Source organism: Physella acuta, unplaced genomic scaffold (genome assembly GCF_028476545.2).
Source record: "Physella acuta isolate Inbredline_101_S28 unplaced genomic scaffold, ASM2847654v3 ptg002365l, whole genome shotgun sequence".
In the NCBI taxonomy this organism is placed as follows: domain Eukaryota; kingdom Metazoa; phylum Mollusca; class Gastropoda; family Physidae; genus Physella; species Physella acuta.
In genome coordinates, this window is record NW_026733857.1 from 1 (window position 1) to 65,000 (window position 65,000).

The following is a 65,000-nucleotide window of genomic DNA, read 5'->3' on the forward strand; positions in this document are numbered from 1 at the left end:
TGAAATACTATTGCGGTCAAGCAAGATCAGTGTTTCTTTCTTGAAACATTCTGATGGGAGGGGGGGGGGGGGGGGGAAAGTAGGACTTGAATTTCCGGTGGGGTCGGGGATAAAGTAGCGTATATATTTTTAATATAAATAATAGGGCCTAATATTTTTTTTTCATTTCGTTCGGGGGTGGGGTAGGAGACGTGATCTTTCTCTCCCCCCCCCTCCCCTCCCCCGAATTTCGAGTTTTCTGATCGAATATCTGAGTGTTGAAGTGGGGGGTCAGTATTTGAAGGGAAAATTCAAGGATGATGTAGTGATATCAACGCCGCCCTTTCGTTCGTCGTTTATCTGAACACATTAGGATACTAAATTCAACTGTCAATGCAGTTTTGCTGTATGAACCAGAGACATGGAGAGTCTTCAATACAAGCACTATGAAAATACAGACCTTCGTCAAAAAAATGTCTTAGACAGATATTGAAATTGAAGTGGCAGGACAAAGTGCTAAACATAGAATTATGGAGCAAAGCTAGGCAGGAGCCTATGGGTGTGCAAATAAGGAGGAAGTGGCGCTGGGTAGGACAAACGCTGCGAAAGGCTCACCCAAATGTGACACGCCAAGCGTTTGAGTGGAACCCCCCAGGGTAAGCAGATGAGAGTGCGCCCAAGACAGACCCGGGGGCGGATTCTTCTCGAAGAACTGAAGCCAACAGGGATGTCTTGGGAGACGGCAAAATTAATAGCCGAGGATCGGATGAAATGGAAGGTTATGGTCGAGGCCACATGTTCCACAAGCAGCAAAGAGGACGAAGTCAAAATAGAAGTCAAGTTATCAGAACACACACAGGCATTATATTTTAAAAGCGCCAAAATGTTTTGTATTACAATGGTGCGGATTGGTTATGTGTTGGGAATAAGATCCAGGAATGGCGCTTAGCTGGACGCTTCAGGGAAGAAGAAAACAGGCAAGGCCAAGGGAGATGCGGAGACGCCAGGCAGAAAAGCTACTAATAAAGGCAGAACTACCTTGGAAGATAGCAAAGATATTTCCAAGAGAATGGCAAAAGTTGAAAAAGCCTTACATGGCGGGTCCATGTGTTTTTGGCAGAAACGGGAAAAGATTATGTTAATATGTTTAAAAATACGTACAAATATAAATAAAACAGATGTAGGAAATAAAATTAGTGTGGAGACGTATTGAATAAATACCTTGAACCAGGCTGGGCGTAGGTTGGCGCATCTCTTGGCGTCTCTCAAAGACTGGGTTACCTCCCCTAGCTTTTTCCAGCATTGAGCGCGATTACCGTACAGGAGGCTGAGGCTAACATTGGCTCTACCTGGAGAAATAGGTTCAAATGGTTTCTTTCAGACATTTTTCTACAACGGAGGAGAAGGGAGCACTTGAAACTTCCGTTGTGGGGTGGGTGTCGAGCAATTGTTTAGGTATATAGCTTGGATATACATAATGCATTTTTTTCTATTTCGCCCAGTTTCTTCCAGGCATCTCTTCGGGCGGAAAAGTCTGGAAGAAACAGACTAGTGGACAGGTGGGCGAGCTCTGAGTGGGGGAGGGTCTCTCGGAGAGTTACCTGCAAGAAACTCTAATAACAAAATTACTCCAATCACCTCACGCCTTCGAAGAGGAGGCTGAGTATTCCAAAATTAGCTTTAAAAATCGCAGTGAAAAAAGCCTAAGTTCTAAACTGACAATCAAACAGTTTAACTCATTTAAGACTGGTGTTAAAATGTAAGCTTACCAAGCAAACAACTTACTCTTTTTCATACATTTTTATTAAATTGGTTGTCTTAGAAACAAATGTAGACAATAGGAGATAAATAAACCAGAGTTCTCACATATTTTTTTTTTTAGTTTCGAGGAAAATGTGTGACATTTAATGTAAGCTAACAGATCATTCACTCAAAATGTCTCAAAACTAGAATGCAAATATTGTTTGAACGATTTAGCATTCTATTTTGAATTATTTCAATATTAGAATGAGATTTAGAAAGTTATCCTTATCGAGATTATGTATTTTGTTATTTGTCGTTGTGCGCCTTCATGCAAATGTATTAGTCAACGTTCCAGAACAATGACTTCTCACAAAATAATGTTTACAAATTTGAATACCTCACCTGTACTTTCTAGAGGGAAAAATTCGTTAGCTTCAAAAGCTTCGATAGCTGCACTATAAAGTTCACAGGCCTCTGCGTATCTTCCATCTCTGTAGGCACATTTGGCTTGGCGCCTCTTCTCCAACCACGGGTGTAGGAGACTCGCTCGATCTGTTGATGTTAAAGGGATGTTAGGATACTTTAAACACGAACACTAGCCCATTATAGGAGGGATGTTAGGATACTTTAAACACGAACACTAGTTCATGACTGGAGGGATGTTAGGATACTTTGAACACGAACACTAGTCCATTATAGGAGGGATGTTAGGATACTTTGAACACGAACACTAGTCCATTATAGGAGGGATGTTAGGATACTTTGAACACGAACACTAGTCCATTATAGGAGGGATGTTAGGATACTTTGAACACGAACACTAGTTCATGACTGGAGGGATGTTAGGATACTTTAAACACGAACACTAGTTCATGACTGGAGGGATGTTAGGATACTTTAAACAAGAACACTAGCCCATTAAAGGAGGGATGTTAGGATACTTTAAACACGAACACTAGTTCATGACTGGAGGGATGTTAGGATCCTTTAAACACGAACACTAGTCCATTATAGGAGGGATGTTAGGATACTTTGAACACGAACACTAGTTCATGACTGGAGGGATGTTAGGATACTTTAAACACGAACACTAGTTCATGACTGGAGGGATGTTAGGATACTTTAAACACGAACACTAGTTCATGACTGGAGGGACGTTAGGATACTTTAAACACGAACACTAGTTCATGACTGGAGGGATGTTAGGATACTTTAAACACGAACACTAGTCCATGGAATTTATATAGTAAACCAGTAGCGTAGCGGGGGGGGGGGGGGAGGGGGGGGGGGGGGCGCCAAATTGAAAGTTTGTCACCGGGCGCCGGGAAGGGTCGCTACGCCTCTGCCCGGTGCGGCACTTAATGGTGTCACCCGGCGCCCGGTGGGAAACTTTCAATTTGGCGCCCCCCTCGGGAGCAAAAAATTCAATTTGCATCCCCTCCTCAAACTTTCGATTTGCACCCATTTTGACACCCGACCTCGCTACGCCACTGTAGTAAACATATATTTTTACTAGTGTCTGCCCCCCCACCCCGGAAAATTTAGACCTCCCCCCCACCCCGGAGAAAAAAAGTCTGGAAGAAACACTGGACAGGAGGAGGGACGTTAGGATACATTAAACAAAGACAAAAACCAGGCCCTTTACAGAATCCAAACTGTTGATCTAATAGGGACATTAGGCGAAAGGTTAAGCCCAGCCACTTGTGACCTAGATCTATATCTGATGTCTAGATATTGGAAAATTTAAACGCACGTAATTAAAAAAAAAAGAAAAAACTCTTATCCGACTCTAGGGTTAAGGTTAGAGTTCAGGTTAGGGTTAAGTGTAGGGTTAGGGTTAAAGGTATCAACATAACAGAGCTGTTGATGCAAATTATATGTCCCAATTTCACTCTTCCATAAAATTATAAGTCAAGTTTCATATTCTCTTATATATATATATATATATATATATATATATATATATATATATATATATATATATATATATATATATTATTTATTTATTTATTTATTTATTTATTTATTTATTTATTTATTTATTTATTTATTTATTTATTTATTTATTTATTTATGGCGGAGGTTAAATTTTCCACAAGATCCGACTTTTTTACGGTAACATTCAAAACACTTACTGTTTTGTGACATCCTATATTTTTACACTATATACAGTCTTGTGTCCATAGTTGTTTGATCTATACAAGTAGATACGCCTTGTGGTGTATTATGACCTGGTCAGTAAGACTAGTCAGGTCAAGCTGATTTGTCTGGCGTAGAGTACGTGTCGAGTAGACAGGCCCAGTAAAGTTGACTGATTAAGTTGACCTACCGATGATTGTTGACATATTGACTTGGGCTGTGACTTGACTGTTTGTTCTGATAGAGGACGAATTGGTTATTATTAGGTGAAAGAAAGACGACATGGGCAGATTTACAATTTACATCTGATAAATAGTGTACACTTGTAAAGCCTGCTAAGTCAACTGACACTTTTCACGATAACCCCGTAGGCCTACCCTGTTCTCCACCCACAAAGTACCCTGTTCTCTATACTTTTCTAGGTACTCGCCCGCCAAGTGAACAAATGCTTGCCTTTCCCCCTTATTCTTTTTCTAAAACGCAAAAAAAAAAAAAAAAAAAAAAAAAAAAAAAAAAATATAAAAAAAAAAAAAAAAAATCACATGCCATGAAAAGAATGGATTCTTATTTGACACAACAGCTTCATCAATAATGGCACACTTTTTGTTCTATCTATCGCAGGCATAGTAGACGAGGCGGACTCAATCAATGACTTTCTCACTGACTGGTACAGGATGACATTTTTTAGCTCATTGATTTGCTCTTTGTCGCAGCTATCGGAGAGGAGACGGACTTAATCAGTGACGTTCGGGACAGAGTTTCTTCCAGGTATCTCTTCGAGTGGGCGAAGCCCCCCCCCCCCCCCCCCACGAAATTTTTTTTATCGCCCCCCCCCCCCCCCCCCCGAAATGAAATTTATATAATTTATATAGAAAATATATACTTTTAACAGTGTCCGAAATTTTTTTACCGCCCCCCCTCAACGAAATGAAATTTATATAATTTATATAGAAAATATATACTTTTAACAGTGTCCACCCCCCACTCCCGAAGAAAGTCTACCGCCCCCCCCCCCCCCCGAAAATTTCAAGTGCCCCCCCCCCCACCCCGGAGAAAAAAGCCTGGAAGAAACACTGGTTCGGGACATGAAAGCCAGCACTAGCATAGGATGGTTTTTAAGCGAATATATTTTTCTTCATACGTAAATGCAGTGGCGTCACAATGGGGGGGGGGGGGGGTTGAGGTCAGAACCAGAGGCGTAGCGGGGGGGGGGGCGAAATATGTCCCCGGGCGCCGACCTTAGGAGGCGCCAAAATGGGTTGGAAAAATAAATTAAAAGTTTGAGGGGGGGGGTACTAATCAAAAGTTTGAGGAGGGTGCAAATCAAAAGTTTGTCCCTGGGGTCGAAAGGGTCGCTACGCCTCTGGTCTGAACAGTGTTACTTCCTTTCGGAGGTGACACCATGACAAAAATCGTAAACAATATTTTATCCAGTTAAGATAACAAAATCGTGGGGATAGAGGGGTGACACCCAACCGAAAATGCAAAATCATTGAAGAGGGTGGGGTGACACCCTCAGTTACCGCACCGGGTGACACCCGACCTACTGTCGCCACTGCGTAAACGATCTATAGCCTCCACCCCCTCACCCGAAGAGATGCATGAAAGAACACTTAAACCCTAATAAGGGTTAAGCGATTATTATTTTTTTTTTTTTTTTTTAACAAGCATTACAGAAACTTGAAATGTATATAGGAATCACATTATCAGCAGCTAATATAAGCAGCCGAAATAGCTCAGTTGGGAGAGCGTTAGACTGAAGATCTAAAGGTCCCTGGTTCGATCCCGGGTTTCGGCAAGTAGTTTTTTGGCTTTCACTGCTCTATTTTTAGTATAATAATATACATAGGCATAGAATGTAATTTTAACGAGGCTTATGAAGGCCTTAGGGTTTATCTAGTAATTCTAAATATAATAATCTGCTATGTCAGTGGGAAAATACAACTCTAAAAATAGTAATTAATAGTTATGGGATTTTCCGAAGCTTTTTTTTTTTAACTTGTTTCATTTTACTGAATGTAAATAATGAAAAAAAGTAGCCCAAAGCTACAAAAATAATCGCTACCAAATAAAACCAAATTTTTCTTTGAAAAATATAGAAGATTAATATGCGTTTAGAATGTTTACAAACTGCACCCAGACCAAAGAAAAAAAAAACACTGTGATAGGTTAACGATTTTTTGTATTGACATTGTGATCCTGTCTTAAAAACTTAGGCACTAATGAATAAATTATGCCCTAATACTTACTAATAGTAATACTAATATTATAAATAACCTACAGCGATAAACAAGGGCCTATAGAATAGATAGTTTAAAGATCTAATTAGTCCCTAACCAGTTCAAATAATACCATTTTTACTATTAGGCTACATTTCAATATTGAATTTAATTAATAATAAATTTAGGCCTTATGTAACCAACAGATAGGCCCTACTATAGGTATACATATTTAGTAATAGATCTATATAGTAAGCCTAGATCTATATAAATTTTAGCCTTTATGACATATGTAGATTATAGAAAACCAGTATTATTATTATTTGTATAGACTAAAATAGTTAAAACTAATAAATCCAAGATTCTACCTACCATAAGGCAGGCCAATACATTTTTTAGACTATTTTCTGTATCACTGTGTCTAAATATATAATGAATATGTTCGTTTGCAGCAGGTTGAACGAATGCGAATGGTTTCTTTTGTTTTTGTTTCCAGATTATTTTCTATTTCTAGATGTAGATCTATTTCTAAGAATGGGTAACACAAGATCTAAAAATAGGTCGTTTCCAGTTACTATAAAGGGAAAGAACACATTAAAATACATACATACAAACACATATAAATAAATTATATTATATAGGGCCTTTATAAAAGTGATTCCTTATTTTAATCAAGCAATGAGGCTAGAAAAAATGATAAGCCTAGTTATAAAAAAATTAGACTTAATAAAATGCTTAAGCAATATTTTTAGTTTAAAGATTTTTGCTACAATAACTGTAAGCTACTTAATAAAGAGAAGTGAAAATAAACACAAATGATTACATGTACATTTAATGCTTAGATGTACTATTTATTGTCCATATGATTATTTGATAAAAAAAAAAAAAAAAAAAAAAAAAAAAAAAATTATTTTTTTATCAAACAAAAGATGGGAATGATAATATTAGTTTACTATTTATCCATTTTACACAGGTCTAACCTAAACAAATTAACAACATGTTTATGAATAAATAAGTTTCTTAGGAAAAGTTATAACTGTAGATGAAAAGAGGGAATTAAATAATGAAATCATCACAGCTCTTTGTTAATTTGTAGTTCATTATCATTGTATTGTAGACAGTGGGGTAGCCAGGAATTGGTCATGGGAGGGGTTCAAACATTTTTTTCATAAGTATAATCCTATAAATATATATATATACATTTAGGGGTCCATGGGAGGGGTAAACCCCCCCCCCCCCAGCCTATGCCACTGATTGTAGATAACTCAAGCTAAGCATTGCACAGTAGCTTAGCGAGGTCGGGTGTCAGCCGGTGCGGCACTTAATGGTGTCACCCCCCCCCTCGAACTTTCCATTTGCACCCCCCCCCCCCCCTCAAGTTTTTCTTTATATATTTTGCTATTTTTTGCCTTGGTGTCACTCCCCTAAATGGTGTCACCCGGTGCAGTCCGCACCCCCGCCCCCCAGGGCCCCCCCTACACCTCTGATTAAGCATGTTAGATATGGTCAGCTATTTACGTTATGAGTACAAGTACTTAAGCTGGGTGGACTAGCTCTAATGATAGTTATCATTAGTTCCACCTTAGTCTTTGAACAAAAACAGACTGTAGTGAGTCAGTTATTGTAATAACTTGTACTGAACACCATCTAAACTTGCTTTATGTTAATTGATTCAACTGGCCACAAACAGGAAATAGAGCAGGACAAAAATGAAACAGAACAAAAAGAAAACAGGACAAAAGGGAAATGAAACAGGACAAAAATAAAATGAAACAGGATAAAAGCAAAACAGGATAAAAAAAAAAGAAACAAAGCAAAAATGAAACAGGATGAAATGGAAATGAAACAGGACAAAAATAAAACAAAACAGGACAAAAATAAAATGAAACAGAACAAAAATGAAACAGGACAAAATGGAAATGAAACAGGACAAAAATAAAACAAAACAGGACAAAAATAAAATGAAACAGAACAAAAATGAAACAGGACAAAATGGAAATGAAACAGGACAAAAATAAAACAAAACAGGACAAAAATAAAATGAAACAGAACAAAAATGAAACAGGACAAAATGGAAATGAAACAGGACAAAAATAAAACAAAACAGGACAAAAATAAAATGAAACAGAACAAAAATGAAACAGGACAAAATGGAAATGAAACAGGACAAAAATTAAACAAAACAGGATAAAAATAAAATGAAACAGAACAAAAATGAAACAGGACAAAATGGAAATGAAACAGGACAAAAATAAAACAAAACAGGACAAAAATAAAATGAAACAGAACAAAAATGAAACAGGACATAATGGAAATGAAACAGGACAAAAATAAAACAAAACAGGACAAAAATAAAATGAAACAGAACAAAAATGAAACAGGACAAAATGGAAATGAAACAGGACAAAAATAAAACAAAACAGGATAAAAATAAAATGAAACAGAACAAAAATGAAACAGGACAAAATGGAAATGAAACAGGACAAAAATAAAACAAAACAGGACAAAAATAAAATGAAACAGAACAAAAATGAAACAGGACAAAAAGGACATGAAACGTGACAAATAACAAATAAAATAACAAAGCGAAATTATCAGTCAAGACTCCCATGTCATCATTTATTCAATTCCAGCAGGTATAATTAAATATCAAATACATTACTTCTGTCCATACATGTTTTTATACAAATAAACCTCTGTCATCATCTACTTCTGCTCTGTGGCTTTTAGTAAACATTTTGTTATTACATTGTGGCAGTTTCTTGTTCTGTAAAGGAATCTAGACATTTAGGACAAAAATTTGGGCAAATCAGGTTACAAAAAACTAATTTTGAATTACTTATTAAGGTAATAATAAATTAAAATAATTTAAAAAAAAATACCAAGGGGTCATCCATAAATGACATGACGCTTTTTTGGATGATTTTTACCTCCCCCTCCCCTCTGTCACAAAAAAGCCAGACCCCCCCCCTAAAATGACATCACACCTCAGCCTACAACCCCCCTCAAAATTGCTGTTTTTTATAATGCAAAAAAGTGACATCACACCATCTAAACCCCCTCACCACACACCGTAACAAAATTACTGACCCCCCTTCCCCTCTACGAGTGTGATGTCATTTATGGATGACCCCTAATCCAAATATTTGTATTTTAATAAAGTAACATGTTGGCAATAACATTAGACATGTTTTACTATCTTCATCCTTGTGGTTTTTTAATTTTGTTTTTAACCTAGTCTTCAATATCACTTCTATTTGTTTTTGTGGGGGAAATGTTTTTAAAACATCCCCCCCAAATTCCAGATTTTTTTCAAATCACTTTCAATATAAAAAAAAATATCATTCCTGATAATAATATATGTATCATCTACATACCAACACGTTACTTTATCAAACACCAAAATATTTACACACTAAAACACACAGCCCAGGAACCGTTTCAGGTATAAATATTCAAGTTGGTGTAAATTAATTTTTCTATAGGGCCCATATTATGGCTTAGTATGTAATTTTGTGTCAAACACAAATTAATTTGTCTTATAGGCCTATATTGATACACCTGAAACTAATTGCCTCAGTTGTTTTGTTTGCTGTTGACAAAGTAGTGATGGAAAACAAGGTTTCAATATACTTAGGTGTACATACATACAAACATATATTCATTATATATATATATATATATATATATATATATATATATATATATATATATATATATATATATATATATATATATATATTTATAAATCACGAAGTATTTACACATCCATATATACAATGAAAATTCATATAATTCGATTAATGTAGATGTTGTGATGTTACCAATAACATCACAAGTAAGATATCGATGCAGTAAGGTCCATTTCATATTTTATTTCAAATAAGAGAAAGTTTAAAATTTTAAAAATATGAATAACAAGGTCATAATATAGAGTAATACAGCAGTGGGCCATTTACCTCCTTGAAATAATGGATTTTCATTCACTCACATTTATTAATTGAAAAAATTGATCAGACCAGCATAATGTATTGATTGTCAAAAACTGTTAGCATTTAAAATTGTTAACATATTACAAAATTTTAGATAATGTTGTACAGTGCATGTTTTTTATGTAACTGAATTTTATACTTTATTGATAATCTTCTACCTTATAGATAAGGCCAACCCACTAGAGTTTTGTTAAGTTGGAAAAAAAATTCAACTGTGTGTTAGTGTTATACAAAATTTGATTGGCTTGGCTTGACTATGTGTCTTTATAGGTTAAATATATTCATTTTCAGATAACAAGGAATTTTTCTTTTGGTACTTAAACAATAACTGAAAAAAAAAAGTTGAATTCAGTGTTTATTTGTGCTTGAAATTAACAAAAAATTTGAATGATAATAAAATCATCAGTATGACAAACATAATTCTTAGGTAAGCATAGCATCATAGTTAAGGGTACAGGTTTATAAAACCAAATTCTCTCCATAGCTGTAAATTAAAGTAAATTATATTTTAAATGAAAGTCAGTCTTAAGAAATTTTGTAGCATTTAGGGGCTCTCCATTCAGGAAACTGTCACGCATCTAAAGGGATTTGGTATGTACTTTTCATTGTATAAAATAACGTATACCCGTAACATGTAGTTCTTTAGTAGTGATATAAAAAATGTATTTATTTCTTATTTACCAAAACAAGAAAAAAAAATATCCATTAAAATTTTCTTTTAAAGATTTTATACATTTTTTACAGCTATAGTTATGCTACACATTTATTTTGGCTATTATTCATATCTTATATTTTAATATTAATTAATTTAAATACTTCTTTTGAAGCAATTTAAAATAATAATTTATTGAAGCATGACCAGCTCAGCTAACAGTGTTTATATGATGCTCTGTTTAAGATTGAAGTGTAGTTGTAAAAACAAAAAGACACCTTAGTGGCATTCAGCAAAACAGATTTACAATTATGAGCAGACTTGGTTTAAGATTGAATACAAGTTATTTATAAACAAAAAGAATATGTTATTCAGATGTATATTTATTTATAATTTTAAAAAAAAATGAATACTAAAGTTCCCTTTTTCAAACCTTACGGTCCATGCGCTGGGATGTTTTTACTGCCTTAAACATACACTCGAACTCAAGACTTTCGGTTGTACCGTTAAGCCTTGCTGTCCCATTATGAAAATATATTCTCGATAAAATTATCATACATAATAGGCCAAAAATCTATAATTTTAAAAATCTTCTATAGTCCATTGGTGATTTTGTTACTACATTTAATTTCTGCTTAATTTTAACATCAGTACAAGCATTAGTGAATAAAAAAAAACCCAGCAATAAACAAAGATCTAAACTTTCTTTTATTCTCTAATGGCTCCCTTATTTGTAATGATGAATCTGAGATATTCAAATGAACTGAGTGCTAGAGAATTATTACAATTAAAGCTTGTCAAAACTGTCAATTCCCTTTTCTAAAACATCCATAAAATCTGGTTGCAGAATTCTGGTCACTTACTTGATGAACCTTTCTGGCACAATAGCCGGGCCCAGATTTTGGCAGCAACAGAATCTTGATCTAAAATTAAGCAGAAATCTGGCCTCCTACTACAACCCTTCTTGCATAACAACCTGGCAAAAATATCTAGTCATAAATTTGGCCAGGACTTTAACAGCCTTAATAGCACAACATGAAATCTGGCAAATAATCTATAAATTCTCACACGCCTCTATGAAGCCATATACACAAAATGTGAAAAATATTCTGCAAGTTTTTTTAATGATATTATAAAAACTATATTAATACTAAATTCTTAATTCATCATATTGATATTAAATTTAACATTAAAGATGACATAATTAAGATAATTATCAAGTGGTTAGCACTTGTCGTTTTAATAAAGGTGAATAAAACAAAAGTTAACATACAATCTTTTAAAGACTAGTACACATCATAATATACTGTTAATATATTAATTCAACTTTTAAAGTTAGTGAATGAACATTATGATGCCTATGAAAACAAGACATCGAATATGATCCCTTATGAGTTAGGAAGATCAACATTGAGGAGTTCTCTCATGAATATGTTATCTGAAGAGTTCCGGAATATTTTACATTTTAGGCAACAGCACCTGCTGTAATTTATTTCCGTCAGTATGTGACACTCTTCAGTACACAGAAACAAGCATAAAACGCTAGTCCATTCAACCTCGTAACTGATTCATCCAATAGATTTTGAGCCCGATTTACAAATAATTCTGATTGGTTTTTTTTTTATAATGAAACATTGGTAGTTTATGAAGATGCTCTTTGGAGATTTTCTCAATACATTTTGAGCTTGATTTTTATGAATGATTGATAAATCCATTATTTTATTTCCTGGAAACGTTTAGTAGTTTAGGAATCACTGTGGAGGTCTGAATTGTAATACGTTGGTGGCGACGTGTTGAGGCTGCGAAGTCGGATTAGTTCCAGTTGCCGGTAGGGAGATTTCTTCTCACAGTAACAATGTGAAGAGCCATCGTCTGAAGTGAAGAAGAAATAGTTCTGTGTTAGAAATGTTTAAGACCTCATCTGGTGGTTTCAAAATAAGTGTTTTAACTATTTGTTTTGTCAGGGCCAAAAACAAGGTACCCTGGTGCCTCTACACACTGTATGTGCACCTGGCGTTCCTTCAGGCTATACCATAACTGACGCACTCTTTACAGGTAGAATTTTTTATCTATAGAATTTGTGACATTTTTTTCCAGTTTTTTATAACTGACACTTTACAGGTGGAATTTTTTATCTAAAGAATTAGTGACACTTTTTTTTCTCCAGTTTTTCAAAACTGACGTACGCTTAAGAGGTGGAATTTTTATCTATAGAATTTGTGACACTTTTTTCCCAGTTTTTTCATAACTGACCCATGTGTTCAGGTGAAATTTTTCATATATTGATTTGTAAAGTATTTCTCCAGCTATATCATAACTGACCCATGTGCTGAGGCGCAAGTTTTCATATACTGAATTTGCAAAAGTTTTTTTTCCAGATATAGCATAACTGGCACATGCATTTCAGGAACAATTTTTCATATACTGAATTTGTAAAATGTTTTTCCAGCTATATCATAACTGACGTATGCGTTTCAGGTGCATGTTTTCATATATTGAATTTGTGACTCGTTTTTCAGAGTCCGCTTGACTGTACCTGGAGATAAAAGATGGACGCTGTGACGACTGGTAATACCGACTGGGGTACAGGGAAAATAGGCTATTTAAACTATAAAAGATTTTTAAAGGATATGTTATAATTGACTTATATTTAAGGTTGATTAAGATTTACTTACAGCATAATAAAAACAATAAAAGATTGTTAGTATGTGTGTGTAATTTATTAATTATTTAAAAATAATTTTGTTTGATTTAAAAATCAGTAACCTTCACAAATTTGTCATTGAATTTCTGTGGCAGATTTTACTTTGTTCATTGAGCCTATTATGTATGTTATTATTAAGTCTGTATTGTGTTTATTAATAATTTTCAGTAGTGTTATTAACTAAATGCTGGAACTGCATCAGACCTAAGTTATGTAAATTTACACCAAGATGGTGATTTGTGTGCAAACATTAAAAAGCTAACTCCTAGCAGCTATTGTTAAAAAAAAAATTGTTGGTATAATTTTGTAAATTTTGATTGTTCTTGTGTTATTATTTCAAGCCAGAAGTGGTGGGGGTGATTTGTAATAGACACCCTTACACAAAATATTTCATTGTAATATTCCATTATTACAACAAGCGACTGAATTTAAGTATGTCTTAAAATTTTGAATATTGATAATATACCTAGAGGGGACTTTTATTTTGAGCTATGATTTAGGGACACAAGGGAAGATAATCTATAAGTATAAAGTTTTTGTCTTCCAAATAAACAGCAGGATTTATCAAACAGCCCTGGGACATATAGCCACATAATTCTAGAAATATACCATTCAAAATTTTTAGACCTAGCAGTTGTAATTCCAAAGACGTTACCATTCTTTTTTCGTCCCACAAGCTTCTGACATGAAAGGACTAACCTACATAGCTGTGTTTTGTTTCCGTAGTAAAAGACTGAATGAAAGACTTCCGGAACCTATTTGCTCGTTTCCTGACGTTTCCGAGAAATGGGGCAGTAGACAAGGTGTATATGACTGGATTGGTGGCTGAATTCAGAGGTAACACGAACACTGCGATCCATGCATACACCTGCAGGTTTAAATTAAATATGCATTAAAATATACTGCAACTTACTGGTCAAACAAAAATGTATCAAAATAAACTGAATAAAACTAGTCAAACAAAAAATGAAATCTGTTTCATAAATTTATTCTTAAAAAGATAATGGGCAGTGTATTTTTTTTTTAAGATTCTTTATTATCAAAATAACAGCAGGGGCATATCTGAGGCTTATTTTAACCCTGATTAGATTCTTGACTCTAACCGTAATCCAACACCAGTAATGCCACTCTTGCCCCCATCAGATTATTGGCCATAACCATAATCTAACACCATTCTTAAACCTGACCCTTATACTAACTAGGTCTACAGCAGAAAAACAAACTTTAACCAATAATGGCCTGTCAGTAATTACTTAACAACATCTAGTATTTTTGCACTGCCAAATATAACTAGTATGAATAGTTAGTTTATTTTGAACATGAATAAATTTTAGTAGTTTCAACATTTAACATTTTTGTCCACTGTTCCTACTTAGCAGCTTATCTAGTGGTCTACTTATGTGGTGGGCTCCACAGTTTCTTAATAAACATATTCCCACCATACCATAATTTACAACTAACTGGAAATTAATTTATTAACCTTTTACAGTGTCTTACTCTCTATATTCCCACCAAACCATAATTGGAAATTAGTTTATTTTGAACAATACTACATTTCAGTAGTTCCAACATTAACCTTTTAGTCCACTATTTCCTACAGTTTCTTATTCACTATATTCCCAGCATACCATAATTTACAAGCAACTGGAAATTAGTTTACTTTGAACAATACTACATTTCAGTAGTTCCAATAGTAACCTTTTAGTCCACTATTTCCTAGTTTCTTACTCACTATATTCCCACCATACCATAATTTACAAGCAACTGGAAATTAGTTTACTTTGAACAATACTACATTTCAGTAGTTCCAACATTAACCTTTTAGTCCACTATTTCCTACAGTTTTTTTACTCACTATATTCCCAGTAAGCCATAATTTACAAGCAACTGGAAATTAGTTAGTTTATTTTGAACAATACTACATTTCAGTAGTTCCAACATTAACCTTTTAGTCCACTATTTCCTACAGTTTTTTTACTCACTATATTCCCAGTAAGCCATAATTTACAAGCAACTGGAAATTAATTTATTAACCATAATTTACAAGCAACTGGAAATCTTACTTGGTCGTCTGTCTTGGTGCCAGCAAGAGAGACCAGTCCCAAGACAATGATAGGCACCCAGCAACAGAAATCTGTCATGACAATCAGTGTCATCCGTCGTGCCATGGCACTGTCATTCTTGCTCTCAGCAGTCCTATTTGAACAGATCAGTCACACATTTATCACACAAGGTTTTAGAATATGGAACACATTTTACACACTAAACATGTGAACATTTAGATATTAATGGTTTACATATTTCATATGAGAATATATAGACAGAAACTCATTCAAATATTTAGTTATTTTAATATGAAAATATGTTATATTTTACTATTTCATATAGAATTAATGAAAATGAACTAGTTACTGCTGTTTCACAGATATAATTTATGATAATACATTAACTTAACAGCCACAATTATGTTATGAAAACATATACATCTAACAGCCACAATTATTGTTCAAAACATTTCTAAAACTGCTTGAGCTATTGTTTTAAAATCAGCCAGTGTTCTTAACCTTTTTAAAAGTACCAAACCACACTAGTTTAACATGCTCATTCACCGAAGCCTTCTTAAGAGTTCTATCATTTACACTGACAAAATCCGATCATGAATCATATGTGTCAGGTGTGTATCTTGACACCTGCTGAGCCCTTGAGACTCGCTTACCAAACTCATGGGGTCTAATCGAACCCAAGTTAAGAACCCCTGAAATAAGCTATAAATGATATGCAAAAGGTCGACCACTCTTTAGTTTAATAAATTAACGAAATTTAAATAAAAAACATAAAATACCCACCTTACAGCACTGCGTGTCTTTTTGGCTACATAGAACATCCATAGATAGGACGAAGCAATGAGCAAGAAAGAGACCAGGTTTAAAGCTAGGAACACCCCAACTGAATACTCCCAGCCAGGCCGGTGGTCGGGGGTCACATGAAGAGCCAAACAAACACCAGATCGGCCATAGAAATTCTAGAACATAATTTATTTTTCTGTGAGCTTAGGTTACATAGAGGATTAATTATGTAATTAATGAAAATTAGCAATCAACGCTAAAAATATCTTATAATAAATAATTATATTTTCTTTAAATTATATTATACAAGCTCAATATTTCAAGCTCTATTTGGACAAGACAGCACATAGGTAACATGAACTAATAGTCTGAATCTCTAACTAAAGGGAAGGTGTGGTAAGCCGTTACTTTCTTACTTTCACTGACTTGTGACAGGTAACTATGATAGATGGGTGGACTAAGACATCACATAACAAACTATGCATGAGAATTTGGATTCATGTGCTCTACTTCTCATTCATATATTGTCCTTATAATGAAATTTTTAAATCTTAAAAAAGGAACTGTTCAAAATTACCTTACGCTGGAAAATAATTTTATTAAAATAAATAAATATGTTAAGGTCATGTTCAGATTTAGGGTAAGGTTTATTCTAGGGTAAATAAACTGGCAAAAAAAAACAGCATAGCAATTTATAAAAATCTGGCCAACTTTTAAAAAAATACCAAAACAATGCTGACCTCAAAATATGTGAAGCCCATGAGAGGTAGAACAGCCAGCCAGAACACCAGGAACCACATGAAGCTCATGACAACCACAGCCTGTTTCAGGCCCAGCCTTGACCTTCTCAGGGGGAACAAGATACAAAACAGGCGGTCCAGGGTGATTGTGGTCAGTGTAAGTACCGAGAGCTCTGTGGATGTCAGACCGTTTCAGTGGAGACTCAATTACACGATGGTTTTACTGATGAGTAACTAACTTGTAAATTATATAAGGTTTTACTGATGGGTAACTAACTTGTAATATATATTATGGTATTACTGAGTGACGTAACAAGCAACTAAAAATCTGTTTTACTAATTAGTAGATATCCTTTCAGACATGATGGGCAGTAGGGCAGATAAAATAGAGTTCACCTGTTTAAATACTTCTGGATTTAAAGGGATAATTTTGACAGTTAATTGCCCAGTGGCCTTCACTTTCCTGAATGTGAATCAGATACCCATTGGATATCATATGGTTGTACTCTCTAATAACCTATAAACTTGAGTCTGGAAACCGAACTCTAGACTTTTGTGTTGGCAGTCACATGCTCTATCACTAAACCATGCCAGCCCCCTCAGCTTGACTCAATTTGTCAGGGATGGTTACAGCCACAATCAAATGAAAGATTATTGTGCATAATTTATTTTAAAAAATGCAATTATTCCTTACAAAATTGTATAGGAAAATGTACAACAAAATGATAGGAGGTTGCAAAAGCACTAAATGAAATATTTTGTTATTTTTATTGAAACAAATCCCAGAGGAAACCTAGAATAGCTAGGCCTTAATTTCTCATTAGAAAAAGTTGAAAAAGTTCCACCTTAAAACGGCTTCAACTAGCTTTGACTATCCACTTGAAAATGTAAACAAAAAACCATGTAAACAGTTACATAGCTAGCCTTCAATCAACACCAGAAAATGTTAAAAATAAACCTAGCTGTAAACAGTGTTAGTAAGTCACCACTCAAAACTGGAAAACTTTAAAAAAATAATGTCTATGTAAAAAAGCTTAACATCCGGCCGCCACCAGATGATGTTGAAAAGTTCTATGTAAAACAGCTAGATCAGCCCCCTTCCCGACAAAGAGAATGTTGAAAAATTCTACATAAAAACAGCCCCCACTCACCACTAGAGAATGTTGAAACAAAGCCAGCAAACTGGCACAAGCTACTCTGCCTCCACTCCTCATCATAGGTGATGTACACACCATTGAAGTAAGCATCAGCGGCAGCAATGATCAGCAGGTAGATCCCCATCAGGAAGTCTCCAATAGCCAGGTTTGTTATTAGGAAGGAATGAACCTGTAAACATAACAGTTGTATCAGCTCATTTTACTCTACAGGCTTTGTTTTTTTGCAAGCAGTGGTAGCAGGGGACGGTGTGGCCTAGCGGTAGAGAGCTAGACTGCTAACCAGAGAGTCTCAAGTTCAAATCCGGGTTTAAATCAGTGGAGCGTCCCTGAATTCCACCCAGCTATGATGGGTACCTAACTTACATTAGGTAAACAAAGACGGATGGGCATAATGCTGACCACACTATCCCTTCATATGCCAAGGTCAATGAATCAGATGAACTCTACTTCATCTGCTCCATGTGCCTTGGGCATGAACGGGATTAAGAAAAAGAAGAAGCAGTGGTAACGTGGGTTTTAACAAAATGTGGAGACTGAGTTGTGAGAGTTGGGATGAGGGAACATGTAAACACTCAAATATATCAGTGGAATACACTCATTTTACTCTACAGGTTTTGTTTTTTGCTAGCAGTGGTGACATGGGGGTTTGAACATATGTAGGGGCGAGTTTTCTACAAAGATTTTTTTTTTCTTAATCCCCAACTTTGAGTTATAAAGGATATTACTCATATAGTATCATGAACAAATTATCTGAGATATTTTGTCTATCTCTAGTATTCAGGTAACAAAAATGTCTTTAATTTTCATACAGTGTGAGGTTGATAAATAGATATCCCTGGGACAACCCAGGCAGTGAGATAGGGCTACTAGACTTTAAACTGGGAAATAAAAATCTTAATATTTTAATAGGACATCAACAGGAAGTAAGTGATAGGAGCTAATAACAGAAAATGGCTGGGCACAATGTTTGCCAAACAAGTCCTAACCCGTTTATGGTTAATTTTAAATGAAAATGTGTAAAGAAAACAAAAGCTGACCTTTCCCCCACGGAAGTCCCGCACTCTCCACACAATGACCATCAGATTGCCCACAATGGCGATGACGCCCAGGACCCAGATGCTGACTTTCAAGACATGGTTGGACATGAGGTTTTCACAGGAGGAGAACTCATCCTTCTTTGGTGTGCAGTCTATCTCCCCTTGAGCCAGGCAGCAGAGCTTGAAGCTGTCTGTGTTCCTGGGAATATGTTCAAGCTATGTATTAATAATAAATGGGACGATGGGGTCAAGCATACAATATCTTAGTCAGAAAGTTTGTTTCCCATGCATGGAGGTTAAATAAAAAGAGACAGGAAAATGGAACGAGCATGTTTAGCCTGTGCTCTGAGCTAGGGATGGTGTGGCAGAATGGTAGAGCAGTTGACTGCTAACCAGAAAATCTGAAGTTCGGATCCCAGCTCTAGTCTGTACAGCTCCCCAGAGCCCACCCAGTTCTGATGTATATCTGACTCATTTACTTAATCCTCTTTACTCCTTGTGAAGCATAGGGCCTCAACCATAACTTCCCACTATGTCTGGTCCCCATCTGTTGATTTCGCCATTCCCAAGACATCCATGCGGTTTATCTCTTCAAGATGACTACACCTCCAAGTACGTCATGGGCACCCTGGCTAGGCATAGTGCTAACCACACTATCTCTTAATATGTCGAGGTCACTAAAACAGGTAAACTACTTCCACTGCCAAGTGGACCATAAGGTTCAAAAGGGTACTTTTAAAAACTCTGAGCCAACTGTTGTTAGCTAAGACTTCAATCACACTTGTTTTTTTGTACACTGTGACTAGAGTCCTCCTAACTCTGATGGGTCCTTAAGTCATGTAAGGGAAAGTAAAGATAGCTATAAAAATAGATGAACTCTACTTCATCCTCTCTGTTTACATAATTATAAAACATTTATGGCGTGGTATGGTGAAGTAGCATTCCTAACTACAAACTTCACAGTCCTATGTTCAATTCTTCGGCAGTAGTCCACAATTAGCAACAGATTCTCTAATGGGCTTTGCCCAGACTAATCTACATAGAAATTAAAGCATTCTAAATAAACTGTTCAGTAAAATCTTACAAGAACTGTAGCCTTGGTAAACCAACGAAAGTCCTCTTGCCAATGTCTTTGATCATGTTGTGACTCATATCACTGAGTAAAAAATAATTTATAATTAGAATTATCAAAAAAGGAAGTCCAAATTTGATTTATTGTGGAACACTATGTATCAAAAAGAAATGTAGTTCTATTTGAAATTTAAACCATTTAATAGAAACTAAATTTTATTTTACATCTTATGCCTCATACCCATGCATTAAAAAAGAGGCTTACATTGGAAAAAAAAGTAATACACATATTAAAACTAGTTTAAGCAAATATATACATTATTATTCAGTTTGTCAAATACAATACAGTTGTTAAAGGCTTAGCCTCAATTATTTGTGCACAATTTAATCAAATAGGTCGACAGAAAATAAAATTTTTTTCTCCCCACTCACATATGTACAACATTAATCAGGCTGCTAAATGCACCTTCCTCAATGTATTTGATCAAGTTGTTGGATATGTTCCTGAAACACACAAGGTACAACAAGTTTATAAAGTTGTTGGATATGTTCCTGAAACACACAAGGTACAACTAGTTTATAAAGTTGTTGGATATGTTCCTGAAACACACAAGGTACAACTAGTTTATAAAGTTGTTGGATATGTTCCTGAAACACACAAGGTACAACTAGTTTATAAAGTTGTTGGATATGTTCCTGAAACACACAAGGTACAACTAGTTTATAAAGTTGTTGGATATGTTCCTGAAACACACAAGGTACAACTAGTTTATAAAGTTGTTGGATATGTTCCTGAAACACACAAGGTACAACAAGTTTATAAAGTTGTTGGATATGTTCCTGAAACACACAAAGTGCAACAAGTTTATAAAAACAAATATATTTTCACATTTAACACAGTATTATTTCTAAAATACATTTGAAATTAGTTATAGGATAACAACCTGTTTACAAAAGTAAGGTGACTTTCCAAACAATTTAAAAAAAAATATTGTTATCTCCCCTCTTTCATTCAGTATCACTTTAAACAGATAATCAAATTCTTCCTTCAAGTTACTCATGTAAATTTAACTGGCATTTACTTACAGAGTTGTTACTTTTCTCAGTCCCTTGAACATGTGTTTGTATATGAAGGTAAGCTTTTGACCACTCAGATCCCTAAAACAATAATTTCACAAACAAGTTTCAGAACATTGATTTATTATTTTAAAGACAGCAATTAATCTTCAAAATGGAAACTTGAAAGTAATATTTTGTGTAACTATTATGAGTAATAGGCCCACATGTTGAATATAGAGGTTATTTGATTAGTTCTGGTCCCCACATCTTAAGTAAACTACTTTTTTTTCTTCTAAAGTGTAGCATCAGAGATGTGGACCCCTGACTCTCAACCTGTCATCCTTACTAGCCATTTTGTGTCAACCTAACTAGCTACTTCGTGTCACCCTAAATGGCCATTTTGTGTCACCCTAACTAGCTACTTCATGTCACCCTAAATGGCCATTTTGTGTCACCCTAACTAGCTATTTTGTGTCACCTTAACAAGCCACATGTTGTCATCATATCTACCTACTTTATTTCATCTTTACTCTTGCAAGCTAATCCCATAATGGCTAAATTACTAGCAAAGGAAATGGCCTAGGCTGTTATTGCAATGTATCCACTACTATATGTATCCACAAAATACACCTTCAAGTAGCAACCCCCCCCCCCCCCCCCCCAAAAAAAAAACCTACTAAACACACGAGGGAATGTCAGTACTTACAGAGCCATCAGCCTGGACAGAGAAGTAAAAGTTTCTTCCTCAATGGCTTCTATTTTGTTACCATTAACATGCCTGAGGAAGATTTTAACATTCATCAACAATAAAGCAATTATAAAAACCTTTATAAATAACAAGCTTTTAAATGTACTGAAAATAAGAAAATAAACTCATATTCTTCAAATAAAGCTTTGGTCATGCATGAGATGTTTTTTTAGCGACCAAAGCTTTTTATTGTTAATACTCATAGTTTGTATAACATTCGTTAAAAAAAAAACAGTCTATCACATTTGATTTTTCAGAGTGATGTTATTAAAACAACAGTCACTTTTGTAAAAACAGATTAGGATTAGTGCACTCACAGTTGTTTCAGGTTAGTCAGACCTAGAAAACTGCCATTCCGGAGCACCTTGAGATTATTGTTGCGGATATCTCTGATGGGAGAAAAGATATTTTTCATTAAGATTCTATGACTCTACATAGAGGAGTAAATATAGAATTTAATAAATGGGGGCTGCATGTCTGGGTAGAAGACAACATGACAGCTAACCCATAGTCTTGAGTTGGATCATGGATTTAAATCTGTAGGATGTATCTGAGTTCACTCAGCTATATTGAGTACCTGATTTAAGTTAGGGAAAATAATGTGGCTGGAAATACAACTGATCATGTAATAACTCTTCTTATGCTAAGGTTAATTAATTAAACATTAATTCTACTTCAACTGCTTCAATGTCCAAGGGTAACTACTTTATTTTAAAAAGTTATAGTGGGTAATACAGAAAAATACAGGTAGTATTGTGTAATGTTATTTTTTTCCAATCAGTATTAAGGTTAGGTTCATGTTAGGATTAGGGTCGTTGATGTGTAAAAATTAAGGTTAGAAAAGAAAAACTAGCAAAATAAATTTACCACACCTATAAAAAAAATAAGACTCTCTTAGAATTTCTAAACTGTTTGTTGTTTAGCCATTTCATTAAAAATAATGTATTGCTAAAGTCATAACATAAATGTCTTACAAGTAGGTGAGCTTCCACATATTTTCAAAGGCAGCCACTGGGATTTCTGTCAGTTGATTCTTACTTATGTCCCTTTAAAATAAAAAGTAAGTTGAATAATGCTTTCTTCCCTTGAAACAAAAAAAAATGAAAATGGAACTGAATATGTTAAGAAGTTGATTACAAGAAAGATAGTTAAGATTAAACACATAATATTTTATAGTTGAAAAATCTTTATTGTTAGGAAATATACTTTTAAGAATCCAAGTCAACTGGCCATCTACGTAAATGAGGGGATGGCTAAGTAAATGAAAAGTTAAAGGGCACTTATCATAAATTTTAGAACCAATCATCAAATCATTTAGAGCTACTTAACTACTGTTTTTGAACAAGTGATCAAATATTTTAAAACCAGTAATCTTACAATACAGAATGTTTTAGAACCATTGATCAAATATTTAAGAACCACTCATCTAATATTTTAAAGGCATTATCACAAAGCTGTTATTTTTAAATACTTTTTTTAACTGAATAGGTGCTTTGTGTAAGGTAAAAAAAAATCTCTTACAGGTATGTCACTTTATCATAGTATTTCTCAGAGAAAAGTGAACTTGTCAAGTTCAGTTTGTTACCACTGAGGTGCCTGAAAAAAAAAAGTTCACAAGATAACATATTTGTTGCCATTTAGGAGCCTGGGAAAAAAATGTTTAAAAAGGGAGACAAAGAAAATTTAGGATTTAATTTTTCTTTAAATGGAAAAAATAGGTCTTCCTAAAATTGAAGGAGCTACAAATGGCTGTATGTACTAATTTTTTTAATTTAAGATGCTTTGTCACCATTTGTGGGATTACGATGTTGGCTAGCTAATGCAAAACTATAAGATATTCCTCTGTCCACACTGCCCTGACCAGAAACCAATAGTTTCAAAGGCAGAGGTCACAAAAACATCAACCTTACTTCACCTACCCCCAGGTCAATCTTTATGTTAACAAAACTTCTTTCCTAAAAACAAAACCACTTATGTAAAGTATGCTAAAAACAAAACCACACATGTAAAGTATGCTAAAAACAACACCACATATGTAAAGTGCGCTACCATACACTGGATGCTACTCACAGCTTAGTCAAGTGATCTAAAATGTGTGGACTTTGCGCTGGCATCAGGGTCAAACTCCTGTTTTCACAGTTCATCTCTTCTCCAAAACACTTGCACACTTTGGAATGACTAGGGCAAGAGTATTCTAAAATGTTTAAAAACACAATGTAGGACTTATATTTATATAAATACTACCTAATTCATAGAAAAATAATAGTTATTTAAAAAGTATTAAGATAGGCCTACATAATTAATAGTCTCAGATTCATATATACATAAATATATATATATATATAAATATAGCTCTCACTATATATATATATACATATATATCTATATAAATATAGCTCTAACTATATATATATATATATATATATATATATATATATATATATATATATATATATATATATATATATATATATATATATATATATATATATATATATATATGCTTCCACTGTTCCCTAACATTTCCATATTTTAAGGACTTGGTGAAACAAAAGTGTTCTGTAATAAGTGCAAGACAGATATGGCCATAAAATTTTTTTCCATGATGCCTTGGTGGATTTAGAACAAAAACAAGTATAAAATCTCAAGAAAAAATGAGGTGAGAACTTATTTTTCAAGTGAAACTATATATATATGTATGTATATATATGTATGTATATATATATATATATATATATATATATATATGTATGTATATATATATATGTATGTGTATATATATATATATATATATGTATGTATATATATATGTATGTGTATATATATATATATATATATATATATATATATATATATATATATATATATATATATATATATATATATATATATATATATATACACACACACATATATATACATACACACACATTTTATATTAAATAAATGTAGGCCTAAACATTGAGTAGGCAAGTATGATATTCCTAACCCTGGCAGTTATATCAGCAAGCTAATACATATATGTGTGTGGGATGGGAATGCCATGACTAGTTATAAGACACTGAAGCCCTATCATCAGTATTAAAAGAACCATGAAGATACACTGAGCTGGCCCATATCCCTGTGTTAAAAAAAAGCTATGAGACAGTACAGCCCTGCCAGAAATCTTAGAAGAACCAAATATACAACATACCGCAGGTTGCTTCATCCCAGTTAGCTTGCCCACAGTCAATAACTCCATCACAGACTCTGTGCGTTTCAATACAGAAGCTCCTGCGACACTTGAACTGATTAGGACCACACTCATGGGTGGCTGGAGGTAATTAATCAATAGTTAGACCAGGTGCTTGTGGTGGGTTTAGGGATTTATGGGAAGGGATAAGGGACTATGATTATGGATATTAACGTTAACATATTGTAATTGTAGCAGGTTTTGGGGTTTAGAATTTAAAAAGTAGGATGAGGAATAAAAAAATACAAGTCAGAGGAGTTAGGTAGGATATACATTGTGTAAGGAATTTATAAAACAGGTGTTGGGATAAGTGGTATGCATATTCTGATTGGAGATTTATAGTAAAGTGGGGGTTAGTTACCTACTATTAGTGATAATGATAGATTTTAAGTAGAGGTCTATGAATGGAGATACATAAACCATAAGGAAAAGTTGTGTGGATTAGTGAAATATAAAACCAGATAATGAACAAAAATTTCAGCCACTGGAAGTCAGATACTTAAATGCAAGTTGCGTGATTGCAGAAGGTATATACGGGTATTGACTTACTGCAGTTGATGATGTGTGTTTTATCAGCACAGCCATTTCTTGTGTTGGTGTTGAAGCAGATGTAATCTGAACTTATGCATTGACCATTATCACACCTAAACTCATTCTCTTTGCATGGCTCAGAACTTCTGACTGGAATTAAACAATAAGAAACATAGTGGAAATCATGGTGCTCTCCTAGCTCCTGTATGAAAATTAAATCTGAAATTCCAAGAGTTTTATACAGCCTATATAAATTTAAAATTTACTTAGAAATAACATTTTAAAAAAAACATGTTGCATGTCAGATTTGGTGTAAATAGTCGTTTACTCTTTCTTAATATTACATATATTAGCCATATATTTCTTTGAGATTAAAAATGTAGTCTTTTAAAATTGTGTGTTGAATTTCCAATACATTACTACATTAGCCATCATCTAAATATTCAATTTATAACTTAGTGTAGCAATTTAAAAAAACAACAAAAAAAACAAATTTCCTACACACCACATTGGTTTTCAATACTTTCAATTTCATCACTGCCATCAGGACAATCCCTGTAATAGTCACACCAATAATTTGCGTTGATGCACTCCCCACTTTTGCACCGCTTTGTGTTGGCTGGGCATTCATATTTACCTGAAATATAGATTTAAAAAGTTAAACCTTTATTCTACAAAAATAATCATTTCTATGAATAGCTAAACTATTTTAAAAGATACATTGCCTCAGAATATTAATTATAGAATTGATTGTGTAGACTGTAGGCCTATAAATAAATAAATGCAAAGTTTTCCTTTAAGACCTAACAATCCACAGGACAGTAGATATTCACTTGTATCTTGACTTTGCCAAATAAAGGGATGGTGTGGTCAGCATTATGCGCAGCCATTTTTTCTTTCACTAATGAGAGTGTAATACTTGAGTGTAACCATCATGATCATAGCTGCTAATCGACATAGCTCTGTGGACTTAGGAACGTCCAACAGTCACAAGTCTGAACCGATATCCAAACTCGAGACAATCTGGCTAGTAGCACTCTCACTCAACCACGCAACCTCATAACAGACTGTAGGACCAGCTATTATTTCTCTAGGTTGCTAAATTAACATGAGCCACTGAGGGGAAAACCATGATGAACCATAATAAAAGGGAGACAATCATCACAAAATGCCTCAGAATGTGTGAAGTGTACTGAGTTACGGTTCTATAAATTTAATAAAATATTCTAGATATAGATATACTACAACTAGAATCTAGATCTAGATTTAGATCTCTATTCGAATGAGTCTGACACTGGTAGCCCCAATAATCTGAAACAACTAACTTACTGCAATCCTTCTCGTCAGCCCAGCTATGGCAGTCCAATATCCCATCACATCTTTGGTGCATAGGAATACAATCTCCGTTCCCGCACGGAAACTCATTTTGAGCACACTTTATGTTTTCTTGTAAGAAAGAGTTACACAAATTAAACAAGTTAACAATGGTTTGGAATTCAAAAACAAAAATTTCTTTATAGATCTAGATCTAGATCTAGATCTAGATCTAGATCTAAATCTAGTTATTTAAATAGTAGCGTATTATTATATATTTAAAGAAAATATTTTTTTGATTCCTTTTTAGTGCATTATTACAAAGTTTGTTAAAAAAACGTTTTTTATGCAATTGTTTTCAGTACTTTAAAAAAATGTTATACAACAGAGTTGTATGACTAAAAAACAATTAAACACCAAATAGACATAAAAATGCGCGTAAAATAATGCAGAAATTTTATATTAATTCAATTAAGTAAAATTTAATGTCTTGCGTTGTCTTCAAGTCTCGACCCACGTGCCAACTTTGAAACGAATCGGTCAGTTACAAGTGCTCGAAATTTCGCTCGCCCGTTTCAATCTATGACGACAGGTCTTTACGCATTTTAGAAAAAACCTAATTTCAGTACTTTTCCCCCTGAGCCCTTCATATCGCCTGGAGGTAATTTTGTTTACAGCTGACCCACGACGCTGATTCATGTACCATCTCAGGGTCTGACATCACACTGTCGTTCTCCAGTTACTACAGCGCCCATCCAGAGTTTCTTCCAGGCATCTCTTCCAGGCCTCCCGAGCGAAATGAAATTTATATAATTTATATAGAAAATTTATACTTTTAACAGTGTCCGCCCCCCCCCTCCCCGAAGAAAGTTTACCGCCACCCGAAAATTTCAAGTGCCCCCCCCCCCCCCCACCGGAGAAAAAAAGTCTGGAAAAAACACGTGCTTTTGGTCTCATAGTTTAGTTGAACCTCCTCCCACACTTGATATTTCGTGGCGGGGGGGGGGGGGGGGCTAAATTTTCCAGGGGGGGGGGGGGGGGCGGACACTGGTAAAAAAATGTTTTATATATAAATTCCATTTGAGGTGGGGGGGGGGGTAGACTTTCTTTGCGCCCCCTCCCCCCCCCCCCCCCCCCCCCCCCACCGAAGAGATGCCTGGAAGAAATTGATGAACACAGGTCCCCTTCCCGAGAGATGCATGCATCTCATTCTCTCGTTTGTTTATGGGTCGGTTGACATCTCGTTCGGACTGACTTACCTCAATCTAGTTCAACCTACGCTATCGACATTACGAATTAAGAACCAGCCACTGTACGCACTAGCAAGAATAGACCTAACTTGATGTGTAGACAGCAAGACAATCACGAAAACAAACAGACTAGTTCAGATTACGACGTAACCGAAACTCGACTTAACCTGAAAAAAAAAGTTACTTACTGTTAGGGCAATCCTGTTCGTCAACGGCGTTGTTGCAATCAGCATACCCATCACAAACATATTTCGATAGAATACACCTTTCATCACAGTAGAAAAACTCTGAATCTGGGTCAAGAACCGAACAATCTGTAACGTTTTTGGGTACTGAAATTGTAGAAAAATTAAACAAATCAGACGCCTACCATTCATTATAAAAAGTAGGTTGCTACTACAAATAGATTTTGTTTCTATCAAGTGATGTAATATAAACTGAATTGAGCGAGTGGGCAGGCTGTCTAAAAGAGTAGGCTGTATAATAATTGTGTAAATAGTTACTAAATAGGATATCTAAATAGCCCTCTTCTAAATTACAAAGGGGGGGGGGGGGGTCGTCGTAAATGACGTCACGGTCCTTGGGGTGAGAGGGGTTCGACCAGTGTTTCTTCCAGACTTTTTTCTCCGGGGGGGCACTTGAAATCTTCGGGGGGGGGGGGGAGGCGGTAAACTTTCTTCGGGGGGGCGGACACTGTTAAAAGTATATATTTTCTATATAAATTATATAAATTTCATTTCGTTCGGGGGGGGGGGGGGCGGTAAAAAAATTTCGGGGGGGGGGGGGGGGGGCTTCGCCCCCCCCCCCCCCCGAAGAGATGCCTGGAAGAAACTCTGGGTTCGACGATGATTGATGATGAGGAGTGGGGAGGGGGGGGGGGCTCAGATAATGTGACTTAATTGTGTTAGAGGGAATCACTTCCAACAATAAAATTAAGATAGAAGAAGAAGTGATTTCTAAGATAATGCTAGTCAGAGGCGTAGCGACCCTTCCCGGCGCCCGGGGACAAACTTTTGATTTGCACCTCCCCCCCTCAAACTTTCGATTTGCACCCCCCTCGAACTTTTCATTTGCACCTCCTCTCAAACTTTCAATTTGTTTTTCCAACCCATTTTGGCGCCCCCCCCTAAGGTCGGCGCCCGGGGACATATGTCCCCCCCGCACCCCCCCCCCCTCGCTACGCCTCTGGTGCTAGTCAAGTTGTTTTTAAGCAATCATATGTTTTGTAGACAAAAGGCATTCAAACAACAACTTACAGCAGAAAGCCTCGTCCGCGCCTCTTCCAGAGTCTCGGCACTCATTCCCGTTGTCACACAGGAGATCTCTAGATACACATTTCTCTGGGAAATCAAAAGAGTTCCGACAGATGAAATTCTTTTCACTGTCACACCCCCGGTAGTCAACGCCTGAAAAGATTTGAAAAATAAATTAGGCTTATCTTTAAGCTAATTGGGTAAGAAAGAAATAACGAGATACTAAAATATAGTTAGTTTTTATAAGTATGTATAGGGCCTATTCAGAAGAGTTTTAAGAATAAATTTGACCTGTAAGTGTTTATAAGCCAGTGGTTCTTAACCTTTTTGGAGACACCAACCCGCAACTGATTGATACTAGCTCTTAACTGTTCTATCGTCCGCACAGACAAAATCTGATTTTGAATCATATGAGTAGGGAGGGGGAGGGGGTGTCTTGACCTCAGCCGAACCCCTGAGGCGGACTCACCGAACCCCTGGGGTTCCATGGAACCCAGATTAAGAACCGCTGCTCTATGCGGAGTATCGCAGCAAACGGATGTACCATGTATTATTGTTGAAAACATATTTTTTTTATCATAACACGTGTTGGCTTCTCGCAATGTTTTCAAATCAATTGTAATGATCTCCAATAGCTTCTTGTTTCAGTTTGAAGGACAAGCTTTATTCGATTATGTGAGAAGTTACAATCACTGCGAGCACTGTCTGTGCAGCGAATAGAAAAATGCACAAACTCTGGTGCAAACTAATTATACCAATACAGTTTCTTCTTTCTTCTTCTTCGTTATTAACTTCAAGTGTTGGAAGGGATCGAGCCTTATCTGCCAGAGGTTTTGAACTCGAGACTTTTTCGAATTTTAACAACCATGAGCTTTTTGCCGACTCGACCACGCTCCAACACAATTAAGTATACGTGTCAACTGGTTATGCGCCATTGAGGCCGATTTCAGCCTGCTTTTCTTTTTGGATTTGCTTCCATAACCTTTGTACAACAAAGAACAAACTACAAGGCAGCACTTTCATTTTGTCATATTTCGTAGAAAAGTGGTTGATTTTACTACAATGCACGTGTGGTCATTCATTGCTAACGTCTATACAATTCCCTACAAATTTGTGTATGCCGTTCTCCGTTGCATAGCTTAAGAATCCAAACTAATTCTAAATTAAAACTTCCCGCGATATCTTAAAATTCTAATCATAATACAGGAAATAGATCTATAGGGTATTCTTTTTAGAAAGGTATAAATTATATATTACATAAATAATAAGTGCTTAAATAATAAAACCGTAAAACATGCAATTAATGGGATTTCATCTACAAAATTAAAGTAAATTTACATAATGTAGTCTAATCTCTACAGTTTTGTGACAAAGACATTAAAATTTAAGATGTAACGACCGAGTAGGGCCTAGCTATATCAATTTTTATTTTATGCTTAACTAAAAATTATTTCTTTAAGAACAATTTCTTTTTCTTGCCCTGCTATGCACAATTTATATAATTTACTTATACATCATATTATCGTTGGATTATATATATATATATATATATATATATATATATATATATATATATATATATATATATATATATATATATATATATATATATATATATATATATATATATATAATCAAACAACAAAAACAACTCACCACAATTGTTTTCATCAGCGCAAGAAACACAATCACAAGTACCATCACAGAGCCGTACTTTAGGGATACACTGTTTGTTAGGGCATCGGAAATGTTCCTCGTCTGTGCAGTAGTCACCTGGGTAAAATAACAGAGTAGGTCTACATAGAGCTCCTACAAGGTGGTATATAGTTCTTTTAAACAATATAAGCTTCAGGTACATGTCATGTCGAGAGATTGCATGTTTATTGGAGGCGGGGGACGGTGCCAACTATGTTGAATATATATATATATATATATATATATATATATATATATATATATATATATATATATATATATATATATATATATATATATATTATAGGTATTATTACTTACAATTTATTTCATCAAAGTGGGTCCCGTAGCAATCAACCCAGCCGTCACACCAGTGCTTGTCCTCAATGAAGAGTCCGTTTGGACATCGAAACAAACCGAAGGCGGTGGTGTTTTCTGTAGGATTAGAACTTTAAAGATTAATGTATTCAATTAAAACATGCACACATTGTAAAAAATAATAGTAAAAATAATTTAAAAACATCAGTAGTCTAATAGCGCTAGCACGCAGAGAGGAGGGGGGGTGTAATATTTTAATATGTTTAAAACATAATGTTCAATGGGAAATTTTTTGAAAAATGTGATGCTTTGATAGGATGAAAAGAGAGGGAGGGATGGGAAGGGGTTAACAAAATGTGAAGTAGCAATTGCTTTGATTTATATTGTATAAAAACATTATATGATACCTTTTACAATTATGTTTATTCATTAAGCGGCTCTGTTTTAGGATTGAGATTTCTTACTTTCCAACAACAGATGTTGATAGAGAGAGGGGTAAAAAGTTATTCAAATGACGAGCCAATTCCATTATTTGGTCCAATCATCGAGCAGGAATTTTATAATCTACTGCAAGAGCTAATTGTTGTGGCTCTTTAACGTGTTCAGCTATTCAATAAAGAATAACATTTTGAAAAAATATATTAACGAAATTATATCCTTGATCATTTTTTTAATTAGTTGCCTGGTTAGTACCTAAAATAATCGAATTATTACATCAGAAAAACGAAAAAAAATCGGACATGGCATTGTTATGAAATTATCAAGAGGAATCTAAGACAACAACTAGAACCAGGGTTTCTTTCAAGCATTTTTATCCGAGAGTGGTGGCGAGGGGGGGGGGGGGGGGTTGGCGTGTTTAAAATTTCTGTGTGCCAGATGCCGTAAAGTAGGTCTGTAAATTTTCTATATAAATTTTATACTTTTTTCATTTCATTGGGGGATGTGTGTGTGTGGGGGGGGGGGGGGGGGGGGAGGGTGTAGATATGCTTAGGGATAATGGGGCGAGCCAGGGGAGGGATGGGGGGGGGGAGCCAGGGGAGGGAAGGGGAGGGGTTGACATTCTTAGGGATTATGAGACGAGCCAGGGGAGGGATATCTGGGGGGTACATGCTTTTGGGCGGGCCGGGGCAGTGCTTCCCCGATGAGATGCCTGAAAAGAAAGACTAAAAGACACGAAGGATCTATTTACTGCATCGATCGTCCTCGTCACTCCCATCGTAGCAGTCCATGATGCCGTCACAGCGACTGCCTACAGTGACACACTGCGAGTTGTTGCACGTGAAGGTCCCAACACACTTGACCCTGTCTGGTGATGGAGGACGTACAGGTGAGTGGGAGGATTGCACAGTGTGTAACAGTAGTAGATATGTGTTGTGTGGTAGCGAGATGTTTGTATAAAGGATGGATTGTCCATCTCGAAAGTAAGTTGTAGCATCTACTTCACTTGACGGTACCACACACCAAACACCACACGACTACAACACAGCCCATAGTACCCACGAAACATTACTAGTTCCTATCACACATTCCCAGTACTATCACACACTTATCGTACATCATTCAGTACCACCCTCACACCAACCATACATCACCTAGATCCATCACACACCAACCATACATAACCAAGTACCTACAGATATCAGCCACAGTACCCAGTTACTACCACACATCACCCAGTTCCACCCACACACCACCCACACAGCACCCAGTACTAATCACACATCACACACACACCACCCACCCCACATTACCCAGTACTGCCCACACAGCACCCACACACGACACACACAGCATCCAGTACCACTCACACACCTATCTAACATCACCCAGTACAACCCACACACCTAGCACACATCACCCAGTAAAACCCACACAACACCCAGTACTAACCACACACCACCCCCACATCATCCAATACAACCCACACACCACCCCCACACACCATCCAGTACCTACCACACAGCACACACACAGAACCCACACACCTACCCCACATTACCCAATACAACCCACACACCACCCACACAGCACTCAGTACTAATCACACAGCACAGACACACCACCCACACACCTACCCCACATTACCTAGTACAACCCACACAACACCCACACAGCACCCACACAGCACCCAGTACTAACCACACACCACCCCCACATCACCCAATACAACCCACACACCACCCCCACACACCACCCAGTACCTACCACACACCACCCAGTACCTACCACACACCACCCACACACCACCCACACAGCACCCAGTACCACTCACACAACTACCACACATCACCCAGTACAACCCACACACCTACCACACACCATCCACACAGCACCCAGTACAACCCACAACCCACACACCACCTACCCACACACCACCCAGTACCTACCACACAACGCCTCGTCTGAACCATCACCACAATCATCCACAAAGTCACACTGCTTGATCCTCGGGATACAAAAAAAGTTATCGCACTTGATGTGGGTCACAGGGGGACACACGTAAGTCTCTGAAAGGGGAGACAAAAGGGCGGGAATATCAACATACGTGAGAAAACAAACATCACGAATTCTAGACAGATAATTTGCTTATAAATAGTTCATTAAAGGCACACAAAAGATTTCTGAAAATAAAAAATGATTAGACTATAATGTATGTCTCTAAGGAGTTAATAAAAAAAAATTCTTGATCATTATATATACCATCAGTTTGAACTGAAAACCGCAACTTTCGTTTACATTCTAAATGTTAACCAGACTTCTATTTTTTGATAGGAATGAGTAAAGTTCCCTCTGTGAACCTAACGGTCCATGGGACAAGTGAAGTAGAATAACTGTTTCTTTGACCTCGGCATATGAAAGTATAATGTGGTCAGCTCTATGCCCAGCCGCCTTTGTTTCCATCATGTAAGTTAGGCACCCATTAGAATTGGGTTGACTCAGGGACGTTCTACACACAAATTCTGACTATTTGAAAGTAAGTAGTAAAGTTCCCTTTTTAAACCTGAAGGTCTATGGAACAAGTGAAGTAGAGTTCACCTGTTTCTGTGACCTCGGCATATGAAAGTATAATGTGGTCAGCTCTATGCCAAGCCATTTCTACTTTCCCTAATGTAAGTTAGGTACCCATCAGAGCTTGAACTCAGGAACGTTCTACTGACAACCTAGAATCGACCTCGAGATTATCTCGTTAACAGTCGAGCACTCTACCGATAGACCACGCCATCCCATTTATTTGTAAGGCACAGCTTACCGCAGTTCATTTCATCGCTTTCGTTATCACAATCAGCCCGTCTATCACACCGTTGCATCTTGTCTATGCATGTGGTTTTGTTACACTGGAACTCCGTGGGCAAACAGCCTGTGGGAAAACAGACACTCTTGTAAACAAAAAGGTAGGAAAAGATGAAATTTCGCGAAAAGTAGTGGGAACATGGAGACAATTTTGTCAAAATGAAAAAAAAAAGTAGATAAATTCGGTAAAAAAATATTAGAAAACGAGGAAAATGTAATTTAATAAAACAGCGGTAAAATATGAATGGTTGGGGTTGGAGGGAGGGGGGGGGGGGGTAAGAGTAGACAAATGTAGACGATTTTGTAAAAAAAAAAAAAAAAAAGTAGACAATTTAGTGAAAAAGAAAGTAGGATATGTAGGAATGAATACAATTTTATATTTAAAAAGGTAGACGATTTAATAAAAAATGTAAAATGTAGACAGTTTTGTTGATAAGAAGAATAAGGTAGACGATTGGCTAAAAAATAAAAATGCTTCTTATGTATGAAATGTATACTATGGTAAATACATTGACACATATAAAGCTGGGTGTTGGGAGGACAAGATAAGGGGCAGACAGTTATGTTTACAGCGGGGAGGGGGGGGGGGGACGGGACTGAGGGACGACGACGACGACACCTAAACATGCACATTATAACTTTTTACAGATTTTACAATATTTAATAATTTTGAGGTTTAAATTTTGGTATGTACACTAACCTTTAACTGTTTGAATAAAAAAAATACTTTTTAAAAATTAAGTGTTCATTAGAAAGGACCAAGTCATAAACGGAAGTGACGTCATTAAAAAAACCACTAGGCCTGCTCACCACAGGTTTCCACACTCTCGTCTGTTCTGTTGGTGCAGTCGGGCGTGTCGTCACACTTGCGGGACAGGGGCACGCACTCCTGGCCCATGACGTCACAGTGGAACGCATCCGGGTCGCTGCAGGGGATCCTTATGGGGGAGTTGTCGGCCTTGTTGACTGTGGCTGTGGAAAGATTCGGAATTGAAATAAGGCTGAAAACATTAAGGGAGATAATATATAAAGGGAAATAACTTTAAATTAACCAAACGATTGTCCTTATGGGGACGTTGTCGGCCTTGTTGACTGTTGCTGTGGAAAGATTCGGAATTGAAATAAGGCTGTAAACATTAAGGGAGATAATATATAAAGGGAAATAACTTTAAATTAACCAAAACAATTGTCCTTATGGGGGCGTTGTCGGCCTTGTTGACTGTGACTGTGGAAAGATTCGAAATTGAAATAAGGCTGTAAACATTAAGGAAGATAATAATAATATAAAGGGAAATAACGTTAAATTAACCAAAACGATTGTCCTTATGGGGGGCATTATCGGCCTTGTTGACTGTGGCCTTGGAAAGATTCGGTGTGAAAATAACACTGTAAAAAATCAAGGAAGACAATAAAGGGAAATAACACAAATTAACTGTGGCTGTGGAGAGATTCTGTGTTGAAATATGGCCATATAAAACAAGGGAGACAATAAGGTATAAAGGGAAATAAATTTAAATAAACTGAAGTGATAGACAGCTTGTTGACTATAGCTGTAGAAAGGCATTGAAAACGGGCTATACAAATCACGCAAGACAAAGTTTAAAGGAAATTAACCTAAATTAACTGAAGTGATTGTCGGTCTTCTAGATTGTAACGGCAACGATGGGAAGATATACTGTTAAAAATAGGCAGTAAAATAAATCAAGGAAAGTAATGACTATTAAACGTTCCTTAAAAGAAATAAAATTTCTAGGTGGAAATAAAATAACTAAAAGAAACAAATTAAAAAGGATTAATTGTAGGCATTGCAATTTCAAATGAACGCAGGTATACGTAGGGCTGATGGAAATGATATTAGTTGAAATTAACGGAATAAAAAAGTGAAGATAGTACTGATTTATTTTAAAACGTAAATATCGTCTTGTATGTTTTTAATATCTAAATACTTAACTAAAATGTAGAAATTAGAAAGTTAAAAGAGATTCCATTGTGACTAATAGGTTTATCTTCAAATTTTCATTGTGCATTAAGACGTTTATAATTTCGAGTTATTTTTATGCTTGTTTATTATTAACATTTTTAAAAGAGATGGTAACTAAAATTAAAATGAACCAATGCACTAAAGTTATATTTGATAAAAACCCACCCACCCACCCACTCAATATAGGGTATTGTGACCAAGGGGAGTTTAGTAGAAAACTAATATAGTCAAATACGTCTAGACTTTTTAAGCACTAAAAGCTGTTTGCAACCATTATAACAACACCAAAATGACCAAACCATTATGAATAAGTAAACCTTGTTGTTGGTCCTAAAAAGGACCTTGATAAAAATGCTTTCAGATGTGATATTTATCAGTCTGCATGCCAGCACTTCCGCCTAATTAATGCCGTCTGCTGTTGCGAATCGATGACCTTTTACGCCGTCGACCGTCCGACCGGCTTCTCCTTCGCCGGCTCCGGCTTCTGCTTCTGCTTCTTCTTTTGCTCCGATGGCGCTTTCTGGGACGGCTCTGGCTTCTTCTTTTTCTATGCTTGCGGAGAATATCCCCGATGGAACCCTTCAACCGGAAACGCAGGGTCCGCTTGACTCGGACGATGTAGCCGCGCTCGACCCCTTTGCTGATCGCCTTCTTGATGCTGGCTTCTATGTCCCTCGGGTGGATGTCGCTCAGAGTTTCATCGTTGAGGAGGTGCGTCTTCAGCACCCCGAACGTCACGCCGTCGGGAGAGTTGATGTTCCGGATAGCTTCCAGGATGATTTTATCGCACACGCCCCGGTGCTCCGCCTCGGGCTTGGGGTCCGACGAGGTCCCTTCCTTTCCATGGCGGGCGGCCTCTTGCTCTTCGTCATCTTCCTCGTCCTCGGCGTCTTCTTCTTCCTCTTCATACGCGGCCTCGGGTTCTTGGGCCATGATCACGTGACTCGGTGATGTGACGTCACTATAGCGCTTGTGCAATCTACGAGGGAAAGCAGGTCAAACTTGTGCAACGTTTCGCGATGCCAGGCCGTACCTGCGCGCGAACCTCCAAGAAAGCCGGGTACATTAATTTAAAAGTTGGCGCGCTAAAAATAGAAACTGTGCTAAAAATAGATCCGCCTTGACAAGAAGAAAGCAGCTGGATTGGCTAATTAAAAGGATTAAAGTCGAGACACTGCAGAGTTAGACTATTAATCTCCGTGTTGATAACTTCGGGGCCATAAAGACAAAATACTGTGTTTAAAAATAGCCAACAATGTAGTCCCTTGCGTTTTTTTTTCAAAAACACTAATCGAACAAGCGCAGTTAAAGAATCAGGGTTTAATGAGACTTTAGCTTTGAAATTGTCATACAAAATACTCATTTAATAAAATAAATATATATTTAAACACTAGATTGAGTTGAATTTATCAATTTTTTTTCATCTATTAAATCTTATATTTATATTAAAAAAAAACCTTCAGACATTCAACCTTAAAAGTTGCCCTTTAGAATTATGACAAGATATATACGTGTACATTGCACCAAATTGTTTTCTTTTGTTGTTTAGAGCGAATATTTGTAACAATATTTGGTCAAGTAGATGAGTTGAATTCAGGGCCGGTAACTGGAAGGTGAACAATGGGGTGGATTATAAAAAGTCGGTTACCTCCCTTTATATGTATGTCTCAACTTGTATGGTAGACGAAAGTCATCTGTTGTGTAGTAACTATGTTCTGTTGTGATATGTAAAAAGTTAAACTATGACGAAGAACCACATAGATCTATATCTATATCCCAGTCAAGTTTTTTTTAACAGAATTAAGTTAAAAGTAAAAATTGCTTTTCATGTTTGAGGTTTTACTAGCAAAGCATTATTTCAAATATAAGCTGTTGTGCTTGTTTTTCTATTTAAAAAAAAAATTGTTGGAAATCTGACTAAATACATAGGCCACGTGGTAGATAGTTAAAACTGTGTGGTTGGATTGTAGAGCATACGGGTGTCACCCAGTGCGGCACTTAATGGTGTCACCCCCCCCAGAGGCGTTGCGACCCTTACCGGGGACAAACTTTCAAGTTTTCTATTTGCACCCCCCCCTCAAGTTTTCGATTTGCACCCCCCCCCCCCTCAAACTTTCGATTTGCACCCCCCCTCAAGTTTTTCTCTCTATATTTTGCCATTTTTTGCCTTGGTGTCACCCCCCTAAATGGTGTCACCCAGTGCGGTCCGCACCCCCCCCCCCCCTTGCTACGCCCCTGCGACTGCTAACTCGAAAAAATCGAGTTCGAATTCCAGGTTCGTGTCAGTAGCACATCCCTGCATCCACCCAGTTCTGAAGTGAAAGTAAAGGCGGCTGGGAACATTATTGTCTCGTATGTCGAGGTAACCGTCAGGTTCGAAAGGATACTTTACTTATTTAGTAGATTAAGTGTGAGATGTGTGAGATATGTGTAGGTGTGTGGGTATATGTGTGAGATGTTTGGGGGTATAATGTGTTATATGAGTAGGTGTGTGGGTACAAAGTGTTATATGCTTAGACGTCTGTGTGTGTGGGGGGGGGTGGGGGGAGTACATGGGTGTGATTATTATTTGCGTGTTTTTAATAACTTGAATATAACCATGTAAACTAAGCAAAGTATTTTTTCTGACTAGATCTAAATAACCAAAGACGCAAATGAAAAAATCTTGACTTTACACATGAACTAATAATTACTTTTGAAAATGTATAAAAAAAACACACGTTATATAATAAAATCGAAGTGTTTTTTAAATTATTTCATATTTTTAATAAAATATTATCTAATAAAGTTTTTTTTTTTGCATGATAGCTACATTCGTAAGCTACATAAAGGAGGCCTACACTGAATTCCCTCTAGCAATTCATAACATGAACAAGTGTGGGATATTTTAGAGGTTAGCTTTGTTTTAATAACTGTTGTTTTTATTCTAAACAACAGAGAGTGTTTAATTTGTGTCAATTTGTTTGATTAAAAACCCATATGTATTAGTCCATGAAATGATTTAAAAAAAATTATTTGTTTTGAGTGCGCAATTACACGGGTAGTTATGTATGGTTTTTTTTTGTTATGAAAGCTGCATTTGAAAGGTAAAGGACGTTTATTTTTAGATTATTTGTGCAAAATATTAAATATCAAGTGGGAAAAAATTACACAAGTTAATTTTAAATTTTCGATTTGCGTTGATTAATAGCCAAATGTTATTGCCTATTAACTGGTAGATTTTATTTCAACGAAGACCTGTATTTGGCACATAACTGTGTTTTATCTATTGATAAGGATATTAAACTGTGTTTCTATTTATTGATAAGGATATTAAACTTTTTTAGCTTAATACCGCTTTTTACTTTCTCGTATATACGAAGTATAGAGAAAGTATTGTAATCGTGCAAAATCGTAGATCCGTATCAATTTTTGGGCGATTTCCGATAACCGGAAGTGGTACTTTTTCTACTTTGAATTTTTTAAAAGCCTATAACTTGAGTACTATTTCAAATAGATAAATGAAATTTCACATGTAAGTAAAAGATCTAATTGTCTACCTTCTGTCAAATTTTGAGTAATTTCCGTTGACCGGAAGTAGTAATTTACGCTACTTCCGATTTCTCAAAAAACTAATGTAAATTTTTAAAGTACTAATAATATTGCGCACTATTATGCACTTTTTTATTTGGCGTTCACTTGGTGTGCAATTTTTTTTGTCTACGAGATTTTATTCTATTTTTAAAAGTTTAAGTATTTAAAATGGATTAAAAATCATGTCTATAGCCCGAGCTCCAATCCCCTGTTATTTTGTATAAGAATATTCGAGAAAGTTTAGTGGAGATCAGTCCCGGTTTATTTTTTAAATTTTAAAAATCTACCTGAAGTTCTAGCGCGTTTTCTAGTACGTCCGCACAAAGAAGCTATGAAGGGAACCGTAATTTATTCTCGCTCTTGAACTGCATTCTCCAACGAAAGCAGTCAAACGAGGCCGACGTGATATGGCCGGTAAGTCGGATGCGGTCTACACAGAACGAGACACTGAGATGAACGCCGAGCGCCATTCCAGCCGCGATAACCTTCTCACAGAAGATGATATCTGCAAAGCCATCCGCTCCCTAAGAGATGCAGCCGGGTCGACCTACGTCCAGATCAGAAACTACCTCATCTCCAACAACGACAACCTCCGCGATATCCCGCCTAAACAACTGGATGCCGGCATCAAAAGGGCGGCCATTCGGGGAATCGAAGCAGGGACGATGGCGAAAAGCAAGAACGGGACGCGTCTGAAGCTCTCCAAAGGAAAAGACGACGACGACAGCTCAAAGAGGATGAGACGGCGCCGAGGACGCAGCAGACGGCGACGCGGAAGGTGCCGAGTGCACCGGGTGTACCGACCCCCCTGCAGCCGGTACAAGAAAAGATGCTGCCGGCGACGTCGACGATGCCGTGCCACCGTGCACCGGTCAAAGCGGCCCGTGTGTTCACGGTACAAAAAAGCCTGCTGCCGACGCGTCCGGCGACGATAGATCTTTCACGATCGAATTTTTATATCAAGGTCCTTTTAAGGACCACCAGTGGTTTTACCTTTCTAAAGGTCTTGGTTTTAAATGGTCTAGTCTTTTATTACAGTGAATAGAAACATTTGATTCTTTAAAAAAAAAAAAAAAAATAAAAAAAATAAAAAAAAAAAAAAAAAAAAACAAAGAAAAAAATTATTTAAAAAATTAATTACAAATTAAAAAAAAAAAAAATTAAGTATGGCATTAGATAGTTATGATACAAAACTTTGAATATTTTTTAATTTTAAAAATTAATTTAAAAGAAAATGAATAATATAAACATTTAGGTCTAAATACTAAATATGTTAAAAAAATTAATTAAACGCCTAATTAGATAACTAAGAATAAAATTATAAAATTGAAAATATCCGCGCACATAACTTTAATTGTTTTAAAAAAAATCATTGTAGTCATTTGGTAGAGTTGCCACATTGGCTTATGAAAGCTAATTATTTTAAAAAATATTTTAGCCTACATTCGCTTAGTTTTACTGCGTGTGACTGTCCTTAATTCAACACAACATCTTAAGCTTGAGCTTAATATCTCGGCAGAATTCCTTCATATTTCCGGCTGCGATCATTTCTCCTTGAGACTACTAGCCACACCCCTCCGCCCCCCCCTCTTACCCCCTGTCTAGACAAGCTGGCCATTCCTACCCACAATTCAATTTAGTTTTTGGGTATAATTTCTGACAGACATTTGAGGCGGGTCAAAGTTTAACGCTGGCAGAGTTCCGGTAGGAGACGGGGATCTTGGGTCTTAGTTCCATGACGTCTAGGCAATATTTCGTTGTGTGTTTGTGTGTGTGTGTGTGTGTGTGTGTGGTGTGTGTGTGATGTGTGTGTGGTGTGTGTGGTGTGTGTGTGTGTGTGGTGTGTGTGTGGGTGAAAAGTGTGTGTGTGTGTTTTGGATGAGGGTGAGTGAGGGGGTTGTTGGAGTTCTTGAGACATATTTCAATGTGTGAGGCGTGTGCGTGGGGTGGGGAGGGGGGGGGGGGGAAGAGGGCGTGTGTCTATGAACGTCTGAGAAATATTGTATTGCGTGTTTGTTTTTAGGAAGGGGTACTTGTGTGTGTGTGTGAGTGAGTGTGTGTGTGAGTGTGTGTGTTGGATGAGGGTGTGTGAGGGGGTGTTGGAATTCTGGAGACATATTTCAATGTGAGGAGTGTGCGTGGGGGGGGGGGGGGGAGAGGGCGTGTGTCTATGAACGTCTGAGAAATATTTTATTGCGTGTTTGTTTTAGGGAGGGGTACTTGTGTGTGTGAGTGAGTGTGGGTGTGTGGGTGTGTGTGTGTGTGTGTGTGTGGTGTGTGTGGGTGTGTGGGTGTGTGTGAGTGTCTGTGAGGGGGGATGTTACAGTTCCCGAGACATATTTGAATGTGTTAAGGGTGAGTGTGGGTGTGTGTGTGTGTGTGGGTGTGGGTGCGATTGTGTCTATGAAATTTTTTAGTCTTGTGTGGGTTTGCGTGTGTGTGTTGGTGGGCGGTTTGGTGGGTTTGGTTGGTGTGTTTGGGGGTGTATAAGTGATTTTGAAATATTTCCTTGTGTGTGTGTGTTTGTGAGTGTGTGCGTGTGTGTGTGTGAGAGAGAGAGAGAGGAAGCTTTAAGAGCAATTTGGGATGTTTACAAAATCTATAGGGGTATATATTGGTCACAAATATGGCTTATTGATGTCTCAGTTATGGATATTGATGTTACATATACGGATATTACCCCTTAATGCCTGAATTATGTTCCAAGCGTGTAAAAAATTACTTGTGCTGATTTTCTCTCATCATACTGACACTGAATTTGAGGTATATAGTTGTTTTTGAATTTTGATTTATTTTTGATGATAATTACGATATGTCGCGAAAACGCGACATCAGGCATTTATGGACCAAACAGTAATTTAATTTTTTTTTAGTCCGGGTCATTTTACTATTTTTACTGTCACTTGTTTCTCTAAATATCCATGCACAAACAATAAAATATCACAAACTGAACATACGGACATGCAAGGAGATGTAGAATCACTTGCAAAACTCATGAAAACTATATTTTATTAGCTCAGGCATAGAGTTACATAACTCTGCTGCACCTGCTCACTGACTAACTCTTATGAATAGATATTTTGATGTCCTGCTGTCGTAATTCTATTACACTACAGTAACACACTACATATGGAAGGACTTACTTCAATGTGTAGAGCCTTAGTTGTCCCCGGTTACGTAATTTTCCTGAACTCTTATTCAAGGTCAACTAATAAAGACGCATATTTCTCATTTGACCTATATTTGCTATACACACAAAGCACGTGAACAAATAATGTCCTAATTGACAGTGTTCAGCCATTGTATATTCGTCCATGCTCAATGCAGCTGCTGTGGGTACTTAGTGTTACTGCTGTGGGTACTCAGTGCCACCGGTGTGGGTACTCACTGCTATTGTTGATGGTACCCTATGTTTCCAATTCGTGCTACGGCTATTGTACTCGACTGATTCTGATATTGATTACCAATGACAGTGCTGTAGCTATATATTGCCACTGCTATGGGTACTCAGTGCTGAAACAGTGGGTACTGAGTGTTGAAGCCATGTGTACTGAGTGCTGAAGCTGTGGGTACTCACTGTTGAAGCTGTGGGTACTCAGTGTTACTGCAGTCGGTTCTTGGTGTCACTGCTGTGGGTACTCAGCGCTGGAGCTGTTGGTAATCGATAACGTTGATATAGGTACTCAGCCTTAGCAGTGGGTACTCAGTAGCACTGCTGCGAGTGCTTATTGCTCAAACTGTGGTTGCTCAGTGTCACTGATGTTGGTACTCAGTGCTGAAGATGTGGGTACTCAATAACACTGCTGTAGGTACTAAATGCCAATATAATGCCACTAATGTGGTTATTCAATAGCACTGCAAAGAGTATGTGTGTCAGCACTCAACCTTACTGTATTTATTACGAGGTGTAGGTCTATGCTCAATGTAATTATTGTCAAGGTCACTGTGAAGACCTTTATTTGGTGGTATCCAGGATAGTGGTTCACCACCTCACTTCCTGTTGTCTATTTTGTTTTTTTATGTTCTCCTAATATTTTACAATACTATTTCAATGCTAAATTCGTTATATTGTACCCAGCAACATGATCACATTATTCAAGCATCGCTCTCTCTCCATATGCCAATGTCAATGAAACAGGTGAACTCTACTTCACCTACCACATTGACCGTAACGTTCTAAAGTGCACTTTTATATATAGGCGAAGACCATATTGTAAATCCTTTACTTATTTATAATCATACTTAAATGAATGGCAGCTTGGCGATGCATCGTATTTCGTTATACCTGCTTGTCACCCAAGTTCCATTTTATGTCTTATTGCCGGATGTCGCGAAAACGCGACAAACCGTAATTAGCAGATAACTTCCAAAATTATTCTCATATGTGATTTATATTGTTTATATACATAAAAGAATGAATAATAAAGCTATTAGTATTTTTTGCAGCAAAAACGGATCACCTATTTAGTAATAATAATCAATGTAAGTAGGCTGAATTCACGAAGTCAAAAAAATTACGATGCGCGTGATTCAAGAGAGTGTGACGTCATACATTTCGACTTGACAACGTGTCCGCTGGTACCGATACAACCGTCTGGGTGTACCAAATACACAACGACAGGCAGCAGTAGGATAAATGTACATATGCGCAAATGCTATGCGCTAAATCGGTATGTCGCGAAAACGCGACTGTCGGCGTTAAGGGGATAATGTCACAAATATGGCTAAGGATGCTACAAAAATGGCTATTGATGTCACAAATATGGCTAAGGATGCTACAAAAATGGCTATTGATGTCACAAATATGGATAGGGCCTACTGATGCCATAAATATATGTATTGATCCCCACAGTATTGGTATCACACAGTCACAATATTGTATTAATCATTCCACAACACTACCCTAGCAATCCAATGAGGAACCATATATACCAGTTAGCCGTACCCATGTATTGGTAGAGAGATTCAAGTAACTTTTTTTTACTAAAACGCACTGTCTAGTTATAAATAAATGGTTCCATTGTCTAATAGACACCCCTCTCCTTCCACACAGCTTAATAACTCAGAGGGATAAGCGCATTAGTTGTATCGTAGAAACAGCTGAAACGTCACCAGAATTGGTAATTCTCTTGCAAAGGGGTTTAACTCCTTTTTTATTTAGAGTTTTCTCCCCTTGATGGGTTGCTGTTTCCAGCTGACGAGGTGGTTCGATATCGGGACATCTGGGTTTAGCAGCAATACGCACTGATTCCCGACCACAATATGGGTATTAATGTCGTATGAGTTATAAAGTTTTAGTATGGGCATTAATACAATATGTAGTGATGTGATGGTAGCATTAGACATAAGCATTGGGAAATAACAGATAGATAAAATAAGACAATAGTTAGCCTTCTTCATTAGCGGCTAACCAAACAAGCTAGTGAAAACCATTGACTTGGGGTTAGTTTCTATTCGTTAATGACTTTTAAAAATGTAGTAAACTTTGATGGCATCGATTGTAAAGGTAATGTTTTTCGACACTGGTAAAACTGCATTATTTTGTTCATTTTTCATTTTCCTTGTTTTATTGACAACTATTAACATAATGAAATTATTTTTCCGTGGCTGTGGCTTCTTTTGTGTATCTTCTTAATTAGTTCCAATACGCTGGAAGCTACAGTAATTTATAAATCAATTTTTTCAGACTACTGGATTTGTATTGAAAGCGTTACTTCTCTTTCGTAGATTTAAAGAAACAGACGATAGTTACGTTTGTGCATCAAGCGGAGACTACTTCAATATTTTATGCTCGAGGGTGATTTTGAATAAAGGGGGATGCCATTTTGGTGATTTGTTGTCCTGTTTTGTTGAAGCTGTCACCCCCCCCCCCCCCCCCACATTCGCAAATAGTTTAACGGTCTCGAATCGAATGATGTAACTGGGCGAGAATGGCGGGAAAGATCAATGCAAATCACCCGACGTCTGCCGAAGGCCGCTCATTAATTTGATTACCTGGTAGTTGGAGGGTTAACCTGGGGGGAAGTTGAGAACTCGTACAAGACGGGAGAGGGAAAACCCGAAAGAGCTCAAGTAAAATGGCGGATGTTGAACACAGAGGATATCATACGAAACGGCGGTTGTCAAAAGGGAACTCCAGCAAAAGGGCGGATGTTATAGGGGAAACTACAAAAAGGCGGATTTCATAGAAAATCTCACACACAATGGCGCATGTGAAACGTAAAGGAATTCAAAGAAAATTGCCAATGTTAAACATAGGAAATCACAAAATAGATAATGTCGAATGGGAATATAAAGATAATGCCGAATGGTAAACTTAGACAATCTAACAAAACATGCCTGATGTTAAAGGATACAGAACTCAATCCAATTGTTTGTATGAGCTATTGGTGCTCATGCATGGCAGTCACTGTTGACAAAATGCAGATCTATCTATATATATCTATATATATAATTCTCTTCTGGGAGCCGTTAGAAAACAAGCTGCAAGCGCCTCCTTGCAGTCCCCTCTCTTTCTCTCTATCACTATCACTACCATCCCCACCCCACCCCCACATTGTCTGGTGAGCTGTGGTCACGCTAAATGTTTAGGGGGGGGGGTGTGTGTGTAGGGTCGGGGTTAGAGGAAAGGGGGGGGGGTGTTAGTGTTTTAAAGCAAATATTTTCAGTGGCAGCATTGGTACTGTCGAATTCACAAATTATGAATTACTGAAAAGTAGAAAATAAAACAACTAAATAGCGGCGTATGATACGCTGCGGGTCGGCTCGTATATATAATTCTCTTCTGGGAGACGCTAGAAAACAAGCTGTAAACGCGCCCCCTACCACCCCCACCCCTACATGGTCTGGTGAACTGTGGTTCACTCTAAATGTTTACAAACAGAGCCGGGTTTAGTGACGACTATTAGGGGCAGACAATTTAGTTTGAAACGATTTTAAACGTGGGGGGGGGGGGGGGGGGTAAACTAAGTGGAGTTTACTTTAACGGAGGGGGGGGGGGGAAGGAGGGGGGTTATCGTCCTTAACGAGCTACTTATAGTTTTTTAAAGAAATATTTTCAGTGGCAGCGTTGGTAGTGTTGAATTCACAAATTATGAATAACTGAAAAGTAGAAAAAATAACAACTAAATAGCGACGTATGATATGCCGCGGGTCGGCTCGTATATATAATTCTCTTCTGAGAGAAGCTAGAAAACAAGATGTAAACGTGCTCCCTACCATCCCCACCCCTACATGGTCTTAGTGAGCTGTGGTTCACGCTATGTTTACCTTCGTGGAGTCGGTTTGAGTGACGGCTATTAGGGGCAGATAAATTTAGTTTGAAACGATTTTAAACGTTGGGGGGGGGGGGGGGGGGGGGGGGGGGGAAAGGAAGGGGGGGGGGTTATGGTCCTTAACGAGCTACTTATAGTGTTTTAAAGAAATATTTTCAGTGTCAGCGTTGGTACTGTCGAATTAACAAATTATGAATTACTGAAAAGTAGAAAAAACAACAACTAAATAGCGGCGTATGTTATGCCGCGGGCCGGCTCGTGTTCTATATAACACACGATTTATACAAAACGTTAGTTCTAGAACTAATAAGGGATGATGTCTGCGAAACAGGAGCACTTCGTGGTGACTGTTGTACAATGTATTTTACAATTTGTTTCTCGTTGTGGGGTTAAACGCAGTAACGCAACTCATTCAAAATTCCAAGCGGGGGGTGGTGGTAGATGAGGGCGGGGGGGGGGGGGGGGGCAAATGCCGACAAAGACATGTATTAGCAAGAATCTCTAGTCTCTAATGGTTAGGGCATGACTACAAAAAAGGCAAGAGTCTTTGAGGGTAGAGACTTGACAAAAACATCAACTATGAAGAATATCTGAGGGGTAAAAAACATGACAAAAAAATCAAATGAAACCAAATGGAAACTAAATTAATATGTAAAAATCTCTATTACTGACGTGTTGAATTCTCTACAAAATTCAAATACTTTTTGTGTGATAAGTTTGTTATTTCCTGTCAAGGTTCTACTTAAAAGTCATTCAGTCAAATTGAACTCAATTTTCCCAAGCCTGTTTATAAACGCATCCTTACTAGATTTACCAATACAATTTCTCCCCAACCTCTCTTAGGTACTTGTACGGGTGTATGAGAAATGGTGTCAGGAAAATAGTCTATTGATTGATGAACACTACAAGGGTCTCAACGCCTTTGACAACGAGACTTTTCTCCCCCCCCCCCCCACCCCCCCACCACCACCACCACCCCACACCTCTTCTGTTTCTTATTCCTTCATCGTCCCAGCGTTGCTATTCGCCTGGGTAATTGGGTTTGGCCCCGATAAGCGATTGCTTTTTGCCCAAAGAGAACGGGCGCCAAAATATTAAACAATTACGTGTAGTGCCTGCTGAAGTTGGTGGGCTGGGAAGGGGGAAGAAATGGATGTATTACCACGGAGCTAGCTGGGCTTTGATTGGTCCGGCTGATGAGTCTGACGTTAACGATTGGTGGGTTTGTAAACGAATAATAGGGAAGAAAGTAGAGTTTCTTTCAAGCATTTCTTCGGGGGGGGGGGGGGGGGGGGGGGGGGGGGGGGGGGGGGTAGACATCCCCCTTCTCGAAGCACGTTTACCCCCCCCCCCGAATAGAAAAAGATTTTTATATAAACACATTTTTATATAAAAATAAATACTTCAACAAATTTCCGCCCGCCGGAAATTTATGTTTCACGAAATTTTCAAGTACCCTTACCCCCTAGAAGAAAAATGTCTGAAGGAAACACCGGGAGAAAATAGGTGGTAAGCAAAAGGTGGTGGTATTTCTGTGGTGTATGCTTAGGTTAAACTAGGTGACGATGAGTGTGTTATGTGAAATCCAAGTCAATTTTAAATCTTGCATACCATCGCTAACCCGAAAATCTCGTGTTCGAATCTCCGGTGTCAGTGAAACTTCCTTGAGTCAACTCAGCTCTGATGTGTACCTGCATCGTTAGGGAAAGTAAAGACAGCTGAATATAATGCTCATAGTACCCCTTCATATGCCGAGGTCAAATAAAACAGATGAATTCTACTTCACTTGCCCCATAGACCGTCAGTTTTGGAAGGGGAAGTTTACTTTTAAGCTTAATCTTACGCCACCAATTAACCTCAGACTTCCCCAATAGAACATTACACCCTAAATTTCGATAAATTTTACTCATACAACAATCTTAAACCGACAGAACCGGTTAAACCGGCGCCGGTAACCTTAGTGTATCAAGACAAAAGCTTGTCAAACCGGCAGCCACCACTCAACCAATAAAATTAACCGGAAATGAAACAAATCGACCCTGACCTTGTCTTGACGGCCTTGACGACGGATATTTTAACAATTTAATTCTACTTTTTTCTTTCTTTTTTTTTTTAATTATAAAAAGGTATCAGACTTAGCACAAAAGGAACCATAAACAAGTATCGATGTTGTTCTGTGCACGACAAGGGAAATTACCCTAGTGTACTTAAAAAGAAACTTAAAATAGAACAATGGCGCAGTTTTTTGTGCGCTTCCGATACTTAAAAACATAACTATTTTCCCCGAGCTATGCAATTTTTTCTTGTTGTTGTTACCAAGTATTTTTAAAAATATCATTGTATTCGCAAAAGTATTAATAAAGTGTTCGGACAAACAAGTTTAGAAATTGATAGGTAATCTGGTTCCAAACAAAATATATAATCAGAAACAACAAGAGAAATTTGGGGTTTATCAGGTGGTATTTTACGGTTGGTTTTTTTTTCTTGGCTAAATAATTATACATCACACGTTAATTTACGCGTAGTCTACATTTTTATGCATTTTAACGCGGACAAATGATCTTAGAACGTACTTAAATATTGCTGATTGTTATTTGTGTTTCGTTATGTCTTGTTAGTTATTGTTACGTCCCTTGTATTATACATATCATAGTTACGTCCCTTGAACGCTCAGTTCTGTTTACTGTGCTGATATGTACCTGTGTTGTTAGTTAACTAAGATGTAGCTGGAGGCAGGATGTGTTGTCTGAGCTATCTGATGTGAATAATGACACTGTACTAAAGTTAACTCTAAGAAGTCTGTTTGATCTAAATGACAGAAATCTAGTAATGTAACAATTTGTTGCACCAAAAAAAAAAAAAAAAGAAACTGAAGTTAATCACTCAAAAAAAAAATATTATTAAGAATTAAGACATTTATATCTTCGGAAAAACTAAGAGAAATAAAAGGGGAGAGGGAAAAAATATTTCGTAAAATATCCGGTTATCTTGAAGCATTCCGAGAATTTATGAGTGGAAGAATTATCCCCCCTGAAGGGCTGTAAACCAGGGCACCACTTTGATGGGGGCTACCACAAGCACGGAGATTGCACGACAGCCCTCCAGCCATAAACAGCATTCACTACTCGCCGCGGATAAAAGCGCCCCCATTCTCGGGGGCCAGGATTTATCGGCCCTGTCTGATGACGGGGCGGTGTCTTATCAATGGTCCTGTATGACAAGCCCGAGGGGTGGGGGAGGGAAGGGGGGGGGGGGGTGACAGGCTATTTGAAGACGGGTATATTCGAGGTTTTAGTCGAGGTATGATTGGCTAATATAAAGGCTGTCAGTCGTCTAATTAATTGGTTGGGTGGGAAATTCAATTTTGGATAAACAATTTTTTTTTTAAAACGTCTCGCAAATCTTGATTGACGTACAAAATATTAGGGTGGGAAAAAATCATTTTTTTTTTGCTTTATTTATTTTAATTATGTACTTAGGATAAAATAATAATAATAATAATAATAAGAGATAAATTTTAAAAAAATAATAAAAAAATAAAACAAACAATAAAACAAAACAAAAATACTTAGGACAAAAGTATTTCAAAGATTCAAAAAAAAAAATCTTAATAAAATACCAACACTGTCTAAAAAAATAAGTATTACCTTAAAATGATTAATAATGATCAATGACGTTTTAAACTTTTAAAGAATCGAGCTTCAGAAGCAAAGTTTTGAAAATTTCCCTCGTTATAAAATTAAATAAACTTAGCTTCTGCCGACAGCTTGACATTCTAAACCGAAAATTTGTGGGGATTTCCAAAAATTTTTTTAAAATCGTTAAAGTTGTAAATAATTGGAAATTAATACATTCATATCCTTGAAAAATACAGAATATGAAAGAGTTTTGGAAGTGTGTTTGAAATAAATCGATTCTATTTTCGTCACCCATTGTGTAAAGTCATGCAGATACGGATAAAACAGGATAAGTCCTTTCAGGATATGTCCTTTCAGGATAAGTCCTTTCAGGATAAGTCCTTTCAGGATAAGTCCTTTCTGTAAGAATGTCTTGTCAGAAAAAGTCCTGTCAGAATGTCCTTTCAGGATAAGTCCTTTCAGGATAACTCCTGTTAGGAACACTCCAAGATGGTTAGCATATAGCTAGAATAGGATAATTAAGGAAAACACGTCAGGATATTTAAGACAAAATTATCCTTAGCGAGCTGGTTAGGATCCGAACCCGTAGCTTTATATCAGCAGGACTTTACAATGATGATCATTACCAATCGGGAGAAGAATCTTGGAAGATTCTCCCCCCCTCTCTCTCTCCCCTCCCCCCCCCCCCCCCCCCGAATGACAAGTACTACATCTGCATAAAAACCGTGACAACTGCTTGCTATACTACATGACTTTACAATGCTGATGCTAACCAACCAAGCCTAATTTCTTGGACAGAGGCTTTGATGAAAAAAGACCCCCCTCCCATACCCCAAAATGACAAGTATTATCCCCTCTGCATCAAAACTTTGACAAGTGCTTGTCATATTACCGGGATGAAAGGTTTGTTTTCAGTGTACTATTTTATTAGCGACCATTCGCGTGGAAAAATCGATTTCATTCTTTTCTGGCTGGTGTGTATGGGATTGAGGGGGCGGGATAGAAGGGGGAGACAACGATAAAATTGTCTGTCAGTCTATAAATTACCCGGAGAAAACTCTGACGCAGCTAAAATCTAATAAAATCCCCACACAAAGTGACGTCACAGTTTTACATGCACCGGTACGTGTTGTGATATGCCCTTGTAAAAAAAAACAAACTAAAAAATGTTTTCTGCGCGCATGTTCATTACGTCACAGATTTATGTGCACATGCTCATGACGTCGCCGTTTGATTTGGCCATTGAAACGCTAGCTCTGGTTCTGCCGGTGGTACCCGGGGGTACCGGAAAACAGACCGATAAATGACGTGTGGATTTGCAATTATGTTCCGATGTATCGGATTTTCGCGTGCGCATGTGTATGTGTGAGTGTGTGTGTGTGTGTGTGTGTGTGTGTGTGTGTGTAAATCTCGCTACGTCATCGGTCACGTGGCAAGAGGATTCACTTCGTGAGAGATCGATAAGTGTGGCGAAAAAAAAAACAAAGCCATCGATCTTCGGAGATCAGATAAATATGGAGTCAGCCGGAGAAGGGGCGTGGCGGATAATAAAAAAATGGTACGTCCACATGAGAAAAAAAGCACACACACACACACACACACACAGACACACAGACAAACGGGGACACTCACACACAGACACACAGACACACACACACATTCACACACACATACACACACACTCACACACAGACACACAGACACACACACACTCATTCACACACACACACACACACACACAGAGACACTTGCAAATGTAGACTATAACGCCTGGATCAACAAATACGTACACACACATGCACAGAATTACACAATCAAACACTTAGGTAATTTACGGATGCTTGCGAAACTAAAGATGAAGGCATTTTTGTCAATATATATATATATATATATATATATATATATATATATATATATATATATATATATATATATATATATATATATATGCATGTGCGATGTCATTCTACCCTGTGTAAATTAAAAGAAAGACATTCCGAAATCTGGTTTTAATGTCGTGATATTTGATATTTTCGTAAACATAATCAGCTATTTTCAACGTGTTAACATTTCATGGTTTTCAAAAAATAAATATTAGTGAAAAAAAATGTAATTAGCAAACAAAGATATTTCCTGTAAATTATTTAAAATGAATTAAGTTTTTGATGCCAAAATAAAACCAAACATCTGTGACTAATCCCCAGTGGTTCTCTCGCCACGTGAGCTGTTTGTTCTATTTCTGTGCAGACGCATACAAATTCCCACTTAATAGCGACGCCAGGGAGGAAATGACGTATACAATCTCGCCGCGGATGCTAGGTTTACATTACTAGTCACCGCCGGGAGTGGCTGTTTCGTTACATTGTCTTTTCGGTGTGGTTGTTTCACCACATATTCAATATTCAGTGTTTCGTCATAATCTTTTCTTTTCTGTTGCCATTTCGTCACATTGTCTTTTCGGTGTGGTTGTTTCGCCACATATTCAATATTCAGTGTTACGTCACATTCTTTTCTGTTGCCATTTCGTCACATAGTTTTTTTCAACGGGGCTGTTTTGACACATTGTCAGTTCGTGTGGCTGTTTTGTCACATTATCTTTTCTATGTGGCTGTTTCGTCACATTATTTTTTTCTATGTGGCTGTTTCATCACATTGTCTTTTTGATGTGTTTTTTTTTACCACATTGCCTTTTTGCTGGGGCTGTTTCGTCACATTGTCAGTTCGGTGTAGCTGTTTCGTCACATTGTCTTTTTGATATGCTTGTTTGTTTTGTCACATTATCTTTTCTATGTGGCAGTTTCATCACATGGTCTTTTTGCTGTGGCTGTTTCGCCACACTATATTTTCGATCAGTCGGCGTTGATCCAGACAGAGCGCAATAAGATATTAGCATTGCGAAACTTGTCCGACGAGTCGGATATATTTCACCGCTTTTAATGGCAAAACATTTTTGTAATCGCAGGAAATCAGGCTGGCACAGACAGAGATTAATAAAAGAAACGTATTAATAGCCGCTGGCCGCGTTAAGCAAATAGATTAGTAGACTGGGTTATGATTAGATTAAATTTACTCCACCCCCCCGGACTACCGACTATACCCCCACAATATATATATATATATATATATATATATATATATATATATATATATATATATATATATATATATATATATATATATATATATATATATATATATATATATATATATATATATATATATATATATATATTTATTTATATTCATATATATATATATATATATATATATATATATATATATATATATATATATATATATATATATATATATATATATATATATATATATATATATATATATATATATATATATATATATGAATATAAATAAATATATATATATATATATATATATATATATATATATATATATATATACTTATATATATATTTTTTAATTTATTTTTTTATTTATATATATATTTTTTTTATTTATATATATTTATATATATGTATTTACACATATATATACACGTATATATATATATATCCCTCTCTTTCTTACTTTCTCTCTTTCTCTCTGTATATATACATTTACATATATATTATAATATATATATATATATATATATATATATATATATATATATATATATATATATATATATATGTTTTACTAATATAATTTAAGTGACTTTTTAGGGGTAAAGATTTAGGCTTTCGATGGAAATATAGTGAAGTATTAAAATAGCGTAATTTTAAATTCGGGGACGAGGTTGCTTGTATGTAATGATAGCTTACAATTCTAAGATTTGAGTAAGCATTAGGAGATGTATGCCTATGTATCCCAACAACATGTGGTACGTTTACAATATAAATTGGAGCGTTTCACGAAATACTTGGCAACATATAGGGACTACAATGTTCTTTATAAAAAATAACATTACTTTTTGCTTCTAGAATGTTGCCGATTCCCGTCATATAGACAAGTTATGTGATATTGTGTCCTCTACTGCTTTATCTGGCCATCACAGATTGTCAGATTGGAAATTTTTTTTTGTCTCGAAGTTCTATAACTTATTCGAGGCTATTGTGTTAGGATTAGACAAGGGGAAATAACTACTGCAGATATCGTATTTCTGTGGTAAGAGTAACACGTCTTGTCCAGGATATGACAAGGGAAAAAACTACTGCAGATATCGTATTTCTGTGGTAAGAGTAACGCTTGTTTCCCCAGGATATGATAAGGGGAGATAACTACTGCAGATATAGTATTTCTATGGTAAGAGTAACGTGTCTTTACCAAGATTTTCGCCAAGGGGAAAGAACTACTACAGACATTCTTTTAACATCGTAAGAGTGACGCCTCTTGCCCAAGATGTCGCCAATGGAAAGAACTACTGCAGATTTCGTATTTCTATGGTAAGAGTAACTCCTCTGGCCCTAGTTGTCGCCAAGGGAAAGAACTACTGCACATATAATATTTCAGTGGTAAGAATGACGGGCCTTGTCCAGGATTTGTAAATGGGAAAGAACTACTGAAGATATCGAATTTCTATGGTAAGAGTAACACCTTTTGCCCTAGATATTGCCAAGGGAAAGAACTACTGCAGATATCATATTTCCATGGGAAGAGAGAGACAGAGATGGGATTTGAGTTGTTCCAACATTATACTACCCGCTGGAGAACGCATAATAAATCATTTTTAAGCTGTTTTTAAGATAAAAAATAGATCACACACATTACTCTGTCACTGTAATATAAACACTTTTAAACAAAAAAACTATCCGATGTTGACTTTATAAACTTTTAGATTATATTATATGTAATCTAATTCAAAAAATGAGTTCTCTTTCTTTTTTTCTAAATATCAATTTTGTAAATATTTATTTAACCCCTCCCCCCTTTCCCCGCCGTTTTCTAAAAAAATATTGACATGTAGGTCTATATTTTCCATTAAGGTTTTGTTTAAGATGGCTGATAAAAAGATCTGGAAGATAATTAATTCAAGGTCACGGGATGTTGACCCCTGAAATCAATCACGTGAACCTCTTCTTCTGCTGTTGGAGATCAAGCAAGATGGCGGAGGCTGAAATCTCGATCAGTTAACGGCCGCGAGATGCAACGAGATATAACGAGATATTGAGGCAGGATTTTTTTTTCTTATTTCCAATGTTACTGTTAAAATATCGCTTCCCTAGAGCAAGAGTGCACTAGCTTTACTTTTTAAAACTGCTTACATGACTTTAAAGTTGCGTTTTCGATGATATTTCTATGGTAAGCACTTGGTGAAATTAAAGTGTGGTGTAATATTGGTGAGAGATATGGCCATGAGTTTTTTTTTTAGCCATGATGCTTTGGTTGATCTAGAGCACAAGAGTGTATAAATCTTGGAAAAAACAAAAAGAGTTAGAACAGTCTCGTTCTAGGGAAACGCTATGTGACGTTGCTTTGATTACACAGTCGGTTTTTTCATATAATTGAAAGTTTACTATGAAGTATTACTGACAAAGCAAGGACACCAAAACCTTTACTAATGTCTATGAACACGCCGGCAACAGGAATACAATTTTTCCAGTTATTATAATTGTTACTATTATTAGGGCCAGTAGTTATGTTTAAGACTAAGGTCAAGGTTGAAATTCGGGTCAAGGTGAAGGTTGAACGCCAATTCAAGTAAGTTAAGGTGATTTGATATAGATCAAGAGGATTCTATATACATCAATGTGATTTGATATTTGATATTGATCAATGTTATTTGATATCTATACGGGCCAAGGCGAAGGCCTAACACCAAATCAATGTGATTTTATATTGGTCAATGTTGTTTGCCATCTATTAAAGTGATCTGACATAGATCCAAATTATTTGATATCGATCAAACAGATTTAATAACGATAAAAGTGATTCGAACAAGATGTTTTGATATCTATCAAAGTGATTTAATAACGATCAAGGTGATATGAAATCGATCGAGGTAATTTGATATCGGACAAGGTGATTTGTTATAGATCAAAGTGATTTGATATCGATCAAAGTGATTTTATATCGATCGAGGTGATTTGATATCGAGCAAGGTGATTTGTTATAGATCAAAGTGATTTGATATCGATCAAAGTGATTTTATGTCGATCGAGGTGATTTGATATCGAGCAACGTGACTTGATATCGGTCAATATTATTTGATATCTATCAAGGTGATTTGATATCGATCCAAATTTTTTATATCGTTCAAAGTGTTTTGATATCGGACAAGGCGATTTGATACCCATCAAAGTAACCTGATATTGATGAAGCTCATTTGATACCTCTATATTGAAGTACTCACCCCGACCACCTACACGTGAAACAACCACACGTCTGGCGTGAAAGTTAAACCCAATGCACGCGCTCACGCTACTGACGAAGGCATACAGGTGAGTAGATCAAATTTACCTGGGTTAATGAACGGCTACCTGTACAGTGTGACAGCTAACAGATTTGGAAACAGGGGAGGGTTGAGTTTTTAGCACCAAGTGTTGTTTTTTTCCCAATTAAACTTTTACTGTGTGGGTTTGTACTGCAAGACTCAGGGATTTTTCGTAGCAGCATAACACAAGATGGTGTACATTAAACTCCTTAAAGCAGAGCCCCCACCGAAGAAAGTCTACCACCCCCACCCTCCAGTAGTTTTAGTCCGCCCCCTCCCCCCCCCCCCCCGGAGAAAAAAGTCAGTGTTTCTTTCAGGCTGCGCCACCCCCCCCCCCCGAACGAAATGGAAAATAATATAGCAAATATATACTTTTACCAGTGTCCGCCCCCCCCCCGGAAAATTTAGTCCGCCCCCACCCCTCCACCCCCGAAAATATTAAGTGCCCCCCCCCCCCCCCCGGAGAAAAAAGTCTGGAAGAAACACTGCATTGAAGTATTAATTATTGTATGTGTTATTAGGCTTAGAGAAGGTTAGGGTCTAGTAAAGGTCAATCTTAGTGTTTGGGTTATTGTTAAGTTTAAGGTTAGAGTCGAGATAAGTCTTGGATAGGACTGGTACTATAGTTATGGTCATGGTAAGGGCAGTGGCCATGGTCCGGTCTGGGGTTAGAGTCAAGGTTAAGATAAAACTCAATGGTTAGAGTTTTTGTTTGGACTAAGTTTACCGCCAGGGTTTTTGGAATAATCTGTCCTAATAAATTTTTTTTACTTCAAATCAACTTAAAGAAAAAAAATGAACCTTAACAAAGGCAACATTTTGTCAATCATTAAAAACTGTCATAAAAATGATTACATGCAATAAGCCCATGTTTTATAGTTACAGATTTCATTTTTCCCCGAAATTACTCGGTATGTTCATGGGTCGGCGTGGCCGAGTCGGTAAAGCTCATGGTTGCTAAATCGAAAAATCTCGGGTTCGAACCCTCGGGCAGATGAAGCTCGTTAGCTGGTGACAGCCATTCTACTAGTAGAGATAACTCCAAAATCTAACAACCGTATACTTAATTGTGTTGGAGGGGATCCATTCCAACACTATAATTAAGAATGAAGAAGAATTCAGTACATCATCATTCATATATATCTTTCAGGAAGATTACGTCGTTTATTCAGACTTTTATTTTACTAGTCGGTGTTAACTAACACACACACACACACACACACACGCACGCACGCACGCACGCACGCACGCACGCACGCACGCACGCACGCACACACACACACACACCAAATAATACGTTCCACTTTTACACATCTAAAAGCGACCTCTATGGGTAATACGGGCTTGATTAATTGCGATCACAACATTTTCTTTCACAGGAGATCAAAAACCACATGAAATGTAAAGAACTCAGTTTTTTTTTTTTTTACTTAGCATTGAATGAATGAAGCCTTTACTGTAGGTATGAATGGGGTCGGGGGAGGGGGGGGGGCGTCTTAAGTAAAACGTCTAAGGGATTGTATAAGGCGATGGACTTTTTTTTTTTTAGCAACGGTGGATTTTTTTTTCTCGTGGGAAATTCAGATCCACTTTTTTAAAAATTTACGTACTTTGAAGATCTTAAAACCTGTTGAAACTTTGATTGAACTAGTTGAGCTATGTCAGGGATGGTTAGAAAGATTGGGGCGGGAGTGGGGAGATGAACACAATAGAAGAGATTTATTTTGGATTCAGAAAAAAATAAAGATAAAGTTTGCTGACGGTCCATAGGGCAAGTGAAGTAGAGTTAACTTGTTTCTATGACCTCGGCATGTGAAGGGATGGTGTGGTCAGCACTATGCCCAGTCGCGTTTACTCTCCATAACGTGCGTTAGGTACCCATCAGGGCTGGGTGGACTCCAGGACTACTTCGTACTTAAACCCAGATTCGAACTCGAGACTTTCGGGTTAGCAGTCGTATGCTCTACCATTGGACTACTACTACCCATATATTTATAAAAAAAATGTCGACAACAAATTTTAAAATGTTGACAAAATGTGTCAACAATTGACAATTCAAAATGAAAAAAAGAAGAGATTAGGTCAATAATAGATTTAAAAAAAACGTCAATAATACAATAGACTTAAACCAAATCTATATTTACAAGGACCGTAAAGACCTTTCACCCCTGTATTTAAATGCCTGCGCGTAAAATTAAGTCTCTCTCAGCAAATATTAGATCTGTTCCCTGCATGCGACATGCAGAGAAGGCGCCACTGATATATGGGACGAGGGGGGAGCGGGCATGCCATTACAAAAAAGTTATCCGATATGCAAACATGTTTTCCGCCGTTCGCGTAAATATAATTAATCTCAGGCAAAAGGGGACGGAAGTCATAGAAAGCTTATTTAAAAAAAAAAGGGAAGTAATCGGTATTAATATGTCGAAGGGATATCAAACGTTGCAAGAATAATTGTGGGCTTAGAGTAGTAGTAAAAAATAAATGCAAGTGTCCATCATCAATTATTTTTAAAGATATAATTTAATTATCTCAATTTTTTTTATATTTTAAAATGTTAATTTTTTTTACTCTTTTTACTTCTTCTTTACCCTAACGTTTTTTTAAAACTAACGGTGGGATAAGATTTATACAACACAATTTGCTTAATTCATTTCGGCAAGTGAATTTACATTTCTTTCCAAATGGCCCGTTGAGGAAGGATACACCGGGCGCAAGGTTGATAGTGCTGTCTCTTTTCTCTAAACTAAAACCAACCCCCCCCCACACACCACCCCCACCCCCACCCCAAAACACACCACCCCCCACCCCCCCCACCCCCCCACCCCCAAAAAACATGTCTACCGTCCCATTCAACGAAATATAATTATATACTTTTTCCAGTGTCCGCCCCCTCCCCGAAAATTCTACCCCCGCCCCCGAAAATTTCAAGTACCCCCACCCCTCTCAGGGGAGGAAAAAGTCTAAACTAAAACCACCCTCCCCCCCCCCCCACACCCCCCCCACAGCCCCCACACCCCCTACACACACCACCCCCCCCCCCCCCCCACACACACCACCTCCCACCCCCCAACACACACACCCCCCCATACAAACACCCCTGCCCCCCCCGCCCCTTACCCCCCCCCCCCGCCCCAAAAAAAAACATGTCTACCGTCCCAATCAACGAAATATAATTATATACTTTTTCCAATGTCACCCCCCTCCCCGAAAATTCTACCCCCACCACCGAAAATTTCAAGTACCCCCACCCCTCTCCGGGGAGGAAAAAGTCTAAATTAAAACCACCCCACCCCCCCCCCCCCCACACACACACCGCCCCCAACACCCCCCCCCCCCCTAAAAAAACATGTCTACCGTCCCATTCAACGAAATATAATTATATACTTTTTCCAGTGTCCGCACCCTACCAGAAAACTCTACCCCCGCCCCCGAAAATTTCAAGTATCCCCACCCCTTTTCGGGGAGGAAAAAGTCTGAAAGAAACACTGGTCGCATTTGTAGATCATACAAACTAAAGGAAGAATCTGGGTGGGGCTTTGCCCCTACCAGAAGAGAAACTCTACACGTAAAAAACGCGAAGCCCCATCCGAAAAATTGCATGAAAGAAACTCTTGAGTTGGAGAGGGGGAGCTGAGACGTTCTTACGCGGGGGGTGGGGCTTGTTTGTAAGAAACTCTTCACGCAAACCATTTAGATTAGACAATGTTTACTCGAGAATCAATGACGTCATATTACTGTGTGCACTCTCCGGCTGGAGATTATTTTCTACTCTATGCTAAATGTGACCGCGTCATACTTCGTTTTTCGAATTACTGTGCATGTTTTTATTTTGCTTGTGTTTTCTCTACAGCGTTCTTGTCAGATAGATAGATAGATACCAGAAGAGAAACTCTACACGTAAAAAACGCGAAGCCCCATCCGAAAAATTGCATGAAAGAAACTCTTGAGTTGGAGAGGGGGAGCTGAGACGTTCTTACGCGGGGGGTGGGGCTTGTTTGTAAGAAACTCTTCACGCAAACCATTTAGATTAGACAATGTTTACTCGAGAATCAATGACGTCATATTACTGTGTGCACTCTCCGGCTGGAGATTATTTTCTACTCTATGCTAAATGTGACCGCGTCATACTTCGTTTTTCGAATTACTGTGCATGTTTTTATTTTGCTTGTGTTTTCTCTACAGCGTTCTTGTCAGATAGATAGATAGATAGACAGACAGCGAAACTATTATATAGAACGAGAAAAATGGCCCGTTGAGGAAGGGTACAACGGGCGCTAGGCTGATAGTGCTGTCTCTTTTCTCTAAACTAAAACCAACCCACCCCCCCCACACACCACCCCCCCACCCCCACCTCCACCCCACCCCACCCCGCACCCCCCCCCCCCCCCAAAAAACATGTCTACCGTCCCATTCAACGAAATATAATTATATACTTTTTCCAGTGTCCGCCCCCTCCCCGAAAATTCTACACCCGCCCCCGAAAATTTCAAGTACCCCCACCCCTCTCCGGGGAGGAAAAAGTCTAAATTAAAACCACCCCCCACTCACCCCCCACCCATCCCCCACACACACACACCACCCCCACCCCCCACCCACCCCCTCTAAAAAACATGTCTACCGTCCCATTCAACGAAATATAATTATATACTTTTTCCAGTGTCCGCCCCCTCCCCGAAAATTCTACACCCGCCCCCGAAAATTTCAAGTACCCCCACCCCTCTCCGGGGAGGAAAAAGTCTAAATTAAACCCCCCAACTCACCCCACCCCCCCCCCCCCCACACACACCCCACCCCCCCCACCCCCCCCCTAAAAAAACATGTCTACCGTCCCATTCAACGAAATATAATTATAATCTTTTTCCAGTGTCCGCCCCCTCCCCGAAAATTCTACACCCGCCCCCGAAAATTTCAAGTACCCCCACCCCTCTCCGGGGAGGAAAAAGTCTAAATTAAAACCACCACCCCCCCCCCCCCCCCCACACACACCACCCCCACCCCCCACCCACCCCCTCTAAAAAAACATATCTACCGTCCCATTCAACGAAATATAATTATATACTTTTTCCATTGTCCGCCCCCTCCCCGAAAATTCTACACCCGCCCCCGAAAATTTCAAGTACCCCACCCCTCTCCGGGGAGGAAAAAGTCTGAAAGAAACACTGGTGTCGCGCTTAGCCACTACCCGAAGAATTGCATTAAAGAAATTGCAAGAAAACCACTTTTTAGATTAGACACATTAATTAGGCGGTAATTTTATTATAGAGTATCGATGAAGAAATTTCTTTTGAGTTGGGCGGGGGGGGGGGGGGGGGGGGGGGGGGGGGGGCTCAGACGTTCTTACGCGGGGCAGGGGCTTTGCCCCTACCCGAAGAATTGTATGCAAGAAACTCTTCACGCAAACCATTTAGATTAGACAAAATTTCCTTTTTTTTTTTCAATGTTTACTCGAGAATCAATGACGTCATATGACTGTGTGCACACTGTGTGCTTGAGATTATTTTCTGCTCTATGCTAAATGTGACCGCGTCATACTTCGTTTTTTCGAATTACTGTGCATGTTTTTATTTTGCTTGTGTTTTCTCTAGAGCGTTCTTGTCAGATAGAATTTTTGCTTATGTTTTCTCTAGAGCGTTCTTGTCAGACAGAGCGTTCTTGTCAGATAGATAGATAGGCCTACATACATACCCAGACAGCGAAACTATTATTATAGACGAGAAAAATGGCCCGTTGAGGAAGGATACACCGGGCGCTAGGTTGATAGTGCTGTCTATTTTCTCTTAACTAAAACCACCCCCACCCCCCCCCCCCACACACACCACCCCCCACCCCCCCCCACACACACCACCCCCCCCCCCACAAACACACACACACACCACCCCCCCCACCCCCCTAAAAAAACATGTCTACCGTCCCATTCAACGAAATATAATTATATACTTTTTCCAGTGTCCGCCCCCTCCCCGAAAATTCTACCCCCCGCCCCCGAAAATTTCAAGTACCCCCCACCCCTCTCAGGGGAGGAAAAAGTCTAAACTAAAACCACCCTCCCCCCACACACACCCCCCCCACACCCCCCACACCCCCTACACACACCACCCCCCCCCCCACACACACCACCTCCCACCCCCCAACACACACACCCCCCGCATACAAACACCCCTGCCCCCCCCACCCCTTACCCCCCCCCCCCCCGCCCCAAAAAAAAACATGTCTACCGTCCCAATCAACGAACTATAATTATATACTTTTTCCAATGTCACCCCCCCTCCCCGAAAATTCTACCCCCACCACCGAAAATTTCAAGTACCCCCCACCCCTCTCCGGGGAGGAAAAAGTCTAAATTAAAACCACCCCACCCCCCCCCCCCCACACACACACACCGCCCCCAACACCCCCCCCCCTAAAAAAACATGTCTACCGTCCCATTCAACGAAATATAATTATATACTTTTTCCAGTGTCCGCACCCTACCAGAAAACTCTACCCCCGCCCCCGAAAATTTCAAGTATCCCCACCCCTTTTCGGGGAGGAAAAAGTCTGAAAGAAACACTGGTCGCATTTGTAGATCATACAAACTAAAGGAAGAATCTGGGTGGGGCTTTGCCCCTACCAGAAGAGAAACTCTACACGTAAAAAACGCGAAGCCCCATCCGAAAAATTGCATGAAAGAAACTCTTGAGTTGGAGAGGGGGAGCTGAGACGTTCTTACGCGGGGGGTGGGGCTTGTTTGTAAGAAACTCTTCACGCAAACCATTTAGATTAGACAATGTTTACTCGAGAATCAATGACGTCATATTACTGTGTGCACTCTCCGGCTGGAGATTATTTTCTACTCTATGCTAAATGTGACCGCGTCATACTTCGTTTTTCGAATTACTGTGCATGTTTTTATTTTGCTTGTGTTTTCTCTACAGCGTTCTTGTCAGATAGATAGATAGATACCAGAAGAGAAACTCTACACGTAAAAAACGCGAAGCCCCATCCGAAAAATTGCATGAAAGAAACTCTTGAGTTGGAGAGGGGGAGCTGAGACGTTCTTACGCGGGGGGTGGGGCTTGTTTGTAAGAAACTCTTCACGCAAACCATTTAGATTAGACAATGTTTACTCGAGAATCAATGACGTCATATTACTGTGTGCACTCTCCGGCTGGAGATTATTTTCTACTCTAT

General features: G+C 37.7%; 1 protein-coding gene, 1 long non-coding RNA gene and 1 other non-coding gene across 3 annotated transcripts; 1 reads left to right on the top strand and 2 right to left on the bottom strand.

The window, feature by feature from the left end:
* Positions 1-1,206: 1,206 nt before the first annotated feature.
* On the bottom strand, positions 1,207-6,603 carry LOC131933097 (uncharacterized). Its single transcript, XR_009384848.1, has 4 exons — positions 6,453-6,603; positions 3,858-4,098; positions 2,125-2,274; positions 1,207-1,328 (listed from the first exon to the last, which is right to left on the bottom strand). It is a non-coding gene; the product is annotated as an uncharacterized LOC131933097 (long non-coding RNA).
* Positions 5,587-5,659, top strand: Trnaf-gaa (transfer RNA phenylalanine (anticodon GAA)). Its single transcript has one exon. It is a non-coding gene; the product is annotated as a tRNA-Phe (tRNA).
* A 3,219-nt stretch (positions 6,604-9,822) lies between the features above and the next one.
* LOC131933098 (G-protein coupled receptor GRL101) lies at positions 9,823-37,884 on the bottom strand. The gene is made up of 29 exons (XM_059289920.1): positions 37,385-37,884; positions 36,280-36,356; positions 35,781-35,942; positions 34,930-35,037; positions 34,067-34,186; positions 32,869-32,985; positions 31,683-31,796; positions 31,323-31,439; positions 29,670-29,819; positions 28,602-28,745; positions 27,179-27,295; positions 26,355-26,486; positions 25,868-25,999; positions 25,280-25,399; positions 24,157-24,280; positions 23,608-23,682; positions 23,061-23,132; positions 22,404-22,475; positions 22,045-22,116; positions 21,366-21,437; positions 20,712-20,783; positions 20,293-20,364; positions 19,209-19,407; positions 18,166-18,340; positions 17,015-17,187; positions 16,275-16,450; positions 15,492-15,624; positions 14,128-14,296; positions 9,823-12,596 (listed from the first exon to the last, which is right to left on the bottom strand). Exons 1-29 carry the CDS (start codon positions 37,882-37,884, stop codon positions 12,469-12,471), a joined length of 3,894 nt encoding a protein of 1,297 aa, XP_059145903.1. The 3' UTR covers positions 9,823-12,468.
* Between the last annotated feature and the right edge of the window lie 27,116 nt (positions 37,885-65,000).

Bases quoted from the DNA above. Each gene is read 5' to 3' on its own strand.
- LOC131933098 (XM_059289920.1), bottom strand. From the start codon at position 37,884: ATGGCCCAAGAACCCGAGGCCGCGTATGAAGAGGAAGAAGAAGACGCC. The intron at 23,683-24,156 runs GTGAGTAGCATC...TTTTTTTTTCAG, and splicing joins TTAGATCACTTGACTAAGCT to GCACCTCAGTGGTAACAAAC. The intron at 21,438-22,044 runs GTAAGTACTGAC...TTATTGTTTTAG, and splicing joins CTGTCCAGGCTGATGGCTCT to GGATCTGAGTGGTCAAAAGC.